Source organism: Xyrauchen texanus, chromosome 35 (assembly GCF_025860055.1).
Source record: "Xyrauchen texanus isolate HMW12.3.18 chromosome 35, RBS_HiC_50CHRs, whole genome shotgun sequence".
Classification (NCBI taxonomy): Eukaryota; Metazoa; Chordata; class Actinopteri; order Cypriniformes; family Catostomidae; genus Xyrauchen; species Xyrauchen texanus.
Genome location: NC_068310.1, coordinates 14967271 through 15039359, shown reverse-complemented (window position 1 = coordinate 15039359; position 72089 = coordinate 14967271).

The following is a 72089-nucleotide window of genomic DNA, read 5'->3' as shown; positions in this document are numbered from 1 at the left end:
TCACCATAACATTACATTTTTGTACCATACCCAATTATTTCTCATTTCAGACTGAGAATTAATCTCATTGCAACATTTAGGCTTTTGGTACATGTACAGGTAACTAATTAAAACGAGAACAGAGTTCCTTACAAACTGAGTCGGTAAGCTTCATGTGTCTTGATGTCACTGGTTGTGGTTCTGGCACAAGCCCAACAACATTCTCATGAGTGTACCAGATCACATCATCCTTCATTGGCCAAAAAAACCTATTGGCCCCAACCCTGTGCATTGTTTTGACGAAAGCACAACTTTGAGTATCAACATATTGGATGATGCCTGGATATGGGTCATTGTCATACACAGTTACACACCATTTACCAATCAGCCCCTCGTTTACATCAGAAATGTTTTTTATCGCATTGACTTCCTGGAATGACGGATGATGCTGATGTTAGACTCCTGTGGAAGGCTCAGATGCACAAGCAAAGGTGACGCACTGTGGGCTGAAGCAGGTGCATGGATCATCTTTTGTGAAAACCCAAACTCTTGGTGTGCATATTTCCCGAGCCGATATTTCGATATTTCTTAATGATCTTTCCTGCAATCACTTTTGAAAGGATCTGCTTCTCCTTGGGGTTGGTCAGTGACTTGTTACCCTCTTTTAGCTCTGACATAATGACATTATGAACATTATGAAACATTAAGACCCGTTTAATTTGGTGTTGGGTTGTGCGAATCTGGTGGCGAACTTTGGTTTGGGGTGAATCTGTTGGGGACAGTTTTTTTTGAAAGCCTGAAACAACGCTTCCTGTATTTTTCAACTGAGGCCACTGACTTCTTTAGCTTGTACTTTGCATCTCTGAGTTCGCAGTACATCTTTGATTGACACTTTTTTACTTTTTTATGCTCCCTCTTAAAAGCAGCTTCCACATTAGGTGAAGGTTCTAGTGGAGCAGCAAGTAAGTCCTCATCAGATGGGGATATTGGTGGTGTGTTTGTTGATACAAACTTATTTGAGGCATTCAGTACTTTTTGTTTTGCCCTCTGTTTTTTTTTATTTATCCTCCACTGCCTTCTTTTCAGGTTTTTCTCTCTTTTTGTTAGCTGGGAGACAGTTTTTATCTGCCCACTTTCCTTTCTCTTTTTGTAGCGCTCTTTTTCCTTCTGCAGATAGTCTGCATATCTCTCTGGGTCTTTTTTCATTTCCTCTCTGCATTTTTTTGATCGTATTGTTGATAAATTTGGTGTCATCTAGGGTTAAAAAATGGCATGTTTATATATATACTAATATATATACTAATATATACTTCAGTACTAATAATATACTGAATATTTGTAATTTAATATACAGTAAACCTTGAATTTGTCTCTACACGTAACACAAGGTCTTTACCATAACACCTAAATTTGCTGCGGTAAAGACATGTTCATGAAATGACATTTTTGCTAATATTTTAGCTAATTGGCAGTTAGCAAGGCCTACCACATTAGTTTTTACTCTTAGCATCTTAATATACATGAATTCAACAGTAAAATAAATTATTTTTAAAATGTAGTTCAAAATACACAATTATTAAGCTGAATGGTAAGGATGCACAATAAATACTAGAGCAGAAAAGATGATGTTTACCTTATTTTTTTGGTATCTTGTGAGTGAGGTAGTGTGGTGGCCTAGTCTGTCAGCAATGTGCTCAAGTGATAATTTCTGTTTCCATAGAAACTAGACTTGTTTGTATTCGATAAAAGTTCATAATAAAAGCTTTTTTTCATTGTTGCGGTAAGGACTCAAAAGTGTGGGACAGGCACATTTAGTTAAAAAAATCATAAAAATGATCAGTAAATAATACAGAGAATTTTAAGATGCTGTAAATGAATCTGTATATTAAACAATTCCATTTGAAATAATGTCAAATTGTAATTAAATTAGCTTATTTTATGTATCTCAACATTGAGACCACAGGTGTGGGACATTAACAAAAATGGTGTTTTGAGCTATAAATGCTTCATAATATTTTTAATCACATTAATCAGTAATTATATTTTTTGTCAAGGTGTGTAATGGCACTGTGAATATATTTATGAAACATCAAATGACAAATTTTAACATAAATCTAAAATTTCACTGCTGGGACTTAAAAGTGCCCGTAGTTGCAGAAACACCCAAATATGGAATATAATTTTAGTAATTAAGACATGTTGGAAAAGGTGTTTATCTTTCATTTCCAATGTGAACATCATAATGTATTCTCCTGAAAATTATGTATTGTCAAATGTATACTGAATGTAAACTCTTAGGAATTTAACATTCAATGCGAATGTATCTGAGAATATTCTTAAATAAGGAAATCTATTCGGTGATTGGTCCATGCCAAATTACTGCCTGATGAAAATTTGACTATTTCAAAAGATTTCTTGCTTTTCAACCGCGGTTAAAAAAAATCCATACCGTCCCTGCCCTACTGTAACATTAAAAAAGCTTAATAAATAATGTAGTTCATTTACTAGTTAATAAATAAACTAATGTTAACAAATAAGACCTTGTAGTGTTACCAAACCGTTTAATGCACTGATAGTTCCAGTCCATTTATTCACCATTCAATATTAATGTGCTGCTTTCATTAAAGCACAGCTGTTTTTAAAGTTTTTAAAACTTGCAGCTTCACTATTAGTAAAAAGACGGTGCACAGATGCAGGTAATTCCTGAATGCATCTCTCACTACAGTGCCTAGCTTTTTTTGTTTTGTGTTATTTATTTATTTATTTATTTATTTTTTAAATTATATTTTGTTTAGAGTTTTTTATTTAATTTGGCTTCTGAATAGTTGTGTGTGTGTGTGTGTGTTTTGTACTTAAACACTATTGTATAATCAGCGTTCTGTTACTGAGTCAACAGTTTTTTTCATTTGTGTATCCAATAAAGGCTTGCAAGATTGCCATGACGCAGATGGGCCCAGTAAAGGAGGTCAAATTCTATAATTTTGGATGGTTCCATTTGCCAAGGTTTTGTAGTGTGTTCACTTCTGCGTTGTCTGTTTGTTTTTTTGGATGACCAAAGCTACTGGAAATATGTTTTGTTTTTATTTAGTTTCTACAATGCTTTCTATGCACATATTTTGTGTTTGTTTATTATTGTTTTTTTTAATTGGTTTCCAGTTTTGAAAATGTAAACTTGCAGTGGGTTGTTCTTTGGCAATATTAATAAATTATGCAAATGTTTTCAGAAATGTGTTTAGATCATTTGTTGTAACTTATCTTAGCATAAAGAGGGGCCATTTCTCTTTACTGTATGTTGTTGATGCAGTTCACTTAGTGTCAGCCACTGAGTTTTCCATAGTTTTAATGGCACAGCATGCGCGCACACACACACACACACACACACACACACACACACACACACACACACACACACACACACACACACACACACACACACACACACACAGAGTTATGGTTTATTTAGTTAATTCTTGGGTTACATGTGGCTAAACAAATGGCCTGCTTGTGGACCAGATCTGGCAAACAGGTGTGCACTGCAAAAGTGCCACCTTTCCATGCTGCATGTGGCCCACATGAGGAATGTTGGGAAAGACCAGGGTTTGTATAATCAACTGTGGCCAGGTGTGGTTTATTTGGTTTGTTGTGGCATTGCTAAGGCTTTCTTGAGGCCCAAATGTGGAAAACAGGACCGGGTTGCACAATTGCCAACATTCCATGTGTTATGTGGGCCAGAGTAAGTTGTCAGATCGGGGCCAGAATTGAAATGAACTGTGGCACAGATTTGGGCCAGTTCTACCTTATTTGTTTTGTTCTCGGCTGACATGCGGCATTGCTGTGGCTTAATTGTGGCCCAAATCTGGCAAACAGGAGCGGACCGCCCAAGTGCCATCATTCTCATCTGGCCCTCATACAGCGTGGAATGATGGCACTTAGCGATCGCTCCTGTTTGCCAGATATGGGCCTAATTAAGCTATAGCAATGCCACATGTCAGCCATAAACAAAACAAATGAAGCAGAACTGGCCCAGACAGAAAAATTACTGTGGCCCAGATCTGGCCCACACTTGACACTTTCATCTGGCATACCCTGTGAAGTGTCAAGTGTGGGCCAGTTCTGCTTCATTTGTTTTCTTTATGGCTGACATGTGGTATTGCTATGGCTTAATTGTGGCCCAAATCTGGCAAACAGCAGCGGACCGCCTAAGTGCCATCATTCCACGGGTATGTGGGCCAGATGAAAGTGTCAAGTGTGGGCTGGATCTGGGCCACAACAATTTTGGTGTCTGTGCCAGATGTGGGCCAGTTCTGCTTCATTTGTTTTGTTTATGGCTGAAATGTGGCATTGCTATGGCTCGATTGTGGCCCATATCTGGCAAACAGGAGTGGGCCGCTCAAGTGCCATCAGTCCATGCGGTATGTGGGCCAGAGCAAGGTTTTAGGTCTGGGCCAGAATTAAAATAACCTGTTGCCCAGATGTGGGCCAGTTCTGCTTCATTTGTTTTGTTTATGGCTGAAATGCGGCATTGCAATGGCTCGATTCTGGCCCATATCTGGCAAACAGGAGTGGGCCACTCAAGTGCCATCAGTCCATGTGGTATGTGGGCCAGAGCAAGGTTTTAGGTCTGGGCCGGATCTGGGCCAGAATTAAAATAACCTGTTGCCCAGATGTGGGCCAGTTCTGCTTCATTTGTTTAGTTCATGGCTGACATGTGGCATTGCTACGGCTGGATTGTGGCCCAAATCTGGCAAACAGGAGCGGACCGCCCAAGTGCCATCATTCCAAGCGGTATGTGGGCCAGATGAAAGTGTCAAGTGTGGGCCGGATCTGGGCCACAACAATTTTGCTATCTGGGAATGAATTTAAATTTCATAAGAAGAGGAAGTCAACCCAGGCTCTCTTGTATTCAAACATCAGAGGAATACGTTGAGAGCAACGATGCATGAGCCAATTAAAGCACTAATGTTTACCAAGAGGTATTAAGGGAAAGCTAGGGCAATCAAATACATTAGTTACTCAAACAGCATGACTGATGTAGTTCAATGATCATGCTTGAAGCTCTACTGCCTCTCTCGCCGATATTTATGTGAACGCGGAAGTGCCTCAGAGGGTTGTGACCACCAAGAATTTATTTCATTATAATAATTCAAATTATTTCAAGAATTTATTTTCAAATCTGTGTAAGGAGTCTGTATCAGAGCAATGCTTCATTCTCAGGTAGTATACAGTGGTAGGACAGCAACAAACCAAACCCTAATGTCCAAAATCCAATTTTTGCATTAGATCCTGTCCACTCAGGCAACAATTTTTTTTTTTTTTTTAAGGTAATTCAATCGTTGGTGGAAAGAATAAAGATGCTATCTGAACAAGATTTTTTTTTTTAAACTGGTTATTCCTACCCTGTAAATAACCTGTTTAAAAGATCAGCTTTTATTAGCATGTACATTTGTACTGGTTTAGTGTTGCTCTAACTGATAGACTAGCATAGCTCTGTTGTTTACCAGCAAAATAGGCTGGTCAACCATGGTCTTTCTGATGAAGCTGGTTGACCAAAGGGGGATTGCAGTTTAAGCTAGTTCAGAAGCTTGATTGGGACACCAACATACCACCAACAATGGTGGTGAACAGTAATGCTGGCTTTTCAACAGGGTAGTCCCTAAATATTTCACATCTCAATCATTCTTGATTTTGTTTTCTCATAGACAGGTCATGGTGCCTTAGAAGCGTATCTGAAACCATTTTCTTAGGGGTCATTCACACAAGACACATTATTGCATCCATTAACACAGTTTTGCAATTATTTTTATACAGTATGTGAACATGTGTTAGACAGATATCTGCAACACGTTTCGCTGCTATTTTTAGCATCTTGTGCCATGTGCATAGCACTTTTAATGGTGCAGTCATGTCATATTGCAATTACCATACTTACAAGTTCCCTATTTGTAAAACCCATTATCTACATTGCCACAGAACTGACCAAGGACTATTATGTGCTCTGAGTAAAATCTCCAATTACAGTAATTCTGAGTTGATGCAACATAAAATGCTGTGTCAAGGTAAAATAACTTCCATTTTTAAGACACCTCAATTTTTAAGACACCTCTGTTCCATTTTTTTTACAATTTTTTTGTTTTTTTTACACAAAATCGAATTCTGTGTGAACAGCCCCTTAGGAGGTGTCTTCATACAAAAACACTTCCTGTTGAGTCACTGACTGTTTAGGCCTTAGGTTTCAGACACAGCCTTAATGTGTCACTGTTGCTTGGCTAATTAGTGTGCACCAGCTGCCGCAGTGGCAGCGACTGACTCTGGGCTGCTCTACCAAGTACCTGCCACATTCCCTCTGGCCCGTTACTGTGATCAACCATCACTGCTCTCTGCTCAGGTTTAATTGCTTTTTCAAAATCCCTCTCTTTGAGAAAGGGATGAAAGGATTAATACGTTCTCAATTTTGTTGTCCTCCCTGGGGCCTGGATCCATTCCAGTTTCATCTCTGTGTTAAATAATATATCTGATGTGGGATATTGTGTTCTGTTTTGCAGAAAGATATGTTTGGATTTTTAGGTGGTCAGAAGGAACTCAGCTCTTGTGTTTTTTCTGCTTTGTGAAGACATAGAATAATAATAAGAAAAAAAAACCCAGGCCAATTCTGTGTAAGCAGAACAATGTGTGAGCAGGGTTGGGGAGTAATGCAATTCATGTAACGGGATTATGTATTTAAAATGCAAAATATAAGTAACTGTATTCCACTACAGTTAAAATTTAAATAATTGGTAATTAGGATACAGTTATATTCAGAAAGTATTTTGATTACTGAAGAGATAACATTTTTTGTGAGTTGTTTCATTTAATATTTAGTCCTTTCAGATGGAAAAGTGTATACATATAAATTATGCAATCCAAAGTGCATTTGAACAGAGGTGAAACACTTTCTTATGATCTGTTACATTCATACGAGCAGACAGAGAAGTAAGTTTGAAGTAAGTTTGGAGCAGAAGAAATAGAAATAAACCTTGTGTTAATTGTCAGATTTACACTAAGCTAAAATTTCTTGCCATTTTACATGCACAAGTTACCAGGCACTATCATATTTTATTATCAAGAAAACTAATGTTGGATCATAATTTTGTTTTTTCAAAAAAGACCTTTGATATTAGGGCAAAAATCGTATTCTTGATAATAACACCATGTAATAATTTTTTTCCTGGGTAGTAAATGTTCCAATTCTGTTACTCTCTCGATGATGTGCCGATGTAGTCACACTAGGGGTCGCTCTTCAGAGCCCTGAAACGCCTCAATCTTTGAGAAAAGGCCAATGGGAATTGACGACTGGAATTTGCATGCCACTCCCCCGGACATATGGGTATAAAAGGAGCAGGAATGCCCACACTCATTGAGATTTTTTATTCGGAGCCGAGGGGTTGTGTATCAGCGAGCTGAATACTAGTGCTGTTCCATTCACCTCGAAGAAGTGTATGCTGTTGTATATTTTGCACATTCCAGCGGCTTTCTCTCCTTCTGGATGCCTAGTGCAGATTATACCCCTGATCACTTCGACAGCGCTACTAAGAGAGTATATTTCTGCTGAAAGAGTATATTTCCTCTTTAAGAGCAAACACACTGACTTGAACATCTTTTTAAAGACGTGTCTTTATAAAGATGCCTTTCCGTCTTTGTGTGATTCCTGGATGCGGTTGTAATCTCTCCGCCTCCGATGTCCACAGGCACTTCCTCACCTGCCTGGGCAGCAATCACACTGAGGCAGCGTTTGTGGATGGTTCATGTTCTCAATGCGAGAATATGACCATGGCAAAGTTGCGGTCGTGGCTTTCCTTCTTCCGGGGGAAAGCCACTTCATCTGCCCCCCCACACTGCGCCTTCTACTTACGATACGAGGCCGGCCCGGCTAGCACTGGAGCGATTTGGGGAGTTCAATGGGTGCGGTCTCGCTGAAAAAATCTCTGCGGACCTCCCGTTCCCCAGCATGCTCATCTGCCCCCATTGAGTCCCGAGATGAGACCAGCTCCCCTCCTGGCCAGCTTAACGTCTCTTTCGATTGTCCCCTTAGTGCCCCTCACCCGGAGCTTGGACCCCTGGCAAACGCTTTCCAACCTGTCGCAGTGGCTGGCCAGGACCATCCGACTCGGCTACATGATTCAGTTCTCCAGGCACCCGATCCGGTTCTGCGGCATCCACTTCAGTGCAGGGGGAGAGCGCCAGAACCCTGCGTGCAGTGATCGCAACCCTTCTTCGCAAGGGCGTGATAGAGCCTGTCCCTCCAGCCAAGATGAGGACAGGGTTCTACAGCCCGTACTTCATCGTGCCAAAGAAAGGCGGTGGGTTACCTGCGAGTTCTGAACCGAGCCTTACACAGACTCCTGTTCAAGATGCCAACACAGAAACACATTTTGACGTGCATCCGGCATAAAGATTGGATTGCGCCGGTAGACCTGACGGACGCGTACATCCATGTCTCGGTTTTACCTCTACACAGACCCTTCCTACGGAAGTAGGATCAGTATAAAGTCGCAAAGGCAGCTCTTGCCCTGTTAAGGGAAGTGGGCATCTGCGCCTCACAAGCTAGCGCGTGCGTGCAGTCAGTGCTGAACTGCATGAACTCATTCACACGGAGGACAGCGGTTCCACTGAAACACTTTTAGAGGCTCCTGGGGCATATGGAATCCTCGGAGGCAGTCACGCCACTCAGGTTGATGCATATGAGACTGTTTCAGCAATGGCTTCACACTCGAGTCCCGAGATGGGCATGGCGCCGCTGCAACACAACGTGTGGCTGTTATGCCCCTCTGCTGCCACTTATTCAGCCTTGACAGACATTGCATTTCTACAGCTAGGAGTTCCCCTACAGTAAGTATCCAAATGAGTTGTGGTCACCATAGGCACATCCAAGTTGGGCTGGGTGCTGTGCAATGGGCACACAGCCACTGGTTCCTGGACAGGACCACGGCTGTGTTGGCACATAAACTGCCTAGAGTTGCTAGCTGTACTGCTCACCCTGTGGAGGCTGTTGCCGTTGATCCGGGGCAAGCACGTTTTGGTCTGATCCGACAACACAGCGACATTAGCACATATAAATCGCCAAGGTGGAGTACGTTCTCCTTGCATGTCGCTACTCACCCGCCATCTCCTCCTCTGGAGTCAGCAGAGGCTGAGGTCGCTGCAGGCCACTTACGGACGTGCTGTCATGGCAGGTGATGCTCAGCAGAGAGTGGAGACTCCACACCACCTCCAGCTGATTTGGAGTCGTTTCGACAAAGCACAGGTAGACCTATTCGCGGGAATCCTCCCACTGCCCGCTTTGGTATGCAAAGATGGGAGCCCCCCTCGGCACAGATGCGCTGGCACACAGCTGGCCCCGGGGCCACACAAATCCGTGTTCCCCCAAGTGAGCCTATTTGCACAGACCCTGTGCAAGATCAGGGAGGATGAGGAACAAGTCACCCTTGCACCGTATTGGCCCACCTAGACTTGGTTCTCGGACCGCACGCTCCTCGCGACAGAACATCCCTGGCAAATTCCCCTGAGAAAGAAGGTCCTTTCTGAGGACGGAGCACCATCTGCCACCTATGCACAGACATCTGGAATATCCACGTCTGGTCCCTGGAAGGGACGTGGAAGACTTAAGTGGTCTACCACCTGCAGTGGTAAACCGATCACTCAGGCAAGTGCTCCTTCAACAAGGCATCTGTATTCCCTGAAGTGATGTGTGTTCGCTAAGTGGTGTTCTTCCCATAGCGAAGACCCCCAGAGATGCACAGTCGGGTCAGTGCTTTCCTTCCTGCTGGAGAAGCTGGAGGGGCGGCTGTCCCCCTCCACCCTGAAGGTGTACGTAACTGCTAGAGCAGCGCACCACGACGCAATTGAAGTTAAGTCCCTTGGTAAGCACTACTTTATCATCACGTTCCTGAGAGGATCCTGGAGGCTAAACCCTCCTAGGCGCGCTCTTTCCTTCATGGGACCTCTCAGTGGTCCTGCTGGGCCTTTGGAGAGCCCTGTTCGAGCCCCTAGAGTCAGTCAAGTTAAAGGCCGTCTCATGAAAGACCCCCTCCTGATCGCGCTCACGTCCATCAAGAGGATCGGGGGACCTGCAAGCGCTCTCTGTCAGCTAAATGTTCCTGGAGTTCTAGAGTGCTGCTAGATGATCTGTGTCTATTTTGAGTGATGATGGCTATGTTAAATGCTCCATTTCCAGAATTGTTTCTGCCTTGCAGCGGTGAACCCAACATTCCATTTAAAACGTAGATCAGGATGTTTCGTAACTACCTCCTCGTTGTGGGAGCTACAGGTGATCTTGTCCAGAGTGGAGAAAATATATTTTCTGCTTCATTGCTTAGGAACTGAAGGGCAAAGGATTTTTATACGCAACCAGACAGTGGGGGATATAATGGAATCTCCAATTACTGTCTTAATTACACATTTCACGTCAGTAAATGTGGTGGTAGAACATCACAATTTCCGAAAGCGAGTGCAAGGTGCACAAGAGTCTTTAGTTAAATCCAATGTGCTGTCGGCATCCAAACAGAAAAGACCTTTACATCTGTGGAATTGACTGTGGATACTAGTGCTTCAGTGTCAGTTCTTCCTCGATGAACTGAACAGTTTTCTCAGTGCAGGTATAATAGAGAAAGTGGATGCTTCACCATGGATCTCCCCGATCGTTGTAACACAAAATAAAATGGGAGGAATCAGAATGTGCATTGAATTGACCCAGTAAGCCCGTTATAGATGATCCTTACCCTCTTCCGCACATGGATGAAATTTTCACTGCCATGTCAGGTGCAACAGTTTATTCGACCACTGACCTGGAAAAGGCATACCATCAGGTTCCACTCCATCCAGATAGCCGTGACCTCACAGCCTTTATATAACATGACAGACTGTTCCGGTTTTCGCCGTAATCCATATGACCTCGCACCAGCCCCATCTGCATTTCAGAAAATGATGTCAATCATACTGAAAGGAGTTCCCAGTGTACAAAACTACTTGGATGACATCATGACACTGCCTTTAATACTGAGCTTAAATGTCTCTGTGAGGCTGGCCTGCGAATGAATGAGAAAAAGTGTAATTTACGTCAATCATCCTTGCACTTTCTTGTACACATAATGAACCGAGACATGAAGAACACTTGCAAGCAAACACTCAGGCCCTGGCCCCTATGGATGCTTCCAGCCTTTGCTCCTTTTGGGTATGCTGTCCTGGTATAACAAATGTATACCTAGTTACGGGACTGTGGTGGAGCCACTGTGTGCCTGCCTGCATTGGGACAACGAATTAAAATGGAATTACAGGGCTCAGCAAAGCTTTCTGGACATTAAGAAATATCTAGTGTATAGCATAGCACTTGCCTTATTCAACCCAGAACTGCCAGTTATTGTGTCCACGGATGCGTTGGATTATGGGTTAGGAGCAGTATTATCGCAGGTGCATCTGGACTATGTTGAACGCACTGTGGCATTTGCTTCACAGAATCTGACTCAAACTGAAAGGCATCATTCAATTGTGGAGAAAGATGTGTTGGCATGTGTGGCAGGGCAGAGGGCGGGACCGGGTCAGATTCTACACACCCGGTCCCTTATCAGGCTAATCAAGCCTCTGAGAGGGATAAAGGCTGACTGCGGAGGATGGTGCGGGAGAGAGAGATAGTTTACGGACATGTCCGTCATGTGTGTGTGTTTGTCTTTTGTTTAAGTTATTCATTAAAATATTATTTATATCGCCAGGCCGGTTCTCGCCTCCTCCTTTCCATTGAACTGCTTTACAGCGTGTGTTTGGGCAATCAAAAAGTAGCGGACATACCTGTGGAGCAGGTGATTCACACTGTGCACTGAACACCAGGCGTTTACAAATTTGCTGTCTACACGAGGAGTCGGACATGCCGGGATGCGCATTGCTCAGTTTTCAGCCTGCCTCCTGTGTTTCACTTATGACGTTGTGTATTGTGCTGGCTCATTGAACTGTGCAGCGATTAGCCCTTTCCTCTGCTCTTGACACTGATGATGAACCAGAATTGATTGCTTTACTGTCTATAGCCCAAATGAGATCTCACCAGCTGAGTTTGAAACTGCCGCGTCCTTGTACCCTGAACTGACCACTGTGAACACACGCTTACTAGTACCAGTGACTTTATGACACACATTGTTAACGCTCCCACACAAGAGCCACCAAGGAATTGTGCAGACTAAGCAATGTGTAACGTAGTTCAATGGAAAGGAGGAGGCGAGAACCGGCTTGTCAATATAAATAATATTTTAATAATAAACTTAAACAAAAGACAAAACACACATGATAGAAGTGTCCGTAAACTATCTCTCTCTCTCTCACCACCTTCTGCCATAGGCCTTTATCCCTCTCGGACGCTTAATTAGCCTGATAAGGGACCAGGTGTGTATAATCACAACCCAGCCCTGCCCTCCACCCTGCCACACAATGCTTATGCTAACTGTACTGGTTCCCTGGAACGGTCTCAAGTCTCAAAATGTGAGTTGCATCAAAAACTAGATAAATCGGCACAAACCTTTGCTCCTCTTCAACAGGTGCCTTTTCCAGATACGCCATGGTTTAAACTGGGCATGGATATTGTCAGTCCATTTAACACAGTAATGGATTATGGGGCAGCAATTCACATCAGCACCATTCATAAGAAGTGTATACAGTCAGCCATAGTACAATCCAAGTCATGGAAACGCACTGTTACTGACTTTCTTCACATCTATCGTTCCACCCCACATGACACCACTGGGGTCTCGCTCTTTGAGTTGCTCCATGGACGAAAGATGTGGACTAAACTGAATGTCATTCATAATCCACCTGCCATTGCTCTTCCACTATCGAATGTTTACGTGCAAGTTTTATGTTAACAATCAAAGCTACACAGATGCAAAGTTTTCTTAAAAAAATTTACAGGATGCGGGTGCAGGTGCGCAAACGGTTACATGTGCCAAAGGGATATTGCAAATTTTCTGACCCTGTTGAGAATGAACATCAAGTAGGTAAAAATACCAACTTATTAAAGGATGGGAGGAAATGGCGCTCCTTACAACTGGCACGATCAGATCAGTTACTCGGTGCTGTTTCTGAGCTTCCAGAGGAAACTGCTGACTTTGATGCAATGGCGAACTCCCAGCACAGCGAGGGGTGTCTGGCATGAGCTCATTGGCCTCCCTCATGGCTCAAGGATGATGAGACTTGAATGCATACACCGCACATTAGCAGTACACACTGATATCAGCTATGTTGTATGTTGTGGATGCTTTTGCTTAAGTAGTCATTTACCATTTTATTGAGAATACTCAAGGAATATTGTGTTACTTATATCCTAATGTTTTGAATACATTATGTTATGTAATCATCTGTGGCTGAACTTGGTCGAGATGCGCAAGACGGACAAGACACGCTTCCTCGATGCCCCTGTCTCCCAGTTCGGCCTCTTCGTCAACACCGCCGAGGACTTCGCTCGAGGCTGATTCCACCTTTGTACTTCCGTCCTTGACAGTACACTCTGTAAATACGTACAATTTTTATTCAATTAATATGACATATTTCCTAATTTGCCTATGTTCAGTATGAACAGAACAGAATGTGTGTTAATGTTTATCATGTGGAGGCAGATCTACGGGAGGGCAGAGCAAAATCGCACTCACTCTTCTTTCAGTTTTAGCGTGAGCATCGAATATGGCGAACCCCGATTGCATTAGAAGCTTGATGGACTTGACACTCATTTTTTTTCATTGGATCCATGAAGTTATTCAGAAAAAAAGTTAAATAAAAAAATGAACTTCACATAAAATTAAACACTTCTTGTAAGATTAACCTACATATTGTACATGCTACATACTATGTCAAAAAAAAAAATATTGTAAAAATATTTTGTTAAAACATATACATATTCAAGCGTAGATTCATTAATTAATAATGTGTTACCATGACCCTCACTTTAAAATAATAGTAATTCCTTCATGTTTATGTGGTAACACTTTACTCATTACATATGGGTTACCAAAATGATTTCAAAAAGACCTCCAGCAATATCAAACCTGCTAAAGTTAATAATTTGTAATGAACAGAATAGATATCTCAAGGAATACCTGGGTTGGGCACTTACATCCCTATATTTCTGTAAGGTAAGCTGACTATGATAATCTAGCCGACACTGTAGCCTTGATTTAGAGAGCTGTTACGTTCACAAATTAATTCCAGCAAAGAACGCACGTGAGGCATTTTGAAGGTGAATTTCATGTTCATGCTCACAATAATAACAATCATTCAAATTTTAGACACATGTTAATGTTTTGATCAGTAATTAATTAGTAGTTAAAATTAGCCATAGTTAGTTAATAGTTCTCAATGAGGCAAATCATATTCAGTTATTATTAATTACATAACAGTGAACTACCTCAGTTATTAGTTCGTTATTACTTACTGATCACCCACTTTCTCATTTGTTAATGAAGTAATTATGGCAAAGACATTTTTAGGGACACCACATTTAAGTGATAAAATGTTTCATGAAATGTTAGAGTGATTTGCTGTGTCTGATGCACCCTTACTATAAAAAATTCAACTGAGACAGCTTGTGGGTAAGCTATTGCAAAATTGTAATTCTTAAATGTCCTTTCTGCTGGGCTTATTTCTTTTTTGCGATTTCAGTTTTGTTTCAGTCCATGGTGTGTTCTTACTTCAATCATCCTGTGTTGGGCACAATTTGATTATATAGCCGTTAAAGAAGAGAAAAATTGTTGCGTGAGTAAAGTGCATTGCATCTTTAAAGGAATAGTTTTCTCTAACTAAAAAAAATCATATTTACTCACTGTCAAATTGTTCCAAACCTGTATACTGTTTTTTTTTTTTCTTTCAGTGAAACACAAAAGTGGACATTTTTAAAGAAACAGTAAACAGCTCTTGCCATACAATGACAGTTCATTGCAACCTGGGGCTGTTAATCTTCAAGAAGGACAAAAAGCACCTTAAAAGCATATAGAAATTTCCAATTAACTCATACATTATTGTAAAGGGTTTAAGGAAAAGGAGAAGACGAGAACCGGCTTGACGATATAAATAATAGTTTAATGAAGAACTAAACAAAAATACAAACACACACACACACAGGTGTCGGACAGCTGCTCGTAAATCTCTCTCTCTCTCTCTCTCTCTCTCTCTCTCTCTCTCTCTCTCTCTCTCTCTCTCTCTCTCTCTCTCTCTCTCTCACACACACAGCAGCTTCCAGTCGGCCTTTATCCCGCTCTGAGACTTGATTAGCCTGATTAGGGGCCTGGTGTGCGGAATTATGACCTGGCCCCGCCCTCCGCCCTGTCACAATTATATTGCAAGTCTGCTGTTGCCATGTGTGTCTTCAACAGAAAAACAAAAACGTACAGGTTTGGAACCACATGAGGGTGAGTAAATAATTACAGTATTTACATTTTGGGTTGAACTTTCCCTTTAAGTCAGCATGAAATGATGTTCGCAAATCATTGTACCTCCATAATCTGATGTATTTCCATGTGAAACAAGATATTTGACAAAAGAAAAAATATAGACTTGATTTTATCCATTGGGAAAAAGTAGTCATAATTAATAGAGCCAAGGGGTTGGAAGGTTGTAAGGGAGCTTTTAAAAAAATAGGGTTTGGTGATGTCAGATGAAAAAGGACTGACATTTCAGAGACATAGTTAAGTTAAGCAAAAGAGATATATATTAAATATAACTAGGACATCATGAGCGTGTCGCTGAAAAGAGGCACGATTTCCCCTCTTTGAACAGTGATGAATGTTAAAGTATTCTGTAGAACTAACAGCTTCTGAAAGTCCTTGGAACTAATTGGTGTATATGCGAGAAGTGCCTGATCTCTTCACCTCCAGACAAATGAAAGATTCTTCTGCAATTGTGGGTGGTTGAATTTTGGTCCCATTTGAATATGAAGGCTATTATGTTTAATGACTAGACAGAATTCATGTCTTTTAACTAAGTACTGAAGCCCTCTCCTGCATACTCATCCATCTTCATCATTATTATTCCAGTGGTAAAAGAGGTCATGTTTGCAATACCCTGAAGAACTGGATCTGTCCTTATTTGCCCTTTCTGTATATTCAAGTAAAGCCAATCAAACACTAAAATAGCATGGCTTGCTAGTTGTAAGTTTGCAACAGCAGCAGGAAGCACAAAATCATTACCAACTTGCAGCACACACTCATCATTCTTCTGGTGTGTGCACTTGTAAGACACTGCAACTGTCAAATTTAATTTTGGCCAGGTGTGTGCGCTGTTCTGACTAGTGAGACTGCAACAATGAGCAACAGCCAATGAAATAGCAAGAAAACTAAAGGTAGTTAGAGGAATGTAAAGAAAACAAAACACATCTGTCAGAAGTTGATTTTGGTCCATGTTCCTCCGTTTCTCATTTTCCAAATAAAATAAATAAATGATGCTTTGAATGTTGAACGTTGAGTTAAAAAAAACGGAACAACTCAAGCGTCATGCGTCACACAAGTATCTTTTATTCGTTAGCCCAGCCCAGTGCTAGGTGACGTAGCTAAGTGATGGCAAGTAAAATACTTTTTTACCAGACTCGCACATGTCAGTGGTCCATGATTTTAGTTTATTTTAATTTTTTTTCGCAGTTTAAAACGTAATTTCTATTTAAGGTTAAATGCATAGGGAGTTTTGATTGTGATGGTATAAGTTCATAAATCATTTTCCATATTCACACGCAGTAATTTTCAGTCACAATTGCTCGTAAGGTAGAGACCTGTTTTTACATTGTTGCATAATATTTTTTCAGCAAATGAGCTCAACATTGCTAACAGTGTCAAATGTGACATTAAAAAGCACATTGAGCTGACCACACAATTGCACAGATACTTACCCGCAATACTCGAATTCAGCTGGCAATGCCGTATATACCTGCATATATACCTGCAGTGATGCGAAATTCCAGGCACAGAACGGAAAGCCATTCTTGCATACCGTGAGGGGAAGTTTTCAGGTTATGCAGTTATATCATATCTAGCATTCCCAACTCAATCGGTAAGCCATTTATTCAGTATTTATATAATTAATATACATGTACAAAACATGTACAGAAATAATATGTTTAATATAAAGGAGTTGTTTTACAAAGATAACTGTGTTAAACAGACCTATTTTCAAATGACCTTGCGTGAATTCTATCTATGCGTTAGAGAGGGGGTACGTGAAAGGATGTTGAATGTTTGAAGGGGTACGCCACTTTAAAAAGTTTGGGAACCACTGGTCTAATGTTTGGAAGAATGATAATGTTTTGAATAAAAAATTTGATTTATCCATCTGTAGAGCTGTGTTTTGTTGAACTCTTATTCTGATGGCTTTGATTGAGGCAGGACAGATGACAGCGCAAGTTGACCAATCGCATTTCAGACCCACCCACATGTGTTAATCAAATATTCAAGCTGTATATTCATATTATATTCATGATAAACATGAGAAATTAACTAATTTCTTGCTTTTGTATTTTTTAAACAAAACGAATAATCATAAAACAATTGGTGGCATCACTGTCCTTTTCTGCATATCGTGGCCCCCTTCGGCATATTGCGGCGCCGTTTCATGGCCCTCATCAGCCTGACACGGCCTGTTCCGCATAACGCGGCAGTCTGTTTCTGTGATGAGGCAGGCGAGGAATGAGGATCTATACGCAGATTTATTAAAATAAAAAAGAAAGCTCAGAATTCAAATAAATAAGAAAGCACAGAATAAATGAAAAGGCAGGGAACCTAGCACAGATCATTTGTCAGTTCTTAGCACAAGAACTGACAAATAAACCTGGGGAAACAAGGGCTTAAATACACAAGGGAAAACAAGGAACACCTGGGGAAACCATCAGAGAATGAGAAACAATCAGGGGAAAACCAATCATAAAATTAAACCACAAAGAACTACAAAAAACTAACAGGAAACAAGAACTAAACAAGAACTTCAACATAAAAGCACAAAAACAAAAGACAACAGGGAATATGTGACAGAGCCCGGATTCCAGACGCTCCAAAAAAAAAAAAAAAAATCGCCCATGGAGTGAAGTGGAAAACAAGAGGCTCGGGGGCACAAGGAGCAAACAGGCAGTCCTAGGGGGCACAGGGGGCAAGGAGAGTAGAGGAACATGGTAAGGTCAGGGAGCAGATCAGGAGGCCTGGGAGGTGGGCAATAGAGCAGGGACTGGGTCAGGAGGCCTGGGAGGCGGCCACAGGACGGGGACTGGATCAGGGGGCCTGGGAGGCAGCCACAGGATGGGGACTGGGTCAGGAGGCCTGGGAGGTGGCCACAGGACGGGGACTGGGTCAGGAGGCCTGGAAGGCGGCCACAGGACGGGGACTGGGTCAGGAGGCCTGGAAGGCGGCCACAGGACGGGGACTGGGTCAGGAGGTCTGGGAGGTGGCCACAGGACAGGGACTGGGTCAGGAGGCCAGGGAAGAGGCCACAGGACAGGGACCGGGTCAGGAGGCTTGGGAGGAGGCCACAGGACAGGGACCGGGTCAGGAGGCTTGGGAGGAGGCCACAGGACAGGGACCGGGTCAGGAGGCAAGGCAGGTGACCACAGGACAATATGTGACATTTTCAGCTTATCGCAGCACGTTCGGCCCCGTTTCGAGTCTGGCACACCGGGAAATGTCCCGGTTCTCCCTATGGCCATGCTGCCCCTGCCTAAATTCATGCATTAAACATGCTTTTTGAATCTGGTTACATTAACAGGTTTGTTTAATGTAAATTTGACAGTGTAATGTTGCTCTGGGTTTGGTTAATGTAAATTTTATGGTGTTTTTTTTTACAGCAAAACAGTGTCCTGTTTTCAGCTTTGCATATAACAGGACTAGATGTTTTTTTCTGAGTGAGTCACTCCCTTTGCCCTTTTCACGGTCATTCTGAAGACAACCCTGTCAAAGCAAGGCATCCCTGTTAAAAGAGGGAGGTAACCTTGGAAAAGATAAAGGACAGGATCAGTAAAAAACTGAATAAAAAAAACCAAATGTGGCCCTTGAATCTGTGGCACAACAAGTACAGGTCAGCATGAGAGAGGAAGACAGCTGGGAATTCAGAAAAATTGTCTAACAAATATCTATTTTAAAAAACAGCATTAACTTAAAATAACATTTGAGAAAACCTTTTTTTAACTACATTTTAAGAAGAAAAGGATCATATCAAATGTCAGTCAGAATTAAATATTAACAGACATACTATTTGACAACAAGTCTAAAAGTAATACATGTAAACTGCTTTGATATTTGATATTCTCAACAAATCCCTTGAAACATCAATAAGTTGGTACTCAATTTTTCATTTAAATTTATTTCTCATGTCATACTTCAGACTTTCTCTAGGTCATATATATAACCCTCTTTTTGTAATAATTTTTCAGAATCAAAATCAATGTCATGTATCAAGAGGTGAAATTCACAAGCTGCTTGTCAAAATAGTAAATCGGCTTGTCACAACTATGTATCAAATAGAGATGTGTGGAATCTGCTTTAATTATTATTTATATAACCTTTTGCTTCAGCAGGCTTAGTGACTTCTAAAAATGAACCGTATGAGGTTGACTGCAGCTATACTGTATTTTCAGAATATTACTTTAAGCAGTGTTCATATAGTAGTGTAAGAAATGCAGTTTGCCTCTATGTGAATTCCACTCAACCCAATTTGTTTAAATACACTGCTTCAACCCAGATGGCTTATTTATCATAGAGACAGGCAAAGGTCTACAACTTTGTGTCACAACATATGGGTTATGACGTTCTCAGAGACATAAAACAATTATACATGGAAGCGGCAATGAGAGAGCCATCTCAGACAAATGGGCACCAAAACTTTACCAAATCTAATTTACATTAGGAGCGTAACTTCATTTAAATCAAAATTATTATTTTTACAAACTACATAAAGATATGAGTTGAGAATGTTCATTATTCAGTGCTGACTGACGAATCCAAAGGGCTTCATGTACTTGTTACTATGAAACTGCAATAAAGACTTCAACATCATTTCAAGGCAGAAACCTGTCTTGTATTTATCTTACAGTAGATCATAGTATGTTATGGTATTTGTGCTGCAAATATCTGACAGACTAAGTTGTAAAATTTCTATTAATTATGTACCATGCATTTGTTACAGTGATTTTACGGGAGGTAAGGGACTTCCACTTCACATCCACACTAATATGTTATCATTTGAAAACTCAGAATTTAGCTTCCTATTATCATTGCTTTCCAAATTATGTGATACAAGAGAGTGTTTTCGAAAGTCTCTGTTTTCTGTGGAGGAGATGGATGAGAGGATGAGAGGCGTAAACCTAGCGAAAATCAATGTTTCCCCGTCTGTTGCTCACTTCGACGTTGTGTCGAAGAAGTGACACGAGGGATCGAAGAAGCAACACTAGGGGTCTCTCTTGAGAGCCTTTTGCATCTCTGATACATGAGAAATTGGCAGACAGAATTTGCATGTCCCGCCCCCAGACATACAGGTATAAAGGGAGGGAAATGCATCAGTTTCATTCAGAAATTTTCTTTTTTTAGCCGACTGGTTGTGTATACAGCGAGCTGCGAGTCACACACTGTTTCTCCCATCTCTGAGCGATTGCTGTTGGATATCAGTGGCTTTTTCCTTCTCTGCACAGCAGTGCTGCGTTTCACCTGGGCGCTTCGACAGCGCAGTAAAAAAGTTTATTTCTCTAAAAGAGTTATTTTCTCTAAAAGAGCATATACACAGCTGGCGTTGAACGTCCTTTTCACGTCTTCATAAAGATGCCCTTCCGCCCCTGTGTAGTTCCTGGATGCGGTAGAGTGCTCTCTGCTTCTGACGGCCACAGGCGCTGTCTCGTGTGTCTGGGCAGCGATCACACCGAGGCAGCGTTTGTGAATGGCTCATGTTCTCACTGCGAGAACATGACCATGGCAATGTTGCGGTCGCGGCTTTCCTTCCTCAGAAGGAACTCCACTCCAGCTGGTCCGGCATCTGACACGGATGACTCGACTGGGCTGACGCCCAGATGTCCGACATGCTTGCCCGGGCCACCGTCAGTGTAGGGCTGGACTGGAACCCTCCATCCTCCCCACAGCCTTCGCGGCTGGATGATTGGCTCCTTGGGTCTGTGCGCCGCTCAGAGCACCCCCTCGGTTCCTTTCTTCCCGGAAGTGCATGATGAGCTGACGAGTTCGTAAAGGACACCCTTCTCCACCCGTCAACATACCTCTCGCTCATCCACTCTCACTTCCCTCGATGGCGGAGTGGCCCACAGGTACACAGCGCCAGCCCAGGTGGACAGAGCAGTTGCGATCCACCTGTGCCCCGAGAACGCCACCACCTGGCGGGGTCGCCCTGTGCTCCCCTCCAAGGCCTGTAGGATGATGTCTTCACTGACCTCCAAAGCCTACAGCGCCACCGGACAGGCCGCTTCCACCCTGCATGCCATGACCCTCCTGCAAGTCCACCAGGCCAAGGCTCTTAAAGATCTGCACTAGGGTAGTTCAGGAACCACGAGATTCAGTACACGACGAAATCCCTGCACGCAGAAATCTTGACTCTCTTACTCAAAAATGCGATAGAGCCTGTCCCTCCAACCGAGATGAAGAAGGGTTTCCACAGCCCTTACTTCATCGTATCCAAGAAAGGTGGCGGCTTACGACCGATTTGTAATTGCGAGTGTTCAACCGGGCTTTGCACAAACTCCCGTTCAAAATGCTCAAGCAAAGACACATTCTAACTTGTGTACGGCATCTAGATTGGTTTTCAGCGGTAGACCTTAAGGACACGTACTTTCACGTCTTAATATTGCCTCAACACCGACCCTTTCTACGGTTCGCGTTCAACGGCCAGACGTATCAGTACAAGGTCCTCCCCTTCGGCATGTCCCTGTCCCCTCGCGTCTTCACTAAGGTTGCAGAGGCAGCCCTTGCCCCGCTTCGGGAAGCAGGCAACCGCATTCTCGGTACATGCTGACAAGCTGTCCACCCGGTCAGTTTGTCAGCATGTATTATCTCAGCGGAGGGAAAGGGCACATAGCGCCCTTTCCCTCGGCTGAGGTAATACCGTGTGCCATTACCCTAGGAAATCCCACGCACTTGGCTCCCTGGATGACTCATCCCTAGCCCTCTGGTCTGCGAATTCAGCGGAGGAATTCGCTGACCAAGACCAATGCGGGTACTCAATTTACCCTGTACTGGAATAGGTGCTCCACAGGACGGGCTCCCACGTGGACTTTTCCCCCTTTGTGTATTTTCCACGGTTCGGTCCCCTTGCGACCGCACCCGCGTCTCCCTTGGGCAGTCCTCACGGACCCCCGGTCGCCGTGTTTGTAGCAGCTCCTCCCTCCCAATGAGGTAGGATCTATCACTGCGCCATTCTCCACATGTGACCTAAAACCCCATGTGATGTATTTCACCACTATTTACCTCCCCCAGTCTGGGCAGGTGTGGTCTCTGCAGGGTCTTTTCCCCCTGAATGAATAGGAAAACTGGGAAAGATCGCCTTCCCCAATACATATGATAGTGTTAAGATGGCCCCAGCCACTTTAACTATGCGAGAAACATAGAGAGAGAAAAGGCCCGGCTGGCGCGGCCTGCTCCCATGCTTGGCACGTAGAATTTTTCCCTTTCGGGGGGAAAGAACCAGAAGGCTTTGATGCTTTTATATGGCGTTGGGGAAGGGTACGTGAAGCCTGGCACAGCTGTTTGCTTTGGCACTAAAATACCTGGCCGCTCCTATGTCAGCAGTACACAGCTCAGCGCATGGCGTGATTTAAATTGGACCCCTAGTGTTGCTTCTTCGACACAACATCGAAGTGAGCGACAGATGGGGAATGTCTAGGTTATGGATGTAACCTCCATTCCCTGATAGAGGGAACGAGACGTTGTGTCCTCCCGGCCATGTCGCTGAACCGAGCCACTGTTGCGGCCGAACCTTATTGTCGGCTCATCAGAAAAATCCTGAATGAAACAGACGCATTTCCCTCCCTTTATACCTGTATGTCCGGGGGCGGGACATGCAAATTCTATCTGCCAATTTCTCATAGGCCTTTTCTTATAGATCAGAGATGCAAAAGGCTCTCAAGAGAGAAGGTGAATTTTCACACATGTCTCATTCCCTCCATCAGGGAATGGAGGTTACATCTGTAACTTAGACGATTTTGAACTGAAAATGTATTACTGTGTACATGGTCTAGGAACAAACTTACCTCCCATAAAATCATCGTGACACACATCCTCTCATGCCTTTTCACTTTGACATAATGACCAAGATGTATAATTATCAAGGCATAAATTAAACTCACTTGTAATCCACTTGTAATTGCTACAGTGCATGTGGGGTTAATTGAGTCAATGCTGACTGCTTCTTGCTGATGTGGCTCATAAAAAGAGAAAGTTACATGCACTTTAAGCTTGAATTGCTTAGATGGAAAAAGCATTTATCACGGAATTTACGCATGGGTCAGGAGGCCTGAGAAATTGCTTTTTTTATATGTTTTTTTGCATATAATTAATAGCAGCCCGGAAAAGCCCTGAAAATAATACAATTATATGATTGCAACACAGTGTTATATAGTAGCTTGATAAACAGGTGTTTTACATAATTGCAATTACGCTATTGTGTAATGTTTAGCGTGACTGGAACACTTTATAAACCAATCAGCATCCAGGACCTTAACTATTACTTTTAGAAATGTTTGTGGACTGGACATATCAGCAACCAGTAACTAAACAAGAGTATTGATCTGTCTTGGTGTCTTTGCTGTCAATGCTTCTGGAACAATCAGAATGCATCATCTGGTGCATTCACTCTGTCTAATTAATTAGTTGAGGTGGTGGTGTGAAGGATGGAAATTAGCTCTCTATGCTGACAGCTTCATTAGCTACAGTTTATCTGTCTTTCTTCCCTTGACAGAGTGACACATGATAAGTAAGCCAAAAAGTCAGAGGTCAGAATCTGCTGACAGACAAAATCAGGCATACAGAAACAGACATTTGATGTGAATGCATAAAGAAACTCAGTTCTCTGTGCTTCCGCTTCAGCAACACTAACCTCAATCTCAAAGCAAACACAAAGCTGATTAAGACACTGCAAAAGTATGACAATTAGTTTTATTTTGTATCCATTATAAAATGGAACTGAATCAATGGCTTCCCCAGAGAGGGATCAATATTCAGCGTAAATGTCGTATTGAAATGAGGTATGTTGTTAATAACAGAACCACGGGCCAGATTAGCATAAAATCATTCCGTTCCTTTCTCCTGCTCTCCTCTCTCCACATACAATCTAACTCTTTTTCAGTTCATTGTAATAGGTAAAAGAAAACACCCAGAAGGAAAAAGCAAGTTTCTGTTCAAATTTTACTTATCTTTAAATAAATATACATAAATATTATATATATATATATATATATATATATATATATATATATATATATATAGATATATATATATAGATATATAGATATATATAAGTGGAATAATGAAGGCCTCTTTTAAACTTCTTTTGTTGGTGTAGCTGCAGCTGTTCCCTGTTCAAACGATGTTCTATAGGAATGAGTTTCCTCACGTATCCAACGTAGCTCAAACATATATGTTATACCCATATAGTGTAAAGAACTATTTCATTGGTGGGGGTCCAGTGGAATGTGGTTTTTCTGGACCATATAACGAAGTGCTGAACAATAAACGTTGAAGAAGGATTTGATAGCATTGGGTCGCTGTGTCATTTTTTCATCCCTCAGCTGAGCCGCATCGAGACAGGGATTGCAGATCAAGAAAAAAAAAATTAGCCATTGAATGAAAAAATTATGTAACAGATTTGGGGGCTCGTCGAGATCTCTCCAGACAGGTAAGACTGATTTAATTATCAAGTATTAACCTGTCTGATGAGAGATTGAGTAAAACATAGTTTAATTTGGCTCAATATTAACTCTGATAATAACTCTGCTCGGTGGCCTCTTCAAAGAGATGATTTTGCCTTATTATAAATAGGAAGGAAGGTTTAACCTTATTATAAATTGGAAAAACCCCACGACCGCAGCAGTAGTTTAAAGGATATCCTTATTCTGGTATGGATAAGAAGAGGACAGAAATTGTCCTAAGGAAAAGATGGAGAATATAGAAAATTTGATCTGCATTATTGTTCTGCATGAACCATGTCGATCGGGGAATTTTATTGTAGTATTATTAAAAGGGTGACATTATGGGGCAGGAAATAAGCCATGCTCTATCGAACGAAACTCCAAAACAATGGATGTTTTGCAATAAACAAGATTATAATACTGAGCCGTATATAAGCAATTTGGTTGGGTGGTCAGAGAAAGGAGTAAGAAAAAAGAAAAAAAAAGGAAAAAACATAATTAGATCAATTCATGAGCAAATCCAAATCTATGGTTAAAAAGGGTGAAAGGACCCTCAGTGGGATTATAAATACATAAAAGTGTCATACTTGGTGTGGAAGAAAATAAAACCATTCCTGGACAAAGGTCCTGAAAGAAAAGATACTAATCAAATGCACGCAGCGGACACGGTTTCAGAGCATGCCACCTAAATATGATATTGTCGTGAACAAAGCTTTAACCACTAACCTCCCAATGACACCATGCACACTGTTGTATCCCGATTTAACACAATTAAAGGGCAACTCTTTCGCTGCAGCTGCAGTCGCGGCCGTATTAGATTCATATTCAAAGAAAGATACAAGCAAGGGTACAACATCTCCATTTCCTTTCATCCAGTGCCAAAATGGATATAAAACAGTTTCACTAACATTGACAGAGACGCTGGCTATATGCAAATAATTACCATAAACAAAGCATCCGGAAAGTATTCACAGCGCTTCACTTTTTCCACATTTTGTTATGTTACAGCCTTATTCCAAAATGGATTAAATTCATCATTTTCCTCAACTTTCTACAAACAATACCCCATAATGACAACGTGAAATAAGTTTGTTTGAAATCTTTGCAAATTTATTAAAAATAAAAAACAAAATCACATGCACATAATTATTCACAGCCTTTGCTCAATACTTTGTTGAAGCACCTTTGGCACCAATTACAGCCTCAAGTCTTATGGTGTATGATGCTGCAAGCTTGGTACACCTATTTTTTGGGCAGTTTCTCCCATTCTTCTTTGCAGGACCTCTCAAGCTCCATCAGGTTGGATGTGGAGCGTCGGTGCACAGCCATTTTCAGATCTCTCCAGAGATGTTCAATCGGGTTCAAGTCTGGGTTCTGGCTGGGCCACTCAAGGTCATTCACAGAGTTGTTCTGTAGCCAATCCTTCATTATCTTGGCTTTGTGCTTAGGGTCGTTTTCCTGTTGGAAGATGAACCTTCACCCCAGTCTGAGGTCCAGAGCACTCTGGAGCAGGTTTTCATCAAGGATGTCTCTGTACATTGCTGCATTCATCTTCCCCTCGATCCTGACTAGTCTCCCAGTTCCTGCCGCTGAAAAACATCCCCACAGCATGATGCTGCCACCACCATGCTTCACTGTAGGGATGGTATTTTCCAGGTGATAAGCGGTGCCTGGCTTCCTCCAGACATGATGCTTGCCATTCAGGCCAAAAAGATAAATCTTTGTTTCATCTGACCAGAGAATTTTGTTTCTCATTGTCTGAGAGTCCTTCAGGTGCCTTTTGGCAAACTACAGGGTGGCTGTCATGTGCCTTTTACTGAGGAGTGGCTTCTGTCTTGCCACTCTACCATACAGGCCTGATTGGTGGAGTGCTGCAGAGATGGTTGTTCTTCTGGAATTTTCTCCTCTCTCCACAGAGAAACGCTGGAGTGACCATCGGTTTCTTGGTCACCTCCCTGACTAAGGCCCTTCTCCCCGATTGCTTAGTTTGGCCGGGCTGCCAGCTCTAGGAAGAGTCCTGGTGGTTCCAAACTGGAAGCCACTGTGCTCATTGGGACCTTCAGTGTTGTAGAAATTTTTCTGTACCCTTCCCCAGATCTGTGCCTCGATACAATCCTGTCTCAGAAGTCTACAGACAATTCCTTGGACTTCATGGCTTGGTTTGTGCTCTGATATGCACTGTTAACTGTGGGACCTTATATAGACAGGTGTGTGCCTTTCCAAATCATGTCCAATCAACTGAATTTAACACAGGTGGACTCCAATCAAGTTGTAGAAACATCTCAAGGATGATCGGTGGAAACAGGATGCACCTGAGCTCAATTTTGAGTGTCATGGCAAAGGCTGTGAATACTTATGTAGATGTGATTTTAATTTATTTTTTATTTTTAATTAGTTTGCAAAGATTTCAAACAAACTTTTTTCAGGTTGTCATTATGGGGTATTGTTTGTATCAATTAATCCTATGTAGAAAACTAAAAATACATGCCGATTAACGCAAGAGTTGAAAAAATTAATGCCATTGTCACTAGTGGTGCCGGATGTGTTCACTAATATTATCTAAATTCCAGCAGACCACACTCATTTTACTATTATTAAATTGTGTTCTGCATGCTTCAGTGTCAGTCATGCCTGTTATGCAGCCGCTGTTCGCATTCACATATGGAGGCCAACAGTAACAGAATGCCCCAGGAATTTAAAGACTCGCCTGCTGTGTTCTCTGCTGTAGTGCATGCTACTTTGAAGGACATCAAGCTTCCACCTGTCTATTGCAATATGCTGACGACATCCTGCTTTCCGGCCCGGACATCAAGTCATGCACAGCCACTTCAACTATTGTGTGCAATGTATTATCGAAGGCTGGCTTCAAGGCATCAAAAGAAAAGTTGCAATGGGTGAAACTGAGCTATCAATCTGGGTCATGAACTACAGGAAGGAACAGTACGTCTCTCCACAGACAGAGTGAAGACGATTACTACCTTCCCACACCCTAAAACAAAGGCTCAAATGCAAAGCTTCTTGGGTTTATTTAACTTTTGTCGAGCATGGGTGCCAAACTGCTCATTATATGACAAAATCCTGAGAGAAGCAACACTCTCAAGGGCTGAAGAACCTATCAAGTGAAAAAAACTCTTACGAAGCGGAGACATTATTCTTCTCATTCTATTTGCTCCAGCTCGAGGAAGAAAGAAAAAAAAAAAAAAAAAAGAAAAGAAAAGGCCACATCTCTTGAATTTCTAGGCATCACGCTCTATTCCCTAAACACGCAAGCTTTCCTGCCTAAAGAAACATGACAGGATCAGGTCTATTTGCACATCGTTCTCTGGTCAGTTTGGGCCTCATGACGCAATCTCCAGTCCCTATAAAGCCACCTCAATTTTGCCATGGTTATCATTCCTCAAGGCCACTCCTTCGTTTCCCGCCTCCCCACACTAGCTCATTCTGTAGACAACCTCTCCTACCTACTAATCGATGATGGCTGCCGTGAATCTCCGGATGACATGTCCCTATTCACGGACGCGGCTCCCTCCATAGGACTCGGTGGTTACTTTCTAGGATCATGGTTCACAGGAAAATGGCCAGAATTATACTTTTTTCAATATAGCTTCCTACGCTCCATCCACTCTCTTCGAAATTAATCCCAATGTTAGATAATTTCATCATTTAATGTATTTAATACATTTTCTTGATCTGCAATCCCCATCTCAGCGCGGCTCAGCTAAGGGAAGAAAGATATGACACAGAGACTCAAGCTATCAAATCCTTCCACGTTTATTCGTACAGCACTTAATTATATGGTCCAGCAAAACAACATTCCACTATACCCTCCAATGAAATAGTTCTTTACCCTATATGGGGTAACATATATGTTTGAGTACAGGAATGGGATACACATTCCCAGAGCAGCTGCATTTTGCAATGACACAGCAAGCTACATCAACAAGAGAATTTTAAAAGAGGCCTTTATCATTCTACACCCACTGTCATGGCCAGCGTCATATGGGTTCCCTTCAGACACGCAAACGCATCGTAGGTATTCGACAATTCCGCAGTCGTCACTTAAATCAGTAAAAGCTGGTCCTCCTCGAACCATCATGTCCCTTATGAGACGTCTGACATAGCAGAGCATTTCCTGCAACTTCATTATTCCCGGACACATACCTGAGTTTTCAACGTAATCTCGGACTCCCTTCATCGTTTCACAGGAGTTCCACAGACCAGCTTCTACTGGCACCCTTGGAGGTATACTGGAATCCACAGTGAAGATGCTTGGGTCTCCCCAATCGTACCTGAAATGGTCAACCTAACCCAAATCATCAAACAAGCTCAACACTCCATCAGTCACAAGTTCTCATGCATATCTGGTGGTGGTTGGTGGCTCTCTCCCAGCACATCCGATTCTATTCAAGCACGCCCACCGTTCGCAAGGATAGGGCATAACTATGTCTACCCCCCTTGCCAGGGTTTCCATAACCTCAAGCATGGTTCCTTTGCATGGGCATTGCACAAGCCAGCTGCCCTCGCTGGAAAGCTGGCACCATAACGGGATATCCTTCAACAAGGTATTGCACGTCAACATCGCCATTATCGTATGGCTCTATACATGCTGTAACCCTGGCAAAGATAACCATACAAACCATCCGCTACATCGGACCGGCATCTGACGCAGATGACTCGACTGGGCTGCGCCTGGCCAGCACACCCAGTTTGAGCTGACGCCCAGATGTCCGACATGCTTGCCCGGGCCACCGTCAGCGTGGGGCTGGACTGGAACCCTCCATCCTCCCCACAGCCTTCGCGGCTGGATGATTGGTTCCTCGGGTCTGCGCGCCGCTCACAGCTGCGCCCCCCCCCCCGGTTCCTTTCTTCCCGGAAGTGCATGATGAGCTGACGAGTTCGTGGAGGACACCCTTCTCCATGCGTCGCTCATCTGCTCTCACTACCCTCAACGGCGAAGCAGCCCACAGGTACACGGTGGTCCTCCAGGTGGACAGAGTGGTTGCTATCCACCTATGGCCCGAGAACGCCGCCACCTGGCGAGGTTGCCATGTGCTCCCCTCCAAGAACTGTAGGATGACGTCTTCACTGACCTCCAAAGCCTACAGTGCCACCGGACATGCCGCTTCCGCCCTGCATGCCATGGCCCTCCTGTAAGTCCACCAGGCTAAGATACTTAAAGATCTGCATTGGGGTAGTCCTGATCCCGACGTGCTGCAGGAACTGTGCTCAGCGACCGACCTCGCCCTCAGGGCCACGAAGTTCACAGTCACTCGGGCAGGCGATGGCCACACTTGTGGTTCAGGGACGACATCTGTGGCTGACGCCTCCGCGGGACCTCCTCCTCAGTCACTGACCCGCCTCAATTTATATTAATTTACCCGTGCTCAATTTATAAATATGATTATTCCAACATGACTTGAATCCACCTTAAGTCATGCTGACCTAAATTAACCTAAAAGGTCTAAATGAATAATTTTTTGCTTGCAAATAAGTATACAGTCAATCATTGTTGCCAACTTAGCGACTTTGTCGCTATTTTTAGCGACTTTTCAGACCCCTTTAGCGAAATTTTTTCAAAAAAGCGACTACCGACAAATCTAGCGACTTTTTGGACAAACCTTAGCAACTTTCCAAATTCAAAATATCGCCAGTACTGCAAGCGTGAGGTCTTACTTCGCCGCTGCGTCTGCTCTGTTCAGTGAGCGGCTGAGAGGAGCAGGACATTCCGTTGACTGCACGCCAGCGGACATAGACATGAATGAGCTGCGCATGTGCACGCTGTGTTAGCAGGAACCAATCAGTGATCACATAGCAGCTGCCTTCTCCTTTGTTTTAATTCAAAACATTTAATTTGACCGTTTTTTCTTGGCATGCCCTTATATTCACTACTAATCAGAGTTTTAGTTCATTCGGTTCGGTTTCTGAACTCTCCGACTTCAGATCGTATATTTACAGACTCTATACATTTTACTTATCCAAACACAACAATAAACCTTCTTCAAACTCATAAACATGTAACGTTAGCTAAGTTCCGTTCCGTTCCGTTGTCTAACAGAAAATATGTAATTGAGAACCGTTTAACTGGACATTCGGCTATATACTTATATAAAAACAGTATGAGCACGGTTTAGGGGAGATAACCGTTATTATAAACTGAAGTAGGCTACAGTACCGACAAATTAGGCAGAATGCAAATACGACGCGATGACATCATTAATATGCTAATGACGCATGACGTCATCTGGCGACATTTAGCTACTTTTCGAGCAGGCTTTAGCTACTTTCCATTGAAAATAGTTGGCAACACTGCAGTCAATTTCAATAGTTCTTGAGTACAAATTTCCTTAAAAAAAAAAAAAAATAAAAAGTAAAATAATAAAATAAAAGTGAAATATGGAAGTACAGTTATTCAATTACTTTACTTTCAAATGCTTTATTCAATTGCATTAAAAAAAATTAAAAGCACCTCATTTGTTTTTTTAAAGAACACACTAAATAATCTGAACTGTAATTATTTCTGTAATAACAGATATTTAACATAAAGTCTTGCTGTACTCTCTGACAATTATACTCTCTGGTTCACATAGAGCACAGGAGTATTTAATTACATTTCCAAGAGGTCCAGTCTCTACATTTCCTTCCCAGCAAAGGTCTGGAAAATAGTATGTAGCTTACACAGTGTCATATTGGTATGCAATTATATAATATTTATTTTTGAATAGTTTTTATAACTTGCCATGTTGGCAGCAAGAGTACTTCGTAAAAAACTAAATAATAATACAAGTCTAAACAATTAAAATAGACTCTTCAAAACTGGGCAAGGATGAGGACATTGGGGGCCCAGAGACAGCCAAAGTAGTGGGGTCTGAGGGATCTTCTACCAAAAGATTTAAATATTTTATCAAGACTTCATCAGTCGGGGGCACTTGGATATGAATATAAAAATGTACTACATGACAGCTTCTTCCCCCAAGCAATCAGACTTTTGAATACTTAATCTATCACGATCAATAATCAGCACTGCACTTTATTAATCTTATATCCCACACTGGACTGTCATAATTATATTGTCCACAATACAACTACTTTATATTTTTTATATACTCTTTATTTTGTATTTTTATTGTATGTGTATTCTATATTGTGTGTATTGTTTACTGTACATTGTATATTATATTGTGTTGTGTAAGTATGTGTACATTTGATATGTAAATTGTGTTGTGTAAATATGTTGTTTATTGTAATTGGTATATGTCTCGCCACTGTCATGACTGCTATGTTGCTTGGAACAGCACACATGACTTTCACCTACTGTTGCACTTGTGTAAATGGTAGTGTGACAATAAAGTGATTTGATTTAATTTGATAAAAGATCAACAGTTCATTTTGAAGCTGAATGACAGCAGTCCAGTTTTTGTGTTTAAATAATTTTACATTCAGAATATATGGGACAAAGGAGGCCTTTTGACAGAAAAAAAATACAATTAAAGAACACTGTATGGGGGTTCAGGGGTGTCTCCTGAATTTTTAAGTCTGAATGGACCATTTTTATATTTTCCTTAATGTGAGAAACTACAAACAAACAAACAATTTACATAACAACAGTGAAGCATTAAATACTGTTTGCTTATTTTAAGTATAAATAGGCTATCCTTGCCACCTATGCCATGATGACATCTGATTTGACATGATCAATCTGTTTGTTTATTATGAAGGTCTCGTAACATGCTGACTGATAAAGCTACATTTAGACAGAAAAAAACATTATTGTCTAATGGCTCCATTTAACTTGTCCTGACACAAACATCCTGGTGACTTCCATAACCTGTGCACCCATGCAGAGAGGGGAGAAAGCCGCTGTAATATGCCATAAGGATCCAGCAGAGGTGAATGGAAGCCGTGGGAATTCAGCTTGCTTATTTCTAAATGAAATAGCTGTCACTTGGCTCCGAAAAGAAAATCTGAATTAATGGAATGCAAGCCCCAGCATTTATACCTGTATGGCTGGGGGAGTGGCATGAAAATACCACTCGCCAATTGCCATTGGCCTTTTATTAAAGATCAGATGGTGTGTCACGCTCCCAAGAGTGACCCCTAGTGTCACTACATTGACACAACATCGAGTGCGTGACAGATAGGGAACCTGGCTAAGCTGAATTGTCTGAATCACATATCAGACAAATGAAGATAGTTTCATTTTGTTTGCTGCATTGTGTTTAAGCGAAATATGCCAGTATCTGTAGTGGTGTCTCCGCTACTGTTAAATATAATATAAATAAATAACCGCACCTGCAACTACGTATAGTGAATTGCGCTTTATGCTGCACCTCTAACCACTTTATTCCTGAGTGTCTTACTGGGGAAACGGATGTGGGATGAACTTCCACCTGAAGTAGTTCGGTAGCATACGCTAATGTAGGAAGCGGTCATATAGACCCTGTTCACAGCTGGTATTAGGATGTGATTTGGATGGTCTGATGACAAATGATCAGAACTATACACAGGTGTAAATGGGGTGCAAAACCTTTCGTGATCGAATCACAAAAAACACAAACTTAGGTAATCAAAAATGCATTTGAAATACTGTAAACGCTGTCCGGGATGCAGCGAAGCGCCACTCCTTATCTGTCAATCAACCACTGTACTAAATCAAGAGTTTAAACTGTTCATGAATCTGGTGAAACGTGGCTTTAAAAGGAAGTAACTGTCCGATCAGGAAAAATGTTAAAAGAGCTTACATATACGAGATCTTTATGGATTTTCTTCAGTGTGTCTTTGTGTGCACTTACAGTAGATTCAATTTCAGCTGTACCTGGTGTGCCAGTTTTCCAAGCTTCTTTGTCTTTTGTGAAATTTTCTGGTGTATTAACTTATGATTAAGTTAGTGATGCTATATGTCACAAGTGCTCACAGGAGATGCATTTGTATGACCAACAGGAATGTATCTTGCCTGACCACATGTGATCGGCTTACCCGTGATACACCTTAATACTGTGATGATATGCATTATTTACCAATACCTGTTGTTTTTCAAGATTCAAGTAGATGACAATGTGTTACAGCAAATGTTACAAATGGTTTGAGAAACAGATGTACGAGGCCAACATGTAATGTGAGATCATTCAATAACCAGAGACATGTTGAGATGTGAGTCAAAAAGTGAGTCATTTCATTTTAAATCAATGAACAAAAGAAATACCTGCCATAAACACGGTCTTAATGTTTATTGTATTATGTTTTGCTCAAATTGTTTTGGATAGAACATGTTATGACTTCCTTACAGAGCTCAGGAAAAACATATGTGGTTCATGGCTATACATCCTGAGGCCACTTCTTTAAATCATCCTCCCAAACCTCTATTAAAGATGGAACGGCTATCCGTATATTGACCTAATTAAGGTCCATCATACATCTAGAAGTATGACTAAATTATCAACACTGCAACAAAAACATTTATGAACATACGGTGCAACTACAACTGTGTTTACTTCTTAGCAGAAGTATCTCCTACATTTCACACAAAGCATCATGGGCATAGGAATAATGTGGATAGAGTGCACATATAGATGTATGCTTACACAATCACTTAGCCAGGTGTCATATAACTAGCATAAAGGTTTAGATCTCGGTCTGGACTGAATTGTCCTTCAGTCCGGATCCCAACCGGTGTGTTTGATCTATTGGCAGTAATAACAGGTGTTCTAGTGATTTAGCCACTCTTCTGAAACTTGTTCAAACAGCAGAAGATGAGTTAAAAGCTTGATCCCTCTCTCACTGGTAAATAGAGAGAGATGAGTCAAAGCAATCAGCAATAATGGCAGATTCAGTGTTTCGTTTTCTGTAAATGAGACTCTAAGGAGTGACTAACCCTCCATTCAAATAAAAGAGTATTGAGGTACAAAATCTCTTGAGAGCACCAGATACTTCATTTGGCAAAACCAACCAAATTGATAAAGGTGGTAGTACATTTTACTCCAGTTCCAAGAACCTAAAGAAAATGTCACATTTTAGCAATTTAAAAATAGCAACTTATACATACATGAGGAAAACATGGATTCCCCATCTGTCACGCACTTCGACATTGTGTTGGAGAAGCGACACTAGGGGTCTCTCTTGAGAGCCTTTTGCATCTCTTATCTATGAGAAAAGGCCAATGAGAAATTGGCAGACAGAATTTGCATGTCCCGAACCCGGACATACGGGTATTAAGGGTGGGAAATGCATCTGTTTCATTCAGAAATTTTCTTCGGAGCCGACAGGTTATGTATGGAGTGAGCTGCGAGTCACACACTGTTCCTCCCATCTCTGAGCAATTGCTGTTGGATCTACGGCACATATCAGCGGCTTTCTCCTGCTCTGCTCTGCACGGCAGTCCAGCTTTGCCCCTGGGCGCTTCGACAGCGCAGTTAAAAGAGTTACTTCTTTAAAAGAGTTATTTTCTTTAAAAGAGCATATACACAGCTGGCGTTGAACGTCCTTTTCAGGATGCATCTTTATAAAGATGCCCTTCCGCCCCTGTGTAGTTCCTGGATGCGGTAGATTGCTCTCTGCTCCTGACGGCCACAGGTGCTGTCTCATGTGTCTGGGCAGCGATCACACAGAGAAAACGTTTGTGGATGGCTCTTGTTCTCATTGCGGGATGGAACGGCACTCCAGCCGCCCCCTGTGTCACTCCTTCTTCCCACGGGATTGAGGACAACCTAGCTGGCTATGGAGGCGATTTGGGGATGGCAGTGGATGCAGTTTCGCTGGGTACGTCCCCGCGAACCACCCACCCCCCGACAAGCTCGTTGACTTCCGTCCAGTTTCGTCCCGGGTTATCGAGCAGATAGAACTCGATACACGTTGACAAACTGATCAGGTGGACCGCTTGCGCATAGCACCCTTTCCCTCCACTGAGGTAATACAGTGCACCTTTACTCCAGAAGATCCCACAAACTCGGCTCCCTGGATGACTCCTCCCTAGCCCTCTGGTCCACGAATTCAGTGGAGGAATTCGCCGACCAAGACCCTGTACTGGAATAGGTGCTCTACAGGACGGGCTCCCACGTGGACTTTTCCCCCTTTGCGTATTTTCCGTGGTACGGTCCCCTAGTGAACCGGCCTAACGTCTCCCTTGGGCAGTCCTGACAGACCCCCGGTTGCTGTGTTTGTAGCAACTCCTCCCTTCCATTGAGGTAGGATCTACCACCGCGCCATTCTCCACATGTGACCTAAAAGCGCATGTGATGTATTTCACCACTCTTTACCTCCCCCAGTCTGGGCAGGTGTGGTCTCCGCAGGGTCTTTCCCCACTGAAAGAATAGGAAAACTGGGAAAGATGGCCTTCCCCGAGTGCGTATGATAGCGATAACATGGCCCCAGCCACTTAAACTCTATGCAAGAAACATAGAGAGTGAAAAGATGCGGCTGGCACGGCCTGCTCCCATGCTTGGCACGTCGCCTTGTTACCCCCTGTCGAGGGGTAAAGAACCAAAAGGCATTGATGATTTTATGTGGCATTGGGGAAGGGTACGTGCAGCCTGGCACAGTTGGTCGCTTTGGCACGTAAAATACCTGCCCGCTCCTGTGTCAGCAGTACACGTACACGGTCGCTTCTTCAACACAACGCCTCATTCCCTCCATCAGGGAGGAGGTTACATCCGTAACCTAGACATTTTTAGCTATTGTGTAAGTTGACAAAAGATTTTTGTAAAATAGGGTCCTGCATATTATCCTACATAATAAAAACAATAATAATAATTAATATTAAACCAAATAAAAAAAATCTGGAATAATAAAGATAATTCTGAACAAAATAACTGTCTGTACACACCCTTCATCGGTATCCCCATTTCCAGCCATCATCCACTCCAACTCACTCCACTCGAATCAGTTTCACCTGTTCCCAGTCAACTCATTGACAAGACTTTGGCTGCATCCCAAACCAAAAGTAGCTCTCTTGTTGCCTCGCTGCCCTATCAGTCAATGACTAAACAGACAGCGTTTGCATATGAAGGTGCCTCCAGAAACTGGTTTCGGACAGGTCAGCACTGTTGAAAAAGAGTTGCGACACTATTTGAACTTGTCGTGCCATGTGGTCATGTGGTTCATGTAGCTCTCAATAGTTCCAAACAAATCCATGCTGTCAACCTGTTTTAATAAAATCTTCGGTCAATTTTAATACATAATGTGCATTGATGATTACATTTATTGTAGCAATTTTTCTGGCGAGTGATCGAGAAACAGAGTTAAACCGTTTTTCTGCGTTTTATTTTGGAGGGAGATTGCTCCCATAACAGTATATATGCATTAATATTTTTGGTGTGCTTCTATGGTCAGAATTACTCACATCCTAATGTTATCTTATGTTAAGACATTCACATAAGCATGCACACCAAGTGAATAACAATGAATGTAAGCAACTGCTCAATTTAACCCAAGAAAGAAGTTTAGGCAATAGTGCAAAATAAACAAGGCAACCAATTGCATTCAACAAAAATGTTATTATATAATATATCCATGGAGAGGGTATGTTTTTCCTTGAATGGGCAGTCTTCATAGAAACTCATTCAACCTCCTACAGGGAGAGAAGATGGCAGAAAGCAGGCCAGAAAAGGCATAAATGTGTTCAAAATAGCCATTGCATTCTTTCATTCACCGCAACAGTAGGAATAAAATTAGATCTGGACACATGGGTAGGGTTCCAACAGCTGTACGTAAAATCTCACATAAGTTGGGGCGTAAAGTTCAAATTAAGGACTTAGTAACTACTTGCTAGTTTGTAACTAAGTCAGTGCTTAATTTGGTATACACCACCTGTTGTTAAGGCAAGACTTAACTAATAGGTCGTAAGCTTGCCATAAAGTAAAGCATAGTCGCATATGACGTTTACCTGTATTGATCAAATAAAAAGCCTTCAAATTTGTAACCAGAACTGTTAAAAAGCCGTGAATTTCAATTTGATCTTATTACGGTTGATGTTCAAACCTTGTTTGCTAACGTAACTGTCAGCTGTAATAAATTATATCTCTATTCAAATATGATACGTACTTGATAAATAGTATATTTGCCCTGTGTAAATAACAATATATAGAAACTGTATCTGAAATAAATAAGGTGTGATAAATAAATACTAATACAACAAGCTGGAAAAATAGACATTTATTCATTTTAATATCCAACATATATTTTGAATGTGTTGAAACTTGACACCGGGTGACGCACCCTGAAAACTGCACCATTATGAATGGTTTCATGCTGAAGAGCTGCTTAAATTTATGATTTTTTTTCTGTCATCATCATACTGTATGTCGAAAGGTTTGAAGCCTGTCACACAAAACATGAGCTCATTGATGTCATAAAATATAATTCTGCCTATTTTTCCCAACCGTTACTCCTGGTCGGAGTCTTCCATAAATATTTAGTTTATAAGTAGGGTTATGTTCTACCTAATTTTAATGGTGCAACGCTCAAATATTTAGTAGTGCGTAAATTGTGACTTAGTGCCCATTGATGCCACAGCTAGCCTATGTTGTAACTTATATATAGCTGGTGCTACTGGCCGCTGGCCATGAGCACTCAATAAACTTCACTGAATGATGACTACTCAAAACATCTCAAGAATGACAATGCAAGAACCAAGGAGTTCCATATTGTCTTATCCATACAATGATAGCAAAAATATTCAAACTCCACACCATATGTAATGCAACAATTACTTGAATTTTGGATAAGGGTATTCCACTGCCAGAAGCAAACAGTGGTGGTCTTTTAATTAAGTACTAAAGTACTAATACCACACTGTGTAAATACTCCACTACAAGTAAAAGTCCTGCATTCAAAACCTATAAAAGTATGTAAGTATTATCAGCAGAGTTTACTTAAAGTACCAAAAGTAATATCAGTGCTTTACTTTTATAAATTACATTTTTGGATTAATATTGCAACTGCATTAATGTGTATGTTGCATTTTACTGCTGTAGATGTTTAAGGTTGAGCTTTATAAACTGTTGGGTAGTTTAATTTACAGCAATGCATCATATTCTATCAAGTCAAGTCAAGTGGTTTTTATTGTCGTTTCAACCATATACAGTTAGTACAGTACACAGCAAAATGAGACAACGTTCCTCCAGGACCATGGTGCTACATAAAAACAACAAAGGACCAACATAGGACCACATGAGACTACACAACGAAATAAAATACCTATATAAACTACCTATATATACCTATATAAAGTGCACATGCAAACATGTGCAAAAAGTACAGGACAGTACAACAAATTACTGACAATGAACAGGACAATAGACAGTGCAGCACCGACCAGTACTCAGTAGTGCAAAAAGATGACAGTTTCTAAAAATGTAAACATAACATACTATGAGATAATGTTCTATGCACATAGCAGTTATTGAGGTAGCAGACAGTTATAAAGTGACAGTAATTAAAGTGCAACTCAGGACACGTGTGTGTCAAACCAGTCTCTGAGTATTGAGGAGTCTGATGGCTTGGGGAAGAAGCTGTTACACAGTCTGGCCGTGAGGGCCCGAATGCTTCGGTACCTCTTGCCAGACGGGAGGAGGGTAAAGAGTTTGTGTGAGGGGTGTGTGGGGTCGTCCACAATGCTGGTTGCTTTGCGGATACAGTGTTTTTTGTAAATGTCTTTGATGGAGGGACGAGAGACCCCAATGATCTTCTCAGCTGTCCTCACTATCCTCTGCAGGGCTTTGCGTCTCCGAAACGGTGCAAGTCCCAAACCAGGCAGTGATGCAGCTGCTCAGGATGCTCTCAATAGTCCCTCTATAGAATGGAGTGAGGACGGGGGTTGGGAGATGTGCTTTCCTCAGCCTTCGAAGAAAGTAGAGACGCAGCTGGGCTTTCTTGGTGATAGAGCTGGTGTTGAGGTACCAGGTGAGGTTCTCCGCCAAGTGAACACCAAGGAATTTGGTGCTTTTGACGATCTCCACAGAGGAGCCGTCACCTTGTGCTCTCCTAAAGTCAACAACCATCTCTTTTGTTTTGTCGACATTCAGGGACAGGTTGTTGGCTCTGAGATTCTGAGATTCTGAATTTGGGGTTTTCATAAGCTGTAAGCCATAATCAACAAAATTATATCAAATAAAGGCTTGAAATATCTTACTTTGCTTGTAATGAGTCTATATAATATATTAGTTTCACCTTTTAAGTTGAATTACTGATATTAATGAACTTTTGCACGATATTCTAATTTTTCGAGTTTCACCTGTATATATATTTTTCCGGTCCTCAAATCTGATTGGACGAGAGTCGTTCCATGAGCACTGATGGTCTGACAGGATCAGCACTCGGACGCTTCACTGTGTGCATCACTCCGCTTGTGTTCGTGCCATTCTAAACTAAGGCGTAAGAGCAGTGCATATCTGTTAGGAGTTACTGCCTTTATTTATGTTAGCCAGCAGGTGGTGGCAAAAGATCATTTTTGTGTATAATATGAGCCAGTTAGTGACATAAAGTGAATAGTTAGTCATTGTTTACATAGAACACGGCTTGTATTACCACTACATTACTTAAGCTAGGACATTATTTTAGTAAGTAAGTAAAATGTATTTCTAAAGCACACTCAAACACAGCAAAGCTGACCGAAGTGTTGTACAGATGAATCTACAATACATTAAAATAAAACAAACACGTTATGTACAGATGAATCTACGATAAATTACAATTAAAAAATTAAAAAAGCGACAAGACAATCTCATTTAATACTTCAAAACGCTAGAGAATACAAGTGCGTTTTAAGCCTACGTTTAAAAATAGACAGTGATAAACCTTGTCTAATGTCAAGTGGTAGCTGATTCCATAGCCTAGGGGCAGCAAATGCTCTATCACCCTTGAGCAGGGCTGGACTGGCCATCGGGCATTTCGGGCATTTGCCCGGTGGGCCGACGTGCTTTGTGGGCCGGTAGCCTACATACTTACATTTTTAATTTTTTTTTTGTCTGAACGGCCTATAAAACTCGCACATCGGGCATACCGATGGTGATTTTTCTTCTTTTGTGGGCCGATGTTTTTTGTTTTTTTTGCAACGGTATAAACTATTAAAGGTGGTGGATTGGCCAATTGGTCATGATCGACTCTGGGCTGGACCAATTACAGCCGAGGAGGTCAGATGCACCCTCCCCCTTCAACAGATCAGCAATCACATATCATTGCTGCTGAACAAAAATGGAGAACAAAAAACGTAAAGGAGGAGCCGAAAAATTAGGGCAAAAGAAACTAGCCCTTCAGGCAGATGCTGCCAAATGTGCTAAAATATCACAGTTGTTTGGTGGTGGCTATAGTGGAGCTTCCACTTCAGTAAAATTAGCAAGTGATGGAGGCCAGCAGCAGGTTGAAGAGGGAAAGGGGAGGCAGGAGGAGGAGAGACCCGAGGCGGCTGCCGGTCCAAGTGGCAGAACTGAACTTGAGGTAAGTTGACACACTTTTTTTAATGACGATAACGTGACGATGACTAGCTAAAAATGGCTGGCTGGCTCTAAGGTGACTAAAACATGATGAGACGTTTTCGAGTTTTCGTTGACGAGACGAGGGACGAGGCGGAACGAAAATGATTATAACTAAGCAAGGGCGGAGTGGCAATCGGGAGAGTCGGGACCATGACTCGAGGCCAGGTCTGATAATAGTTATACATTGCAAGTCTTAGCAACACCATCCGGCAGCCTGGTGTGCACCCGCTGCCCTCTGGTTAAACTGTGCAGCCTCTCTCAACCCGTAAATAAATGCATCCATCGATGATCCGAAAGTTTTGTCTGACTTCTTAAATGGTCTAGTGGTAGATATTTTGGTAACACTTTATAATAACTGCACGCTATTAATCATTAAGCATGAGTAAACAGTTAATTCATCATTTATAAAAGCATTTATAGACATTAATAAGCAGTTTGTAAATACAGCTATAAATGCTTTTTTCTTGATTTATAAGCATATCTATAATGTGTTTAATAATTGTATTTTCATACTTTGTTAATGATTAATTAATAATTTCTAAATGAAGTATAGCATTATTTACAAACCAGTTATTTAAGAGTTGTCAGTGGTTCATAAGATCACTTAGAAAGTGTAAGTAAATGGAGTAAATTCAGGTAGTTATAAAGCATTTAGTAGTGGTCAGTTAACTATTTTTGTGAGCTCATCTAAAGTGAGGACTACTCATGCCTTGTAAAGCATTTATAAAGGAGATTTAAAGACTCAGTTATCTTCTAAACAGAAAAATGAAACAAACACAACACAGTGATACAGAACAGAGAAATAATTAACAGCATTTAAATCTCCTTTGTAAATGCTTTACAAGGCATAAATAGTCCTCACTTTAGATGAGCTCACAAAAATAGTTAACTGACCACTACTGCACTGTTGTGTGCCGCCATGTTATTATTTAGTGTCTGCGTTTTTCCAAACAATTTTAAATATTTTTGGACCTTGATGTTATAACTATGGTATGGTATGGGGCCACTCTACTTGTAACCTTTAATAATTAAAGGTTAAGAATAAACATATTGCATTTGGTACATTATTGTTATATTGATAATAATAATTATATTTCATTTATGTTTGATATTATTGAACAGTAATTAGGCAATTTTATCACTGATTATTGTAGTCTTTGGTCACCTTGTTATTGAGGAACTCCCCAAAATCTCAACAAATTGTGCCAATCCTTACATGTTACACCAGGTTGATCCATCATCACAAGTGGAGAAGTCTGTGACAGAGGAGACAGAAGAGCAGGAGAGAGAGATGGAGCAGGAGAGAGAGATGCAAGAGGAGGAGAGAGAGATGGAGCAGGAGAGAGAAATGCAAGAGCAGGAGAGAGAGATGGAGCAGGAGAGAGAAATGCAAGAGCAGGAGAGAGAAATGCAAGAGCAGGAGAGAGAGATGGAGCAGGAGAGAGAAATGCAAGAGCAGGAGAGAGAAATGCAAGAGCAGGAGAGAGAAATGCAAGAGCAGGAGAGAGAGATGGAGCAGGAGAGAGAAATGCAAGAGCAGGAGAGAGAGATGGAGCAGGAGAGAGAAATGCAAGAGCAGGAGAGATAAATGCAAGAGCAGGAGAGAGAGATGGAGCAAGAGAAAGAGATTGAGCAAGAGAGATAGTTGGAAGACCAGGAGAGTGAGAGCCAGGGCATAGATTACTTTGCTCGCCCTGAATCCGCCATATTACAGGCATTCTTAGATTACCACCCACAGCAGAACACCAGCAATGCAGTTGTGATGAGGGTGTTCACTCGTAAATATGGCACCAGCAGGAAGTGGCTTACTTATTGCAAAGAACGCCATTTATTGTTCTGCTTTGTGTGTCTGGCATTTACAAGGCTGACTGACACCAGCGCATTTATAACAGGCATGAGTGACTGGCGACATGTACATCTGCGCACAGAGGAGCATGAAAAGAACACTACACACTAGACCTGTGCTGAAGCTTTTTTCTTAAGGTGCTCAAAAGGCAACATCAGCAGCTTGTTTGCTGGCAGTCAGTTGTCAACTCACAGAGCACAAGTGAAAAAGAGACAGCAAGTTTTGGAGCGTATAGTGGACGTGGTCAAAGTACTAGGGAAGAGGGGACTCAGCTATAGGCATGTGGAGAATGAGGCTGCATACACTTTGGGTGATAACACTATCGATCATGGTAACTTTCTGGAATTGATTGTGTTATTAGGCAAGTATGATATGTGCCTTAGAGAACATTTGAATGACTGCATTGAGAAAAGCAAGAAGTTGCATCAGTCCAGTGGATCAAGAGGTAGAGGGTCTCTCGTCACCCTACTCTCCAAAACAACTGTCAACTCAGTGATTGATGCAATTGGCCATTTCATTCAAGAGAGCATCACCAGTGATGTCCAGAGAGCTGGGATGTTCTCTGTTCAGCTGGACACAACCCAAGACATCACAGGTTATGATCAGTGTTCAGTAATTATCAGGTATGTTACTGAGGCTGTGCAGGAGAGGCTTGTCTCCATAGTGAGGTGCGAAGCATCCACGGGGCAGTACTTTGTAAACTTGCTTTCTGGAGTTTTAGAGCATCTGAATCTGGACAAGGCCATGTGCATTGGGAATGCAACAGATGGTGCTTCAAATATGCAGGGCCAGTACAAAGGCTTTTCAGCACTTATGACTGCCCAGTCTCCAACTCATGTGCATGTGTGGTGCTATGCACACATACTTAATCTTGTGCTTGCTGACACAACACAAAGTGTCATTGAAAGTGGATCACTCTTTAATTTACTTAATGACATAGCTGTGTTCATCAAGGAGTCCTATCACAGGGTTAATCTGTGGGAGAAACAAACCCAAGAAGAGACAAGACACAGACGCCTCAGTCCAACAGGTGAGACACGGTGGTGGGCCAAGCATGATGTCCTCCAAAAAATCTTTGGACATTTTGGAAAACCAGATGATGGCCTCTTCATTGATGTAGTGCTCACGCTGGAAGCCATTGAAAAGAGGGAAAAAGAAAAGCCAGCTGTTCGTGCCAAAGCACAAGGCTTTAAAGAGTGTCTCTTGAAGCATAAAACTGTCTTAACAGCACAGATATTTCTTAGAGTGTTTGAACAAACAACTCCTCTGTCGAAGTACCTCCAGTCAACGGGGATGGACATTCTCTCTGCCCATCATATGGTGACTGCCACACAAGATAGCCTCAAAAGTATCGCCAGGGACTTCCCAACTGTGAAGGCAGCTGCAGACACATTTGTGAAACAGACAAATCAGAAACTCAAGGAGAGGGAGGACAACACAGACATGGAAGTGGAGGCTGCACTACCTGAAAAGAGAGCCAAGAAGAGAAAACGCATGAGAGAGATGACTGAAGATGAGTTGCAAATCAATGCTGAGAAAACATATGAGGTGAAAGTGCACAACACCATCCTGGACACAGTTATTGAAGCAATCCACAGACGATTTGTCACAAATGGCCCTCTTGTTGCGGATTTGGCATGGTTGGACCCCAGGAAGTTTAGCCAGGTCAGAACAGTTTCTCTTCCTAGTAATGCACTTCAAAACCTCAGCACATGTCTCCTGAAATTTGACAGCAGGGCTACAGTAAATAACCTTCAGTCAGAACTGAAAAGTTTTGCTGGACAGTGGGAAAGGCTTAAGACATCACATGTAGATGACTACAGGACCAGAACAGCAAAGGATAGATCTGAAGAATGGGACGAAGAAAGTGAAATTGTGACCAAAAGCTGTGATTCTTGCAAAAATTGCCCACTGTGCTGCTATCAAATTCTCAGGCGGTTCAACATGCTGTCTGATGCCTACTGTCTCCTTGGGCTGGCATACAAGTACCTGCTGACCCTCTCTCTCACTCAGGTTGCCTGTGAAAGAACATTCTCTACACTCAAATTCATTAAAAGCAGACACCGAAGCAGCCTGTCTGGAAACAGGCTTGAGATGTTTATGCTGATGGCCACTGAAAAGGACATTCTCATGTCATTGGACTCCGACATGGTCATTGACAGGGTAGCTGAGAAGAGTGACCTGCTGAGAAAGCTGCTTTTGTAACCTGGTGGGGTGAAATAAAATTATCAAAACATTCCTAATTATGTTTCAGTTAAGATTAAATTCAACTTTATTGTTATTGCCTAAAAGTACAGTCAAATGAAAAGGTTTTGTATCTATCTTCACTTCAAACAAGTCACGTGCTCAGAAAATGCTTAGAATGTGTCCATTTTAATAGGTTTTAATGCATAAGACAGTAGATAGAATAAATATTAGATAATATAAATATGAGAGTTTTCTTACAGCCTTAATCTGTCATTGTTTCGTTTCAGACTGTCAGTCAATTTTGGAAGCCTGAAGTGGGTTCATTTTAAGTAAGTACTATATAGAATATGATTCAACCATTTCTCTAGAGTAAACATACCAGTAGTGTCATCGTCTGAAAAAATCCATTAAGTGCAAGTCTTTCTCACCCTTCGCTGTCTGTCCTTTCACTTCTTAAAGGTTTCCATATTCCATATGTTAAGATATGTTCAGTGTTGCTGCTGTGGAAGCGTTGTGGGTGACTTTTTATTGATGCAGTGAGTAAATAGTCTTGGGTGATACAATTCAATCACAATCTGTCCTTAATAGATTTTATTATTTATCTAATCGTTGTTCCTCTCTGTCCTGTTTTTCAGGGTCTAATCATACTTTAAGAGGTTCTCTAGACCATGCAACTTTTTAAGTTCCTACGTAAGTACTACTGTATATGATTCAGCTATTTTTGTGGAATAAAGATACAAGTAGTGTGATCATATGAGCAAGTCCAACAAATGCCATTCTTTCTCACCCTTCTCTGTCCTTTTTACTTGTGTCCTGTTTTTCAGGGTCCCATCATAATTTCTTAAGAAGTAAGTACTGTATATGATGTCAGTATTTTCCAACATTTTCTAAATACTGTACCAGTACTGTGTAAAATGCTATCAAAAAGTCAATTAATTGTTATTCTTTCTCACCTTTCTTTCTCTGTCTCCTTTCACTTTTTAAAGGCTGCCATGTTAAAAAAATATTTTGTGCTGCCATGCTGTTTGTTGATGTGGTAAATAAATAGTTTATGAAAATACCACTAAATCTGTCATTTATTAATTTTAATATTCATTAATGATCATGTCTCACCTCTAGTCTTCTCTGTCTTAATTTCAGGTTTCCACCATGTGTTGTAGATAGACAGTTCAGGAGGAGGTTAACTTAACCAAGCAGTCTTTTGTTTTCCGCTAATTACTGTTTAGAATACCAGAATAGGGAGGATGGTGTAGGTTTAAGTTTATTAGATTGATACATATATACCAACAAGACAGTGTACATCGCTGTCAGAACAGCGTTTGTTTTCATTCAAAGGCTTTATGGCTTTGCCAATAATACCTGGTGGGCCGGTCTCTAGTCAAAATGCCCGGGCCGATTTTTTGTCCCAGTCCAGCCCTGCCCTTGAGTATACCACATGACCGAGGAACATTTTGTCTGCAGATCTTAAAGACCTAGTTGGCAAGTATGGCTGTATTAAATCCCTAATATATGATGGGGCCTGGTTATTAAGAGCTTTAAAACAAACAACAGTATTTTAAATTGAATCCTAAAATAAACAGGAAGACATTGCAGAGAGGCCAGGATTGGTGTAATATGATCCCTTTTTTTAGATGATGTAAAAAATCTGGCTGCAGGATTTTGAACCAATTGAAGACAGAAAAGAGAGGATTGAGGAAGACCAAAATAAAGAGAATTACAATAATCCAATCGAGAGGTGATAAAATCATGAATAACAGTCTCCAGGTCTTGAAAAGATAAAGCTGATTTAAATTTAGAAATCATTCGTAACTGATAGAAACTATTGTTCACTACTGAATTTATCTGTCAGACTAAGCCCAAGTCAGAATCTATAATGACACCAAGAATCCTCACATGCGAATTAACATGGAGGAAGTGTTGGCCAAGCTTCTTAGCAAGAGCGCTTCTAGATTCAGCAGGAGAAAGACATAACTTTATGTCTTCAATACATTCCAAGAGCGGTTGAACAGAATCACCTGATTTCAATGGCAGATAAAGCTGTGTATTATCAGCATAAAAATTAAACAAAATATTATGTCTCCTAATAATATTTCCAAGAGGGAGCATATACAAATTAAAAAGAATTGGCCCCAGAATGGATCCCTGTGGAACCCCACAGAGAACAAGAGCTACAGATGAAGAGAACCTATCCATAGTAACAGAAAAAACCCTATCTGTAAGATAAGATTTAAGCCACTGTTTAAATCTGCTGTGCTCTGCTCTGCTGTGCTCTTTTTTAAATCACTTTTAATGAACAATTTCAGGTTTAAGGCTCATTGCAGCTGAGAGACTCAAAGGACTGTTGATTACAGAACTCGAGGCGCTTTCCGAGTTACCACATTGGATACACACTGTTTAACAATGGCAGAGGACATCGCTGTTTCTATAGTGATCGACTCTTGTGCGGCTACCACGAAATAGGGAGAAATACCCCCACTTGGACGATTTTTTTTCCACTGAGAAAGCTGACCTTCAGAACTCTGACAGCACATCTGATTGTGAGTGGCGACAGGTGATCGTACTCTCTCCGTCTCTCTCTCTCTCTCTCTAACACACACCCATCAATCCATCCTTGTTTATCCAATAACTTGTTAGAAACAGCACAAGCCGTGATACTATTTCTGAAGTGAACTTTGTGAATTACCAATGGAGGTTTGGACGCATCATTTGTTTTGAAGCAGCAACGGCAGATTCTGATCCGTAGGGTAATAAAGTAGTTCCATGCACAAATGAGTTTTATGACCTTACTCCTAATTTTTAAAAAATGTAATTGTTCATTGAACTGTTGTATATAAGCAATATCACACGCAATCATGCTATATGGCCCTACATCAGCACTGCTGTAATTGCCTGCAGCCTTGTGCCAGCGGCCGAATCACAGCAGTACTGATGTAGGGCCATTTAGCACTCTTGCTCGTGTGATATTACTTAAATATATATATATATATATATATATATATATATATATATATATATATATATATATATATAATAATTTTTAAATATTTAAAGATAACTATGTATAATTATTTCATCATTATATATTGTATTATTGTTATATGAGGGCTTTCTCAGCAAATCTACAACCTATCTATCTATCTATCTATCTATCTATCTATCTATCTATCTATCTATCTATCTATCTATCTATCTATCTATCTATAATTTTGTATCACTTTGTTATTTTAATTGCTTTTTCGTTTCATTTGGAGTGCAATTTGAATTTAGAAATGTAATTGATTAAAGTTTTTTAAATAAATCAATTTAATTTTCAATGCAAAATCACTAAATCAAGAATATTCAATGATCCCTCAGCCCGGGGTTGGATATTGCAATATATATATATATATATATATATATATATATATATATATATATATATATATATATCGTGAAGAAGGAACACAACAAATTTATTGACACACATTAAGTATTTTCCTGGACAACAAAATACCCGACCGGTAGAGAATGCACAAATTAAGTAGGTTCTTTGCCAAAGAGATGTTGGCCTTCACAACTGTTGTAAAGCCATCTTTCAACTCACATTTTAATTGCACTTAATTTTTTTAATCAAAGTGTCTTGCTTTATTGTGTATGCTTAACCCTTTCCCTGCTTAATGAAAATGACCATAGTACCACCTAGCAGTAATAAGTTCATCGGTTTGAACATGAAAACCACACTCTTTCTGTAGCAGAGCTGCATACTTTAAATAAATCAGACTAAATAAATCACTAGAAACTGCACAGACATTGAGAATCATTCACAATGTATCAGATGACAGAGCAGAGCGCTAATCCACTGTGAACCACTCAGCACATGTAAACTATATATTTATATAATTAAATCACAGCATTTGCACTTTAATCTCAGCTACAACAAAGTGTACCAAAGTTCTTAAAAGTAATACAATGTAAAACATATCATTTAAAAATGACCACACACACACAAACACCAGTAATTTTAAATACAAACACCCCAAAACGGTGTCCTACATTTCATTTGTCAAACTCAAAGGCCAGTGTAAAGAGATGAGATTTCAGACGTTACTTAAAATCTTCAATGATCACACTGGGTTGTTTCGCGAACTGTTAATCTGGAAAAGTGAATCTTCAGTCACTGTAATAATAATAATAATAAAAAAAATATTACAAGCAATATAAAAAGTATTGTCGAACTTCGGATTGAAGAGGAACAATGTGGGTTCCGTCCTGGCCATGGAACGACGGACCAGATCTTTACTCTCGCAAGGATCCTGGAGGGCGCCTGGGAGTATGCCCATCCGGTCTACATGTGTTTTGTGGATCTGGAAAAGGTGTATGACCGGGTCCCCCGGGAGAGACTGTGGGAGGTGCTGCGGGAGTATGGGGTGGGGGGGTCATTTCTTAGGGCGATCCAATCCCTGTACGTCCAAAGCAAGAGCTGTGTCCGGGTCCTCGGTACGAAGTCGAGTTCGTTCCTTGTGGGGGTTGGTCTCCGCCAAGGCTGCGCTTTGTCACCAATCCTGTTTGTGATATTCACGGACAGGATATCGAGGCGTAGTCGGGGTGGGGAAGGTGTGCAGTTAGGTTGGCTGGGGATCTCATTGCTGCTTTTTTCAGATGATGTTGTCTTCATGTCATCATCGGTCCATGACCTTCAGCTCTCACTGGATCACTTGGCAGTCGAGTGTGAAGCGGCTGGGATGAGGATTAGCACCTCTAAATCTGAGGCCATGGTTCTCAGCAGGAAACCCATGGAGTGCGTACTCCAGGTAGGGAAGGAGGTATTGCCCCAAGTGAAGGAGTTCAAGTACCTTGGGGTCTTGTTCACGAGTGAGGGGACAATGGAGCAGGAGGTTGGCCGGAGAATCGGGGGCAGCTGGGGCGGTATTGCACTCGCTCTATCGCACCGTTGTCACGAAAAGAGAGCTGAGCCGGAAGGCAAAGCTCTCGATCTACCGGTCAATTTTTGTTCCTACCCTCACCTATGGTCATGAAGGCTGGGTCATGACCGAAAGAACTAGGTCGCGAGTACAATCGGCCGAAATGTGCTTCCTCAGAAGGGTGGCGGGTTTCTCTCTTGAGATAGGGTGAGGAGCTCAGTCATCCGTGAGGAGCTCGGAGTAGAGCCGCTGCTCCTTTGCTTCGAAAGGAGTAAGTTGAGGTGGTTTGGGCATCTGGTAAGGATGTCCCCTGGCCGCCTCCCTAGGGAGGTGTTTCAGGCACGTCCAGCTGGGAGAAGGCCTCGGGGAAGACCCAGGATTAGGTGGAGAGATTACACCTCCACACTGGCCTGGGAACGCCTTGGGGTCCCCCAGTCAGAGCTGGTTAATGTGGTTCGGAATAGGGAAGTTTGGGGCCCCCGGCTGGAGCGGCTGCCCCCGCGACCCGACTTCGGATAAGCGGTTGAAGATGGATGGATATCACAAGCAAGACAGCTGTTGAATAAAAGTTTGGCAAAAAAATGCAATGACATGTTCTATTTCCGCTTGTTAAAACTTTTAAGAATTAAACGATCAGACACCATTTTGATGATTCAATTAAATGAAACTTTAAAAATGTTCTGGAAAGTTCTGGAAAATAAAATAATGATTAAACTATTATTATTATTAAAATATTTATAAAAAAAAACAAATAGCTAAACTGGTGTGTTCAATAGCATATTAGCATATTTTTCATTGAATGTGTCAATGAAATTGGTATCAAGAACTGTGAAATTGTACTGGTATCTGTACCAACTACTGAAATTTTGGTACCGTGACAACACTACCCAAAAATTGTGTAATTGTCCAAATACTTTGACAAATCTGTATAAATCCCAAACCAATCTTACACCTGTAGGCTAGCCCAACACCAAAACTTCTCCTTCCTACAACCACATATGTTCAGAGATTGTGGACATGGGGTGTGTTCCTCACCATCAGGAATCAGGAGTTAATCCCTGGCAACATTTCAGCAGTTCCCTCTACTTGTGACCACTGCTAGGCAACATAATGCGGATGTGACTGGTGACAAGCGATCTCCCTAATAACAAAAGTAACAACACGCAAAGAATTCATCATCAGGGGTCTGGGGGCATTGTCCCCCAAGAAGAAATATCAGCTTTAAAATGTGGATTTACAGTTGATTTTAGCATGAGGATATAGGGAAAAACTCACCTTAGAATTAATTTAAGGCAGGGAGGGGTTAATTGGCACCCCTTCTCTGAAAACTGAAGTAGTATTCAAAACATCTTACTTTTATAGATCAATCTGCCTTACTTTAGAGAAATTAACTTATGTGGTCAGAGGGAAATTAAATAAATGAATTCAAATACGGGACACTTTTATTCAATTACTGGAAATTGATTAGGCTGAAATTAGGGATGTCCCGATCCGATACCTAGATCGGTATCGGCTTCGATATTGACACTTTTAGACGGATCGGGTATCGGTCTGACGAGCCCGACCCAAATCCGATACTCTGTGTTAGTCATGTTCGTTACTGTCAAGCTTAAAAAATGACATAAAAGAACTGTTAAAACACCATTAAAGCGGTTCATATGACTCGTGCATTTTATTCAAAGCCACTTGAAGACACGCGATAGCTCTGTGAATTGCAATAGGCTGTGTTTAATAAGTAAACATATAAATGCACGCGCAGCTTCAGCCCGTTAGTGAATGGTGCTTCGGTTTACACACACACACACACGCGCGCGCGCGGCTATTTATAGCCTTCACACGTGCACAATATTGGAGCGCTACAAACGAACATCTCAGATGTAGATGCTCAGCAGTTCGGTTCACTTATAATATGGACTTAGAACGGCACTGGTGGTGCATTTAACCAGAATATAAATAAGAAGCGAATTAAACTTGTAACGCTTGGACCGGATAACTCGAGAACTCGAGGGAAGAAAGAGCTTGAAGGCTGAAAGGCTGTATCACGCACATTTAATGACAAGCGCACAGGCAATGCAATCTTCTCATACATGCTACTCTTCCTTAGCGTCACAAAACGTATAAAATAAAATATACAGAAAAAAGGGTAGAGCACGTCTAGCATCTACAATGTCCTCATCTCATCTCCAACCATGTCATCACGCATAGTACACGTCATGAGTGACGTAACCGTCTCTCTTAAAGGGGCACACTGCATTATAATGTGATAAACATGAATACACAGTAACGTTACAAACTGTGAATAAAAAGGGTGAGGGTTTAAAAGTTAAAGCTGTCATGGAGAGACTCACAGCAGAGATATGAACTCTGCAGGGTTTATTGAGCAGAGGATTGAAACAGTGATGTAAATCCAGTTGAGCAGAGTGGCAAACAGCAGGTAAGTATCCAGACAGTTTATAGACACGATGAAAGAGATAACTTACAACAATTTTATGATACTTGCAGGCAATAATGAAGACACATGTTTGACATAGTATTTCTGAGACTCCAGAACTTTCTACTGTCGATGAGAACAGGCACAGAGTGTGAAAGTGTGTGAGAGAGAGAGAGTGTGTGTGCGTGCTGCGGGTGAGAAAGGGGGGTATTTATGCAGTCATTGATTAGCCACTAATGATATGCAGGTGCGTGTAATCAGAACTCAGGGAGTGCCAGTATCCAGTATGCTAGTTAATAATAAAGTGTTTCTTAATAAGCTATACATTTATATTGAAATAATGTGTAGTTAAAGGTTTGTGTTTCTTTACATATTAAAGAGTACACCCAATTATTTCCACACAATAATGTAAAGATATTATAAACTGATTATGCAATAAAACAACACTGGTATCGGATCGGGATCGGTATCGGCCAATACTGAGATTTCCGTTATCGGAATCGGATCGGAAGTGGAAAAAGTGGTATCGGGACATCCCTAGCTGAAATTAATGAACACATTTAAATTAATAATGACAGAGAAAATAATGAGAGCTGTTTCTGACAATGACATACCTTATTGCTTTTTGGATCATTTGTAGATAACTGGCTCGCTAGGTCATCAAAGTAAGTCTCCTATGGTTTTACATGTCAGCTCTTCAACACAAAAATATGTAAAGTAACTAGCTATCTACAGTTATACTTTTTTTATTTATATACTTATATACATTATTTTCTATGATGACTTTCTATATATATATATATATATATATATATATATATATATATATATATATATATTATTTAGGATGATGATGTATATTTTAAAAACTGATGATGTATTTGTCTCCTCTTTACCTCATCAGTGCTGTTTATACTGTATGTGCTGTCTAGCATTTTGAGATTTTTGACTTCTTCCATATGGCGCTTTATAGTAGAATGTTCTCTGAAGAATTCAAATGGGCCATATAAATGTTGTTTTTTCCACCAAAAGGTTTGGTGTTTTCTCAAGTATGAGACTGAGTTGTGGAGCTCAGAACTGCTCTGAAAATACTGTAATAATGCTCTGACACAACACAGACTGGATAGATCAGCACACCTAAACTCTGAAGCAAGCAGACTATTTATTTATTTAATTAAATCATAGCACTTTGTGGTTCAGTAATCACACATGGTCATATTGTGATTCTGATTTTCCATTACGTGTGCAGCCCTACAAAAAATGCAACGAAAAAAGACATCCTTGGTTATAAATTGGTAACAAATAAACTCATTAAAGTCTAAGTAAACAAACAAAAAAAATTATTTGGAGTAATTTGTTGTTCAAATCAGCTACAGTTTTTAAGGTTAAGGGACATTGCAACCCTTCCTCTGTTTGTGTGTGCTCATGTTTGAGTGTTGATGTTGGTCTCTCCTGTGGAGTTTCAGATCTTGAGAGAGACAATTATCATTTAAGTGTGAACATAATTGCCTAAAAACATGTCTACACTTTAAGGAAAGAAGATGACCTTGCAAAAATCATCTCCCATTACAAGTAACGAAAATAATCTCACACATGATGTAGTTGTAATTTGACTCAATAATTAATCATAAATTGGACATGGCCCCTTTAAGTACCAGAGTATTGTGACACCTGCTTTCCAGCACTCTATCCTGTTAGAGATGTGAGAACATACATTGTGCAAGAGAGCTCCCAGTTTTGTTCATCGGTTGAGAATTCTTGGGTATATATCAAATTTAACACAAAATGTTAACGCCTTGCCGGTCCGATGTCTCGCCCACGACCCACGGTGTGTTTCTGAGGTTTATGTTTTTGAAAGATAAAACTCCAAAAAAAAAAAAAGTAAACATAATACATATATTTGGAAAGCTGAGATACTCGTGATTCGAACGATGTAAACCTTTTTAAGATACAACACAGCGGGTACAATCTGTCTCTTTGTCAGACCACCAACAGCCACATAAACAAACCCAAACTGGAAGAAACTCACCCATGAAACCACTTGTTAGTCCACTGATCCATTACATTCCAACAAAAATGGTTTGGTTACACTGTAAAGGGTCCATACAATCCAATTCAATGAAGTATTTAGTCCATAACACATTTATATATCAATAAACATCCATGGAATATAGTAGTAGCATTTCGCGTTAGCCGACAGCGCTATCACAACTTCGAAGCATTCTATGATCTAGTTTCATTTGAAAAGTAAACATTGAAGAAAATGTGATATCAAAATGGCCGCTGACCCCTGAACTTTTGATAGACAGGTCATTTGAGCCAATCGGTCCATGACACAGGGGTCACCTGGTATCAATAGCCAAGGAGCGCAATGATGAAGAATGGTACCTCCCTCTCTTTGAGTGACAGTAAATCGACCCAATTGCAATATTGAATGGAAATGACAGTCTTTTCTGATAGCCAATTAATTTCTGTAAAGATTGATATGCAGATTTAGTGGGTCGATTCCTCAGGTCATGCGTGAAGTTCATGCGCAAAGTACCATAGTGGTTCATGCACCCGTGCGTAAACACAGCATTGTACGAGTTGACGAGCGAAAGTAGCTAACTGGTGTAAAATCGCAAAGAGGACTAGTAAAACACACTTTTTACTCGAAGAAGTGATTGAACAATGTACTCGCCGTGACAGTGACGAGTCGGAGGATGACATTTCTGACGAAGAGAGCGATGTTTCATCCATTGTAGCAGAGGATATATTTTTGGATGGTGGCGACGTCACTCTCGACAAGTAAGTTTTATTATATTATACAACATATTTGACTGTATATACTGAGGTATGTGTTTGTTTTGAGGTGTATTTGTCAGCTTATGTCGTGTGTTTGGTTTTTTATGTCGAGTGTACGTGTGTGTGTGTTTTTTACGTGGAACGTTACCTGCTAACTTCTTTCGTGTGCGCTTGTGCAGGATTGTTTGTTTATGTGGGCTCAAGCACAGGTGTGTGTGTGTGTGTGTTTGCGCTCATGAACCGTATAACCTGATTGTTTGTGTGCATGTTGTTCTGTTTATATGCTTGTGAATACAGAAACAATGTAAATGTTTTGTAAATTACTTATATCTTTGTTGTTGTTGTTTTATATCACAGACCACCATCTGAAAATGAATCGGATGAAGTATGGGAGCCTGTCAGAAAAAACAGCATACTGAGGGACAGAATGACAGCACCTCATCAGGAGAGGAGCCCCATCCTTCACCTTCCCAGAGAGGTTGCAAATAGACTCTGAAAAATGTTAGGTGGAATCTGTTTTAGAGCATGCATAGATTTGTTTGAGTACCAGATGTGCCCCTGGAAGAGATATTTTCTTGGATTCTGAAAAAAATAATAATTTGTAAATAGTTTGAAATACATATACATACATGTGTATGTATATATATATATATATATATATATATATATATATATATATATATTTTTATTTTATTATTGATTTTGTTTATATATATATATATATATATATATATATATATATATATATATATATATATATAGTGTGAGTTCAAATATTAAAGTGTTTTATTACCATAGCACTTGTTTTGTCTCTTTTGTAGAAAGTTTGGTTTCAGGAATTGAAAAAAAAAACACTATAATGTGTTTATGCTTCAGTTACTTTGTGTCAGCAATTATTGACAGTGAATCTGGATAAGGAATATAATAGCCCTAAGTGCAACCTTTCATTAGAGCCCAAAATTATGACTGTAAAGCATTCAAGAATGGCAGCATTTTATGTGTCTATGGTCACAAAGGGTCATTTGGAGTCTCCAAGTGGCCTTTTTTGAGAAGCGCCTAGACATACACTTAGATAATGTGTAAAACACTCATTTTCTAAGGTATTGTTATAAAATTTTTAACTGTGTTTGGTAAGGCTTCATGCTGTGATCCCATTGTGTTTTCCAGCTAATAGCTCCCAACTGTAGTTATCTGCAGGCATCTGTTTACAAAAAAAAAATGTAGGCAGAATTTTTTTAGTCCTTTTTCAGTGTGTTCAAAGTTATATTACTCAATACCAGTAAGACTTACAGTGATTCTTTAGGAACAAACCTCTGAGTGTCACCTTTCAAAAGAGACCAAAAGCATGCATATACTCCAAATGGTTCAAGAACAGCATGCAATTTAATTTGGGTAGGCCTTTTTTAGGCGTTTTAGGCAAATTAGGCAAACAGGTTAATAAATTATATTAATTATGTGTTCAGAAGTGTTGTATGTTAAAATTGAGTGTTTGTTATGGAGAATTTTTGAAGGATGCATTTGGATTGCATGTGTGGTGTTTGACCACGTTTGATCAAAATTGTACATGCGACACTGGGTAAATGTAGAATTAATCATATCTTATTTAATGATTTATAGCCCACATATTGACATTATATTCATTCTAAACATCCAGAAGGGAACTGGCTCCCCCAGCTGAGCCTGTTTTCCCCCAAAGTTGTTTTTCTCCATAAAGATATATTGCATGGAGTTTTGTGTTGTTCCACAGTGACATATGTTTTGTTCACTGCCAAGTTCAATGCCACCACCCACCAATGGACTTTAATTTTGTATACAGACCAGGCCATATACAGTATACCGCTGATAGATTGTCAAGGATGCCTTTGGACATGGGGAGCTACATGCAGACCTGCTCACAGGAGGTCAATACAAGAGTGATTGCTGCCGGTCACTGATATGCTTCTCCTCAAGTCCAGGGAACAGGACCCTTGGATTACCCTAGCTATGGCTTGTTTTGAAGGAGCAAATAGCAGGAGCTAAAACACAAGTGACAGAGTTGACCAGTGGAGAACTGGGAAGAGCCCAAGAAAAAGTCCCAGTACTCGGGAGATTGCGGAAGTTTGTGTTATTGGAACACTGGCCAAAGGTGGGAGACAAGACAGCCATGATGAGTTAATTGTTCTGTTCAGGCATAGGAATAGATTGTGTAAATAACCAACAGAAAAGGTGATTGTCTTTTATTTTGAAATTTTTGTATTAAAATGGTTGACTTCCGGTCTTAAACTGCGCGCTTTTGTTTTCTTTTGGAAGCACGTGCGCCCTGGCTAGCGCAGTTTATAGCATATAGCTTGTTATGCCAAATACGGCAATAACTTCGACACGGAGCCGTGGTAAACGTCAGATTCATACTTGCAGCCCCTCTGAAGAGGCAAAAGGTATGTCAAATCAGTTGAGATATGAGCATTTTGTCTGTTAATATGTTCGTTTTTGCACAAATGTAAGACAGCATGTAAATGTGAACAATGTTAGCTGATCAGTTACATGTTTTGTATACATTTCAGCTCTTACGTTGGTAATATGGTGAATGGATTAAGGTTCATAAAGGATTAAAAATCATAAAACAATCAGTAAAAGTCTCATCCTTGTTCGGGGGGCATGCTACAGATTGTATTTGTACTGAAGAGGGAATATTGTGTCAGTGATCAGCTGCACAAATCCAGACAGTGCTGCCTAGAATATAACTCCAATTGGTGCTTGAGGAGCTTCACTAAGAAATGAGACACCAAGGAGAGAAGCGTGCATTGAGCCTCATCTGAGATGACAGACGTGCAGACGTGGCTGCATGCATGGGAAGATTGCATTTAAATATAATGGCTGTGCATTTAAATGCTGTGAACTGTTATCATGGTACTTTGGTGACAATTTGTCTGTTTGTTACATAAAATAAATATATTATGTGCTCGAAAAGACTCTTTGAGTAGCTGTCTGTTTGATGAATGACAACACTTCTAATGTAAACAAATGGCAGCACGCATTGGTGGAAGATCATGTTTAATGTATTGACTGTGTATATAAGAGCTGTAAACTTTTTATTGTAGTACTTTGGTGATGAGTTGGAAGTATGTATATAAAAAATATACTTATTCTGTTGTTTAAAAGACTGTATGAGTAACTGTTTGAGTGAATATGAATAACAGACGCTTGACCAGAGCAGCCTGTGTTAGTGCGAAAGCCAATCTGCCAGCTTTTAACGTAACTGGCTGTTGCAGAAAAACATTTGGCTGATGATACTCTAAAGGGCCCATCCATTTTTCTATAAGGGTCATATATGTGTGACATTACGTATGAAAGTGTTAATGGACCACTTCACACGTTTCACTGCAGAAAAGATTTTCTGTGATTTTGTGCTTAGATACAGATCTCCCACCAAGCTCAACCATGATTCAGGGCGAGAATTTGAAAATAGGTTGTTTGCATGGATTGAGGAACTGATATCCAAAGCTACCACACAAGTCCATACCACCTTGCTGGAAATGGACAGCTGGAACTGTTCAACAGAACATTGCTGTCCATACTGAGGGGTCTGTAGGATCAGTCCAAGTATGATTGGATGAGCTCACTGTACCAAGTAGTTCACGACTACAATTGCACACAGAGTGAAGCTACAGGTTTTTCCCCACACAAACTCCTGTATTGGAGGCACCCATGGGTACCCATTGACATAATGTTTGGCCTAAAGAACAGAGAATAGGGGACTTCACACACTGAATATGTTTTTAAGTGTAGAAAATGTATGAAGGAATGAGTTGGCATCAAAGACAGCTCAGGAAGAATGGAGAAGAGTGAAACGGGGTTATGACAGGAAGATATATTGGACAGATCTCTAACAGGGAAACAGAGTGTCAGTGAGAAATTATGGAGAAAGAGGTGGTCCAGGAAAACTGAGTTCACACTGGGAGGACCAAATACAAGTCATCACAGAAAGGAAGTATGAAATCGGACCAGTATATGTGGTAAAACCAGAGCGTGGCCCAGGAAAGTGAAGGTACTGCACAGGAACTTGTTGCTGCCCTTCAATTTCCCACCTTTTGACAAAGACCAGCTGAAGAGAAATAAAACACAACCAAGGAAGAAAGAGATAGAGGGAAATCAAAACTGATACTCACATCAGGTGGAAGCATCATCTGAAGACTATTCTGAAGATGATGGAGATGGTTGACTGCACTGCATGTAGTGTGACCCAAAACGATCAAAAGCCAGCTGAGACCTGAGGCAGAGGAGTTTCAATTGAGAGCTGCAGAAGGCGAACTGGATGAAGAGCTGGATGGGGAGTGGAAACAGTAACCAGGAATGTGTGATGTAAACAACAGAGAACCAGAGGAGCCTGAAAATATAGTGGAGGATAAAAATGAGATGGCAGAAAGTGGACTTGAGGCATCATCAGATGAAGAAGATGACATCATCCCAGCAGTAACCCACCTGCCACAGAGAAAGTATCCTTTCTGACAAAGAAACCCACGTACTACATTGACAGATGATACAGTAGGTCAACCTTCCATCACATATTAGGTATAATTGATTTCATAGTTAATTCAAGCAAGGTGGTATTTGAAAAGTTCTAAATTTATAAGTAAGAATGAGTTCATGAGGATAAGATGAAAATAGTAATAATACAAAACTTCATGGAGTTGTATTTAGTGTTACAAATAAAGCACTGGTAAACAGACACACAAATTAATAAACTGTTTATGACACAGACGAAATAGCTTATATGTTGGTCTGTGGAGTGGGCATGGTGTGTTTAAGGTCAAAACCTTTCAGTACTTTCAGCCCATATAAAGGGTGCAGCAGACATTATGTGACCAGTGGTGTCTATTACAATGCATGGAATGAAGTGGAAGAAAGGTGTCACGCTAAGACCATTTTTGAACAAATCAGTATCAAGAATAGAGACCGACACCCTCATCTACTGCTTTTTGTTCTAAAGTTGAGGACAGAGACATTGGAAACTAGGGAATGCTGAAACGACATTCATTTTGGAGGGGAGAGTGTAGGGTTAATAGTGGGACTCATAACAACATTCACTGCAGTGTTAATGCTCATTGTTATGTACTGTATTGAGTTGCATTCAAAAAATGGTTTTATGTTTTCCTGATGAAGGCTGTGTGACTGAAAAGTTGTAAATAAATTATTGATTACGTTTTGCAAGCTATGGTAGCTTATAGTAGCTTAGCAATAGTCCTGGAAACCCCCTTTTGAACCTCTAGAGTCAGCGTCTGACAGACTTCTGACTCTCAAGATGGTCTTTCTTAGGGCGATCACCTCTCTAAATAGGATTGGGGATCTACAGGCTCTGTCTGTTTTGCTGGCCTGTTTAGAATTTGCCCCAGGTATGGCTAAAGCGCTTTTGCACCCTCATCCTGACTACCTTCCTAAGGTGCCTTTATCGACATTACATCCGGTCACTCTTGATGCTTTCTGCTCTCCACCGTTTTTAACGCCGGAGCAGGAAAGACTTCACAGACTTTGTCCAGTCCATGCCCTTCAGACCTACGTCCACCGCACTAGCCAGTGGCGTAAGTCAGGGCAATTATTCGTCTGCCATGTGAACAAGGGGGCGGCCGCCACCAAGCAGACTATGTCACATTGGTGAGGGATGCTATTACCCTGGCCTACAAGTCGCACGGTCAAGCTTCGCCAGTAGGTATCAGGGCTCACTCCACCAGAGGGGTCACCTCCTCTAAAGCCTTGGCTAGAGGGTTCCCTCTGCAGCAAGTTTGTGATGCGGCAGGCTGGTCCTCTCCGCACACATTCATTAGATTTTATAGTTTGGATGTTCATGCTACTCCGGGCTCTTATGTCCTTGAGTCGACATCTCAAGCTCTTGTCTGAGACCTCTCGCGTTCTTGTGAGCACACTTCACAACCATATGGGTGCAGACAGCCTCAGTGCGGCGGCGTGGGTATTCTCGTTCCCAAAGCGCTTTTCTCAGCGCAGCATCCTAGTGAAGCTTTTTGTAAAGGGAATGTCTCGGGTTACGTATTGTAACCCTTGTTTCCTGAAAAAAGCGGAACGAGATGCTGCACTTCTTTGCCGCACTGGGATGCCCCAGGACTGCTCTTCAGAAAAAATATCTGACGACACGCTGGTGGCGCATCCATTTATAGCCCGGTCACAGGTGCATCCAATGATTACACCAACCGAGGCTATAAATTCCGGTCAATTTTCATTGACGTGTTACACACAAACATGTAGGATTGTTCCCAAAGCGCTTTTCTCAGCGCAGCATCTCGTTCTGCTTTTTTCAGGGAACAAGGGTTACAATACATAACCCGCGACGTTTTGGATATTTCATTTTTTGGATATTTTCACATCTTGGATTGCACATCATTTAAATAAACTGCACTTGGGTTCACGTCATCATCATCTTTGTCTACTACACCTGTGTTCAGCCTGCCTCCTAGATTACACTTACCCCACTCTCCGAGTTCTGACAAAATACCCTGAAAAGGTTTTGGATTTCTTATCATATATTAATCTTAAAAAAAATATTGTATAATATGACTTGCTATTTATATTTGTTTTGTTTTTATTGTATTTATATGATATTTGTTTTTTGTAATTTAATTCTTGCCATGAAAATAGCTTTGATCGCTGACATGGCATTAAATAAAACATAATACTACTACTACTACTCTGACAAAATACAAGACAACAAAATATTTAGAACAATAATAATGAAGGCTATCTCAAGCTGATAACTTTAAAATTGGTGAGACTGTTCATCTGATACTGTTTAAATGAGAGCCGTTCATATAATTCACCCAAAAAACTTTATTAAACATAGCATTCATAAAAACATTTTAGAATAAATTCAAGAGTAACTTTATGATAATATAAATCAAATACTGTGTAACACCATGGTTGTACTGGTTTTACCTTCAGGATATGGATATCCTTGTATTCTTTACTAGAGCAACATTTGTTTCCTTTTATCTCCAAAATGTGAATTCAGCAGATCTAGCTTAGCAGGTAATAAAAACACAAGACAGTACACCCGAACAAAAGTAATAACAGACATAATATTACACATGCTTCCATGAAATGAGGGCAGTGTATTTATTTATTTCATGTCTGGCCAGCTTTAATTAAAGTGTGTACTGTGCGATGTTTTGTGATTGAAAAGACGTTATCTGACCGATGGCAGCTTTCTTTCTCTCTCCCCATCTCTCGCTCTCTCTCTCTCTCTCTCTCTCTCTCACACACACACAAATCAGTCTGTGCTCCATTAAACTTCATATCTGATTAAAGGGAGGAAGCTTAGTTCAAGCCAACAGGGTCTCTCAGGTTACACATTATTAAAATCAGAATTATATTTAACAAAATCTCTAACAATTCTGCTTTAAATTTAACATTGAAAATGACAATGAGCAACACAGAAGAATTAAAGACATTATATCAGTCACAGAGAGCATTACACTCAATGTTCATCTCTCATACAGAATATCTCATTAGGATTCAAACACTCTTGAGAGCAGAGTTCTCATGTGTGCAGTCATGCAATTTTCAAATCAGATGAAGTCATCCTCCAAGTTTTATTGAGCAACATAATTGTGATGCTTCAAAGGCTGAAACAGCCCCAACAGGGCTAACAATGGCATGTATGCCTTCCATTATTAATGTTCAGACAATATTTAGGCAGGTATTGAAAATGAATGTTGAAGATGCAAACTGAATTATGAAACAAAGAATATAATTTAATATTAAAGGAACAGTTGTCCCAAGAAGGAGATGTTATACAGCGTGGGTTGATTGCTCTTACAATGAATGCAATTACAATGAATAGGGATTGAAGATTTCAAGCATAAAAGTCACACATAACTTTGGCTTCAGAAGCATTGGAAGTTGTTCCACAAGTCATACAGATCAATTTTATGGTACTTTTATGGTCCTTTGTGAAGCTTGAAAGCTTAACTTCATATTCATTGTAATTTCTATTTTGAGTGAACTATTCCTTTAATGTCTTATAGTACTCTGGTATCAGGTATCAGGAGGAGTGTTTAAAACTCAGTTAGCAATAATTCATCCTCTGAAGTTTTATTCTAAGTGAGCGGCTGTGTTTTCAGAGCACTGAGTTGGTTCTCTAATTTGATGTGACTTTATTCCCATGCTCTATTGGGCAGAAATAATTTCAGAAAGAGTTTTCTAAGGTTGAAGCGGCATGAGGAGTGTCATGAGAAACGTTATACACAAACAAATACTTTTCAACAAATCATGTGTAAATGGCCATGTGTGTCCATGGCAAGCCATGCATGAAACACAATTTCAGACATACAGTACATGCGTGCATTGGTGCTGTGCTCATGCAACTTTGTTGTAATATTTCAATTCTTTACTCAGGTTATATAAAGCTATTTAATTCAGATGATTGCAACACACTTTAAAAATTTTTGGACAGTCGAGTGTGAAACATCAGCATTTATTAAGCATTTGGAAACTGAAGACACAAGTTTTTTAAGTTTAGAAAGTGGAATTTTACCCCATTCATCCATTATGTTGGTCTTTAGCTGCACAATTGTATGGGGTCTTCATTGCTGTATGGTTTCATAGTGCGCCACAGATTCTCAATTGGAAACAGGTCAGGACTGCAGGTAGGCCAGTCTAGCACCCACACACTCTGCTCACACAGCCATGCACTTATGTGGCAGTATGTGGTTTGAAATTGTCCTGCTGGAAAATGCAGGGACACCCTGGAAAAGATGGTGCTGGATGGCAGCATATGTTGCTTTAAAAGTTTTACATATCTGTCTTCATTCATGGTGTTCTTACAGATGTACGAGTTACCCATGGCATGGGCAATGACACACCCCTGGCCCATACAGACACTGGCTTTAGGACCTGATACTAATAACAGCTTGGATGGTTCTTTTCCTTTTTGGCCCAGATAACACAACAGATGTGTTTTTCAAAAAATGTTTGAAATGTGGACTCTTCAGACCAAAAAACACAGTTACATTGATCTACTTTCCATCTAAGATGAGTCATTTTTCATACTGTTCCAAACTTTTTGGAATTAGGGTTTCACAATTTAATCTAATCTAATATAATATAATTAGGGATTTTAAATGATTCATATTTTCAACCAAATTAATTACACCTTGTGATACCTTGTGAAATCCCATTTCTGGAGAGGAAGTCCTTGACAGCCATCTGTGGACCACCTCGAACTTAAATGATCTTTCATGCAGTGGAGTCATTGGAGCAGGGCATGATCTGAACAGAGGGTGAAAGCATGCCCCAACAAGTAGTACCGGAGAGTGAGGATGGCCCACTTGATGGCAAGACACTCTTTCTCAATGGTGATGTACTCAGAGAGAGCTTGCAAATAATGTACAGCAATGGCTGTTCCTCCCCCTCCACCACCTGCGAGAGCACTGCCCCCAGCCCCCTGTCTAATGCATCCATCTGTATAATGAAATAGAGAGAGAAATTAGGTGAATGAAAAATGGTCCACCACAGAGTGCAGATTTCACCTGCGTAAACGCCTGTTGACACTACTCAGTCCACAGGACCGGATCTGGTGCTCCCTTTTTAGTGAGATCAGTAAGCGGGCTGGTGGTGTCCAAATAATTAGGCACAAAACATTTATAATAGCCAGCCAGCCCCAGGAACTGTCTCACCTCCTTTTTGGTCTTGGATACCTTATCTCCAACCTTCCAATTGCACAGTTCTTTGAGTTCGCCATAATACAGCTCATCTCAGCGATCTCAGGATGGCTCTCAGATGATGTACGTGCCGCTGCCAATCATTGATGTAAATGATGATGTCATCTAGATAGGCAGCAAAGTGTGGTCTGAGGATTCTGTCCATGAGCCGCTGAAAGGTAGCCAGGGCCCCGAACAAACCGAACGGTGTAATCCAAACGATGTGGAGAAAGCCATTTTTCAAGTCACATTGGTGTTAAGGGGATCTTCCAATATACCTTTGTTAAGTCCAGTGTCGAATAAAATCAAGCTGTGCCCAACCAATCGAGTAACTCATCAATATGAGGCATTGGGTATGTGTCAGTTTTATACACCGCATTGAATTTTCTATAATCCACACAGAACCGAACTGACCCATCGCTCTTAGAGACTAGAATGACAATGCTGTCATGTGATGTGGTGTTTTATGAGGTATGTAAACCCAGGCAGAGGCGAGAACACATCTGCAAATTTAATTTGCAACTTGGCAACCTGTGACTTGAAACATTGAGAGTCGGTGTCCACAAGTGACAGGGGTGATATGATTGGTTTTTAACTTAACCTCTGGCCCGAGCTACTCCCTCTCTTGAACCACCATTGCAAATGTCACAGGGACTGCCTCCCTCCATAATTTCAGGGGGTTGAGATTGTATATTTGACATGTGTCACCTCATAATCGAGATCTGCTACATGCTGTGTGACCTCAAAGGGCCCTTACCAATTAGCAAGGAAGTTGGAGCTTGATGTTGTAAGTAATACAAGCACTTTGCCTCCCGGTGCAAATTCCATTAGCTGAGTGCCCCTGTCATACAGTCGGCTTTGACGTACTTGAGCTTGGAGCAAATTCTTCTGTGTTAGTTGACCCAAATTGTGGAGTTTTGCTCTAAGATCAAGAACGTACTGATTTAAATTTTTGCTCTTTGAAGGTTACTCCACTGCTACATTGCCATGAATGCCCGGCCAATAGAAACAGGCCACTATGCGGTTCGGTGTTATTTCCTGCCCTAAGTGTCCCACCATTGGATTATAATGATCCGCCTGGAATAACATTTCCCAACAACGAATATGAAAGTGCAATGTTTGGCTGGAGCTGTTGACCATCAATAACTTTCACTTGGTCAAAGGCATGCCTAAGTGTTTTGTCTCGACGTCTCCAGAGGGATATCCCCTTTTGAAAATACTCTAAGGACAGGAGGGGCCAACGCCTCCCTCTACCTTACACCATCCTGATGTGGACCTGACTTAGACTACTCTGAGGCTTCCCCTCCATGGAATCACACATCTCACATCTAATAATTTTCTCACAGATCAAATAATTTTCTTGCAGGACCCATCCACACATATTCCCTTTAATAGAGTCTTAAATTCTGGACAATTAGTTCCCAAAATCGGTGGATGGGTGAGGGTGGAACTAACCGCAACCTCAACTCTATGCTTTTGCCCAGACATTTAATGATGAGTGAAACAACATGATAATTGTGAATATCCCCATGCACACACCACACCTTCACCCTTTTACTTGTGCCCAAAGCCTTTTCTTGAACCAGACTTTGGTGTATAGTGGTCTGATTGCAGCCAGTATCCACAAAGGCTTGATGTGTACTCCCCTGAACAGTCACTGGTATTCTGTACGCTCTGTCTCGATCAGGGGAAGCCCGTGGAGTGTCAGAGACCTGGACCAATGTTCCCAGCTCCATCACAGGACATTGATCCTGGGTTGACCAGCTGCAGGGTGGTCTTCTTCAGGTTATCATACACCAGGAGATTCTCTGCTGGCAATGCCCGGAGTTGAGCTTCCTCAGACTACAGTGGATGGAGTCTGGCCGAACACTGAGCATGGAGCCAAAATCAGAAACAGGTGCTAGTCGTCATAGTGCTCAGGTATACAGCCTTACCGCTTTCTTTCTCTTCAGACAAACACTCAACCACACCCCCTTCATCACAATAATGTAATAAAATATAATATAATATAATATAATATAATATAAAATATCCTATAATTAATATAGAAAATTGGTCAGATAAGTAAATTCAAAGATTTCCTTCAGGTAAGAACTTCACTAGTTACTAACATGACACACACCAGTGTTATTTACTGTGAGTTAACGTTTGAAAAGAAACCTGTCCTGCCAGTAAGATTCATCATGTTTTACAACCCAAATTCTGAAAAAGTTGGGACAGTATGAAAAATGCTAATAAAAACACAAAGGAGTGATTTGTAAATTATAATCACCCTTTGCTATATTGAAAGCACTATAACTAAACATTTTATGATGTTTTACTTTTTTTATGAACAGTAATTTCAAATCAGATGATTGCATCACACTCCAAAAAAGTTGGGACAGGGGCAATTTAAGACTAATAACAATTTTACAAGTTAAAGTAACAAGGCAATGTGAAACAGGAGATTTTAAACAGGTGAAGCAATTGTGTCAGTATGTAAGGAGCCTCCAAAAACAGCCTAGTCCTTTAAGAGCAAGGAGCATTTGAGACTTGTCAGTTTGCCAACATATGCTTCAGCAAATAATCCAGCACTTTGAGAACAATGATCTCTAAGTCCGTCTGTCTTAAAAAATGGATATCATGAACATGAACATGGGCTTGGGATTACTTTAGTAAACCTTTGTTAGTCAACACAATTCACCACTGCATCCACAGATTCAAGTTAAATCTTTATTATGCTAAGCAGAAGCCCTACATCAACACTGTCCAGAAGCGCTGACGACTTATCTGGGAGCGGTCTCATCTTAGATGCAAAGTAGAACAGTAGAACCATGTTTTTTGGTCCGATCAGTCCACATTTCAAATAGTTTATGAAAAATATAGACATCGTGTTCTCTGTGCCAAATAGGAAAAGGACCATCCAAGCTGTTATCAGTGTCAGGTCCAAAAGCCAGTGTCTGTTTGGGTCAGGGGTGTGTCAGTGCCCATGGCATGGGTAACTCACACATCTGTGAGGGCACCATTAATGCAGACAGATATGTAAACATTTTGGAGCAGCATATTCTGCCATCCAGCACTGTCTAGGGACATCCCGGCATTTTCAACAGAGCAACTTGAAACCACATACTGGCCAAATAAGCACAGAGTGCAGGTGCTAGATTGGCCTGCCTGCAGTCCTTTCCATCTCCAATTGAAAATGTATGGTGCATTATGAAGTGCTCAATAGGGCAACAATGACCCCGTACAATTGTGCAGCTGAAGATCTGCATAATAAATGAATGGGGGAAAATTCCACTTTTTAAACGTAACAACCTTGTCTTCAGTGCTTAAATGCTTAATACGTGTTATTGGAAGAAATGGTAATATTTCACAGTGGTAAACGCTCGACTGTCCCAACTTTTTTGGAGTGTGTTGCAATGGTCTGAATTGAAGTTACTGTACATAAAAAAAAAAAACTATGAAATTCACAAGGTAAAACATAATATAATGTGTAGTTGTAGTGCTTTCAATAAAGCAAAGGGAGATTATAATTTACAAATCACTCCTTTTTGTTTTAATTAGCATTTTTCATACTGTCCCAACTTTGTCAGAATTGGGGTTGAATGTTTCGAACTGTACACAATTTACTGTGGAAAAAATGCTTATAGTTGTTGTTTTGCTATTATTCAAACCCCATAGTCATCACACTGTTAGGAAGCAACAAGAAATTCCCATGTGAATTTGGCTCAAGTTTTGACATTTCTAAAAACTATCAACTCTCTCCAAAAAAATAAAAAATAATCCCCAAATCTAAAATACCCTGTAATTAAACAGTGTTCTCTTGTTGCAGCATGCAGACAGTGGCGGTTCTACATTGAATTGCACCCCCACCCCCCCTCCCCCCCAAAAAAAACACACACACACAAAATTATCCACAAACAGTCATCTTTTATTATAACAACATTTCTCAATTTATATTTCTCAATTGCACAAATCCTTCCTAACATCCGACATTGTGCAGAATTGTGTTCATTGTCTTTTGGCAAACTATGACAGTTATCAGAACTTAGATATACACTATATACATAAATGTGCCAAACATATATACAATCAGATATATAAAAAATGTAACAAGTGCAGAGAGCAACAATAATATAACACATTAAGAATAATATACAAATAAAATATAGAATAGAATATATATATCATATATTACACACAAATGTGAAAACACACTAAAGAGAATCTTATTATTACACTATTGCACTAAGAACAGAAAACACAAACTAAAACTAAAACCTGACTTTTCTGGCATTCCTTGATGCAAAATCATCAATGATGTCATCGTATGAAATCTGCTCCCCTATTGAGTGATTGATACTGATGACGGCAAGGCCAGTGAGCCGTTCCTGGGACATGGTTGATCTCAGGTATGACTTGATCAACTTTAGTTTTGAAAAGCTCCTCTCTGCTTGAGCCACAGTGACTGGCAGAGTAAGTGCAATCCTGATAGCAGTCCAAAAATTGGGGTAGATCTCCAATAGATCCTTATCATGCATAAAAGTGATAAGCTCAAGGAGGCTCATGGTCTTTGATGGCAGTTCAGGGAAGTTCTTAATTTCCTGCACAAGCTCTCTACTGTCCACATCAGAGTGCCCCTTAAAGTGCAGTGTGCTGCCTAGTGCCTCGCATTGCTCTGCCAGCTCCTCACCTGCAACTGCAAAACCCCGAATTTCTTTCCCACATTTTCCAATGTGGAAAATCTCTCCTTGATGGCTGACGTGGCTGCATCAACGACAACGTTGACACTTAATGTGACACTTAATGACAGTTGCCATAAACATGCATAAAAACCTCCTTCATATTCATGGCATGTGTCATGTAGCAAATAAGTAGTAAATAAATAGCAAATGTCTCTTTGAAACTACCTACAGATTTAAAAAAAAATTCCGTTGGCTAATTACAGGGCCTAACGTAACCCAACTGATGGAAATAAATAATAACTGAACTTGTAACAGTTTGGTTGCAAAGCACAATATTATGGTGAAATTAGATCTTGTGTTTGTTGACTTAAAACCGAATTATTGTTGTATAAGCATAGCAAGCATCATATCAAATAGGCTAACAAACGTAAGAGTTACCAACAATTAACATTAGCCCTTCATTCATGACAACATGGATACCGTAATCATATCACAGAGAGAACATAGTTGCATACCTTTATCTTTTGCTCGTTTCTCCTATTCTTCTTTTCTTTTTTTTTCTAAATTGTGCACCTGATGGCTTTGACCTTTTCCTATCCATCCCTGTTTATTTGGCACTCGACAATCAACAGATTTCCCATCCCCCGCCCCCCAACACTGTCACTCACGTTACGAGTCACGGCCAGAAGTCAAGACTAAACCAATTCACCTTGGTGAGGTGACCACATAATCGTTTTGTATTACTTATTTTTATTAGCCATTTCACACAGAAAAACAAAAATGTGCAGGAACTACAGGCCTGTGTTTATAATATTATGAATAAAATGTGCGTTATTTGGAATAAAGTCGAGTGTGACTGACTTTAGCCCACTAATTTCATTAGAGTATTGCTCTGTTATACAGTGAACCCCCCCCAAGTCAGTCACCCAGAGGTGAACTATCCCCTGCCTGCTGCGCCCCCCTCCCCTTTCCCCTTCTCAAACACGGCCCATTCTCAGCACGCAGGGGCGCCAATTTGCCAATTCCCCACACAGTGAAATGATAGATAATAGAAAACCTCTATGTAGAAAACCGCTTCGCGGCACAGAGGATTTTTTAAAAAAATTGTATGATTTTTTTTTTATTAACTGCTCGTGCTGCCCCCCATGTGACATGAAAAAATGCCGCCCCGGGCGAATGCCCGGTTCGCCCGTGCCTAAAACCGCTACTGCATGCAGCTAATCTGTTGGCCGCTCTTTGCAGCATCTGTTTTGAGCTCTCTGTGGTTACTGGTGGTGTGTGGCAGCCCATGGTCTCAGCAGTTGTGGCTGTATTTCAGATAAGACTGTGTGTTGATTACAATCCAGAGTGCACAGACCTGATAGAAGCTCACCTATGGTGATACTAATGGTTTTGAACAGTTCCAGGTGTGCAGCAGCACACAATGCTTGATCCTCTCTTCTTCTTGCATCCCAAAACCTTTGTATGCGCCCCAGGGTCTGACAGCTGGACTGGGCTGACCTACTTCCTGCACTCCAGGTCTGTTGTGGGCCACAGCAGAGGCTCGGGTACCAAATCTCAGCCACAGGTAGAGAATAATGGATGAGAACAAAAAACCTTAAGCTGGTATAAAAAAGTCTGAAGAATTCACTGTAGTGGTCTAGAATTAAAATTTGGATAAATCAGAATTAATATCTTCCTTTTGATGTATTGTAAGAGTATGAGGCAACACAGTGTTCTACCTTTGTGGGAGAGTCCTTCAAAGAAAAGAAGCCTGGACAGAGATGCCTAAGGGTCGATGATTTACATAATATAGACTGTCCCCACTTCACATATTCTTTGTCACAAACAACATTTATGCAAACAAGTTATCTGATCAGCCTGAAATATACAATGTCACCTGAAATATACGACATGGCAAGAAAATTAAAATAAAAGAGAAACAAGTTAGATATTTATTTAATTATTGTTTAAATATTACAGCCTAGATCATTGTAATGCATTGTAATAGAGAAACGTGTATACACTCACCTAAACGATTATTAGGAACACCATACTAATACTGTGTTTGACCCCCTTTCGCCTTCAAAACTGCCTTACGTGGCATTGATTCAACAAGGTGCTGAAAGCATTCTTTAGAAATGTTGGCCCATATTGATAGGATAGCATCTTGCAGTTGATGGAGATTTGTGGGATGCACATCCAGGGCACGAAGCTCCCGTTCCACCACATCCCAAAGATGCTCTATTTGGTTGAGATCTGGTGAATGTGGGGGCCATTTTAGTACAGTGAACTCATTGC